Source organism: Grampus griseus, assembly GCF_964374135.1.
Source record: "Grampus griseus genome assembly, chromosome: 7".
NCBI classification, from domain to species: domain Eukaryota; kingdom Metazoa; phylum Chordata; class Mammalia; order Artiodactyla; family Delphinidae; genus Grampus; species Grampus griseus.
Window position 1 is genome coordinate 44,591,515 of NC_139001.1, and position 72,089 is coordinate 44,663,603.

Sequence of the window (72,089 nt, forward strand, 5' to 3'; positions counted from 1 at the left end):
ACACACACACACATACACATACACACACACACACACACATATATACAGTTACTCATTTTGTTTAGGGAAAAACTTATGAGTACGGGACAGGGCATAAGCAGAAACTTACAGTGAGTAAGAAGTGAAAGGGTAGAGGGACTGAAGCATAGCCGGGACTTGGGGAGGGCCGGAAGTCCCCGGTCCCAGAGGGCACATTGTGACAGATTGAAGGGGACACAGGAACCAGAGGTCAGAAGTCTTGGAGGTGAGGCTTCCTTGGTAACTTATCTGCTGAAGTTCTAGGAGTTATCCTAAGTGGGGGTGGGGTGTTCCAGAGGTTGAGAGGAAAGCGGGTGTGTGTCCCTTCAGGTCCAGGGAGGCTCCTCCCCCGACAGCAGCAGGTCCACTCAGAGAGAGACTGTTTTGTCAGGAAGAGCCAGGACAGAAAGCAGCCTTTTATGGTAGGTCCACATCTCCAGCTTTACCTCCAAGGTGGGGATGTGACCAGGAGCTCCATTTCCAGGCCTTGGAGGAGGGATGATGATCCAGAAGCTTCAAAGCATCATTTCTGACTCCATCATCCAAAGGTGAGAACACCAGCAACAGAGTCCAGGGTAGGAGTCCGAGTCATTTTCTTGGTTCAATCATTCAATGGATTAAAAAAAAAAAAAAACAGAAAAAACAAAACCCACCAAAAAGCAAGAAAATAAATATAAAACCAACCCCAAAGCTGGCAGGCATCACTTCGATGACTCCAGTTTAAGAGGGGAAGTCTCCATTGTTAAAAGAGCCTTCACTCTCCCATTCTCCTCAGAGATAATTCTTAGTGGGGATACTCAGAGGCTCCCAAAGAGGTACCAGGTGAGGCAGAGGCAGAGCAAAGTACCATGTAAGGGCTGGAGCCCTGGATCCCTCAGAGCTGCACTTAGAGCACATCAGCCTCCCTTTATTCAGCCAGAGGCTGAGGCAGCCCATCCTAGGTGCTTGTCAGTGTTGGGGATGATGCTGCGGGCTGTCCAGCAGATGCAGATTAGAGTCAGGACTGGGAAGAAAAAGATAATCCCAGAGCTGAGTGCCAGGAGGACCGTGGGCTCCTTGTCTTCTACAGAGGTGTTATACCCGGCCCCAGTAATGTAGACAAGCAGGTTCAGCAGAGCTACAAGGAAGATGGTGATGCAGAGGGAGGTGGGCAGCCTTGTACTGTCTCTGACTCCTGCTCTGGACCACACAGGACATCCACAGCCCCTCTCACACCAGTCGGGTTGGCAATGATCCTGTTGCGGAGGCAGGTGGCCACTTTCTACAGGGGCAGGGTCCAGGCATTCACCCAGCTGAGCAACATTAGGACGATTGATGCCAGGGTTTGCCAATCAGCTGAGGCTATGGTGAGGAGATCGAAGAGCCTCCAGTGGATGGGGATGGGGGTAGAAGTGGGGATCACTAGACTGCCACACAGTCAGTGAGGAGGGGCAGAGACCTCAGCTCCAACCCAGACTCATGGGAGGGAAGACACTCCAGACTGGGGGTGCTAAATTTGCAGAAGGCCCTGGGGTTATGGTGAGGAAACTGCTCGCTGCCTTTGGGAACTGTAGTGGCTAAGGGAGCAGGTCCTAGAGCCAAGTGGGCTTGAATATCCACTCTGCCACTTAACTAGTGCTGTGACCTTGGGCAATTCACCTCACCTTCCTGGATTTTAGTGTCCTACTCTGACAATTAGAGATAATAAGACTGCATTTTAACATGTAACTACATCCTAAGGTGTGGATTAAATGGAGCATGGTGAGCCCTAAATAAGTGTTGGGCATTCCTGTTATTATTACATCTCTGGGGTCCCTAAGAGAGGTGGAATTATCTATGTGATAAGATGCTTTATGGTTGATTCTCCCTCTGCCATTCTGCATCCTGCCCCTCCCAACTCTGCCAACACACACATACACACACATCTGGACTAGAGCCCTGGGAGGGCAGGACCAGGGTCGATGTCTCTCTGGCTTGTATGGAGGTGTATTTGTTGACTCATGACTCCTTTTAATTGTATAGAGAATTCTGCACACTATTAGTCCATTGGTATATTCAGCAATGAATTATTGCTATCAAAGCATTACCATCTTAATTGCAAAAGATATTGTGTAGCACTCTTGCAATCAGGGAGTCTCAGGGCTAGAAGGTACCTCAGAGATGACAGCCTCCTCCTGCCTCACTGATGAGGAAACATGTTCATGGAAGTTTAAGTGATTTTTTACCTGTCACTGCAAATTGTTTATTAAACACAAAGCCATGGACAGTAAAAAACATCCTTATTTTTTAAGTTTTTGGTGGGAATAGGATGGAGGCATTGAAGGTATAGGGACAGACGGAGACAGCAGAGCCACTGTGACTGAACTGAGGGTTGAGCTACACTTTCTTTGCCCTCAAAGAGCTACTTGGGGGAAGATTCTATAACATCTTGAATGGGAAATACAGGTCTATAGTGATGGGCATACAGCTTACTCCTGATAAGAGACCTTTCAAAAGATGCAGGGATATTCAGGGTGGCTGAATTTCCCATTAAAAGTTGGAAGTGTTAGAGGACAAAGGCAAAATGTCAAATAGCAATTTATTGTCCTTGGTTCAAGATATTCCCAATTATTGGACATACCAATAAAGATGTGCTCCCTGGGTAGTTTAGTTTCAACAGCCAATCATATCCCCATGCTCCTTTATTTAAGTGATGTGAACATATCAATATATTTTGTAGTGTTCAATATTTCCTTTAGGTTGGCTTATATAGTCAATAGGATATTTTCTATCAAGGTTATGAATTGAGGGGACGAGAGGAGTGTTACACAGTTTGGATACATCAGAGGGATAGAGTGGAATGGACTTAGGCATATTCAGTTAGCAGCAGGAGTTCCAAAGAAGTTATGGGACTGAAGATAGGGCAGAAATGCAGGACAGATTAAGTCTCATAAGGAGAACAATTTGAGCAGGAGTGCTTAGTGCCCTTAATGCAGGAAAAATGGAAATGGTAAAGATCTCAAAACTCAACTTGGAGGATGACAACTGGTCCTAAGGCAATAGAAGAGGACAGCAAGATAAATGCAAAGGAGGCCAAAGGAGCAGAGAGTAAGGTGAATAAGCAAAGAGTGGTGTTATCACAGCCGATGCTAGATAAATTGCTTAAGAGGAAATGGTGGGAAAGTTGAGGGTAGTAAAACTCCAGGAGGAAAGAATGAACTCATAAGGAGACTTAGCAAATGAAGAATCTGAGCAGTTCTGGAGACAAGCTAAAGATAGCCGGACAGGGTTGCAAAGATTTGGTCCTGCAACATAGAAATAGCAGAAGTAGAATTTTTATATAATTTTTTGATTTTTTTGTATTTTCATTTTGAAATCTTTCAACCTATGGAAACTTGGCAAGAAGAGTACATCGAGTATACATATATTCTTTACCTAGATTTGCCTCTATCTACCTATCACATACACACTTTTTTTTTCCTCCTGAACTGCTTAATATTATGTGAATTTTAAATGTTTTACATCACACTTCACGCCTAAATATTTCATCATCTATTTCCCAAGAACAAGGGCATGGCTACATGACTACAATTCACTTACCACTTTCAGGAAATGTAACACTGATATAATCCTATATCTAAAATTTGTGTATATTCAAATTTCCCCGGGTGTCCCAAAAATGTCCTTTATAGTCTTTTTTCCAATTCAGGATTCAACCAAGGAGCACACATTGCATTTATTTATGTCTCTTTTAGTCTCCTTTAATCTGTAGTAGTTCCCTAGCTTATTTTCTTTAAAAGGCTGCTATTTTTGAGTCCTGGGTTCAGTTGTTCTGCAGAATCTCTCTCAATGTGGACTTGCCTGTTTTCTCATGATTGGATTTAGGTTAAACGATTTCTTGTAGGAGTACCACATAAGTGGCACTGTAGACAATAAGCTTTTCAGTAAGTCATAATGCACTGAAGTCCTATAAGCCTGCTGTGATTCTGCTTTGCATCTTGAATATGTTTTATAAAGAATGAATGGGATGGTTACTCAGTGAACTGGGGATGTGCTGACAGTTGAGCTATACCTCCATGACATAAATTGGATTCATCTCAAAATTCTACCTTACTCTGTACTACATGTAGTTCAGTAATCAGAGGGCTGGTTTCTGTTACTGATAATCATTTCTTTTCATTCTAGAGCTTATAGTTTGCACTTTTTCTTTCTTGAAGGAATAGATTTGAAAAACAGATACGTGTGGCAATATACATGTCAAATGTTAACCTCATGTTAGATTTATTCTTGCTGTAATTCATCCTCCAAGTGAAATTGAAATCCTTTTGCTGTTCAAGGGGATACATTTTAGGTAGGGTGGCTAAATTTACCAACTAGTTTGCTTAACTTTTATACAAAAATTTATATTTCTATGAAGGGCTTTATCATACATAATTGTATTTAATGTTCTTAATAACCTCATGAGGTTGTGAGATGACTGAAGCCTCAGAGAGACTAGGGTAGTCCGAGATCCAGGTTACACTCACTGTCCTTTGCTTGTTGAGACTGGTTTGCAGCCACACGTACACTACCTTCCCGTCTGCCTGAGAAAGGTGGTTGTTTCAGAATTGGTCACTAGAAAGATCAGGTTACCAGAGATCAGATTAATTGAGATCTTGGAACCCACAACGCTTTTTGTAGAACTAGGGACAGTCTTAAAACAAAAATCTCACTTTTATTTGTTGTTCTAATTGCATGTTACCTAAGACATTCATTTGCTCATTGAGTTCTCACTTTCATTTGGAACTGACTTTGCTAGATACAGGATGAAACGCTGGCTATGATACCTGTTAGATCATATGAATATGAATATTTGCATGCCCTTAGATTCAGGCCTGTTTCCAGAAGGATTTAAAGTAGCTTATAGAGATACATGTGATTTAACAACAAAAGGAGGTAAATGCAAAAATGCCAAGTGGGGTGAAAGAAAGATAATGCCAACATTGAGATTCATAATACAACGCAAAGCATAAGCTGTGTGATTTTAAGAGTTGACAATACCAAGTGTCAGCATGTTCCTACGTCAAGCAGAAAGGGGAAAGTGAAAATTAAAGATAGACGAGGTGGAGGGGATGATTGCTGGACCAGGTCCCAAGCAGACCAGAAAAAAATGGGATAAAAACCATGAGGGTGGGAATAAGAAACTCAAAGATGTACTCCTACACAAGGATGAAACAGCATCCTTGTGAAGTCAGTGTGGAACAGAAAGCCGACCTCGTCCTATCCTGGTGCTGAGGGACGTGGGAAGTGGAGAATGCCTCAAATATCCTGTGAAGCGCTATATCCTAAGACTGGGACATTCAATGTTCTTATGCTACTCTACCTCCTGACTAAAATCCATGGGCTGTGCTGCACATGTTGCAGAATATCTAACTCCTCAGTGGTTTCTGGGAGTACTTTGAGCCTGGGAAACAGATTTGATTAAATAGGGCATCTTTGGCTCTTTATTTCACCTTGACTTTGAATTTAAGTAAAAACCTGTAAGTGTAAACCTATTTCCTCTTACCTTCTTTATGGTTTCATTCAACAAATGTGAGTGCCTCTTGTGTGTCACACAGCCTGCTTGTTCTTTCATTCCATTTTTTTTTTTTTTGGCTTTTGTTTGTATTTTCTGGGGAAGGTGCTGATGAGGAGCTCTGTTTCTAATCTGTTCTCTTGGGTAAAGTCTGCAGATTTAGACCAAGGGCATCTCGAGAATAAGTAGGTGCAGATCTCTTATTCAGAGATGAAATCTTTTTTTTCTTTATAATGATTTATTTTTAGCAGCGTTGGGTCTTCACTGCTGGGCGCAGGCTTTCTCTAGTTGTGGCGAGTGGGGTCTACTCTTCGTTGCAGTGGGCGGGCTTCTCATTGTGGTGGCTTCTCTTGTTGCAGAGCATGGGCTCTAGGTGTGCGGGCTTCAGTAGTTGCGGTGCACGGGCTCAGTAGCTGTGGCTTGCGGGCTCTAGAGCACAGGCTCAGTAGTTGTGGCACACGGGCTTAGTTGCTCCGCAGCATGTGGGATCTTCCCGGACCAGGGCTCGAACCCGTGTCCCCTGCATTGGCAGGCGAATTCTTAACCACTGCACCACCAGGGAAGTCCCTGGAAATGAAATCTTGTTATTGTTTCCTCTTCTCTCCAGCACCAGTGGAAGTTGTGAAGTAGCAAAGCCCCACATATATTTTTTGAGTAGGGCTAATAGAATTCTGGGCATTTTGGAAAATCACAATTTGAGAGTCAAGAATGGGCTTTGGAGGACCATCTAAGGAAACATAGCCCTACTATTTTAGAGATAAAATAAATTAAGGCCTCAAATAAACTTAATACAAGCACAAACCTAGCAAGAGGCAGAGCTGGAATTAGTGGTCTTCTGGCTCCTAGACCAGTGGTCTTTCTGGTATGAAACACTGCTCACCAAATAAAGCTGGGCTAAGGGACTCAAATTTTACAACTGCAGACAAGCATTTCTGAGGGAACAAGAAGTTTAAATTTGCCTTTCTATGTGGTCTAGAATATAACATCAATATTTGCATTTAAAGTGCTTGTTTTCAGAGCACTTATATTCATCCTTCCGTTAAAATAGGCAACCATTGAACAACAAGGATTATCAGAACTCAACACAACAATGGGAGGAACTGGTGTGCGTGCTTTCATGTTTGGTTTTTTCTTTTGTGAACTAAGTGCTCTGATCTCCAAAGGAGTTTCCAAGCCAGAGCTATGTCATGCCTGAAGATGGGAAACTAAGATAGATGTATCTTTACATGTTTACATACAGGTACCACAAATTAGTACTTGCAAGACCAGATCCTTGGTGTTTTGGGGCATGAGGTGGGAGTGGGGGCTGTAATACACCAGTCTGGCATCTTGGTTTTGTGGTCAGAGTATCGCAGCTAGAAGAGATCATTCTGTCTAATTATGCAGCTTAGATGAACTGTAACTCAGATTGTGGTTTTGCTCATGCTTTTAGAAAAACAAAAGTAATTTGAACAATGTAATCATTGCATCTGCATCTCTCTGGTGGCTTGTATTCCATTCACATTCCCCCCTGCATGGTATACTATCAAGTCCCAGTTACTTCCATTTCTATTTCTCTTTAATCTCAATGATAAATAATCTTCCTGGGATCATATATCCTTCCTGGGGCCCTATCATTTCATTTAGGATTGTGTGGTGATACAGAACCTTCACTTTGATGTTGTAAGATAATTTTGCCATTTTCACGGCTATCAAGAAGCACACAAGAAGCTGACAGAGGAAAGCACAATTTCCAGTAGTTCAGATAAAGCAGCCTCACAGGAACATCAGTGCCATTTACAAGACTTAAACAACTTTAACCAAATGGTTATGTTTAACCTAATAGATTTCTTTTAAAGGCTCCATTATAGTCATAGTACACAGACCTGAAATTATTTAAGACACATTATACACATTACAACATAGTCTATAATTTCTATACTAAGTGCTAGTCTGTGATAAGGGAAAAAAACCAAAGAGGAGTTGCTTCAGCACATTAACAATGAGCCTATTCTAATTAATTAATATGCAGCCATTTAATTAGTCTAGATTTTTCATTAAAATTCTGCATATAATCAAGTGCACAATCTCATACAATATCCAAATTTCATGCACTTTTCCTATTTTGGAACATAACAGTACTAGTCAGACAGTCAAAACCATTAACATAGGGAGGGAGCACTTCATTTTACAGATGAGGGGGCTGAAGCTCAGGCAGATTATAGGACTTTAGCCAGGTCACAGAGCTAGCTAGCTCTTGTCTGCAGCTGAGACCAGCTCTAAACCTGGGCTGTTCATTTTTAAAAAATTTTTTCTTTTTAGGGCTTCCCTGGTGGTGCAGTGGTTGAGAGTCCGCCTGCCGATGCAGGGGACACGGGTTCGTGCCTCGGTCCGGGAAGATCCCACATGCCGCGGAGCGGCTGGGCCCGTGAGCCATGGCCGCTGAGCCTGCGCATCCGGAGCCCGTGCTCCGCAATGGGAGAGGCCACAACAGTGAGAAGCCCGCATAACGCAAACAAACAAACAAACAAAAAAAAACAAAAAAAAATTTTTTTCTTTTTAATCACAATTCCTCCCCAGTTATAGATGCCTTCGTAATGCTAACTAGTTGTTTTAAGTGTCTGGGAGACAATGTGCTATTCTATAAAGAGCATAGGACTTGGTATTTGATGGGAGAGGGAGGGGCTCCTGTCTTAGCCCCACTTCTTGAGAACCCAGTGACTTAGATACCAATTACTTGCTCTCTACGGATCCAGTTTTCCTCATTTGTCAAACTGGGGTAAATATCTGACATGGATACGCAGACATGGTAGGTGGTTAACATGTGGTCCACCTGCAGTAAGGCTGAGATTGTCTGCGTCCAGAAGTACAGGCTGCACTTGTGAGAGCAAGTAGTGAGTCTGTGCCTTGACAGGTAAATCAGATAAACAAGGGAGGCTAAAAGGTGAATAATCTTTATGGGTTTGCTTACTATGATGGGACCAGTTTTCTGTGGGAAAGAAACTGAGGGATAGCAGTACAGATCTGCTGGACATAAGTTCAGATTTGAAGGAAGAGAGTGACTATTACCCTTTTATCTGTATAGTTGTCTTTGGAAAAATTTTTATATTTTTAGTATTGGAGAAAAAATTAGAATAATAACAACGTTGTCATGTTTTAGTGTGAGAGATCAACTCCTTAGAAAAACCCACACTTATAAAGCAATGATTCAGATTATGGAATAATCATTTTAAAAAGCTCCAAATTTAAGTAATTTGATATGAAAGTATGAAACCTTTCATACATAACTGCAAAAAATAAACTTGCAGGTACCATGTCAGTGTCTGAAGGTGGCAAAATGATTAACTTATGTCAGCCCCACTCCCCAGGCTGAGAACACTGGTCACCTGGCTGTCCTTGCCCCAGCTGGTTAGGGCAGAGGTTCCACATCAGGAGATACAAAGAAAGACCAGAGGCTATTTTCTCCACTGTTTGTGAAGCAGAGGGGTGTCTCTGACACTCTGAGAGGGTCCACTGTGCCTTATCCCCCCTACCCCCCCTTTTTGGAGCAGTGGGTGAGATTTTGCCCAGGGGCGAGACAGTCCATAAGAATAGAGAGTTCTGACATTATTTGAAATAGAGTGAAGTTCAAGCCTAAGGTATTCTTGAAAACAGTGGAGACTTTGGTGGTAAGCAATTAAGGGGAAGCTAGTAGCTCCATGAGAGCAACAAGCTAATCCATATGCCAGCTAATTTACCAAAAAGAACCAGGAAAAGAGACAGCTAAAGAGTCCTCCCAGGAACCTCAAACACTGGCCTCAAAAACTAACCCTGCAAAGGGACCAAAATTTAATGGATCCGACTGTGGAACAATTTATATCCCACATAATGTAAATAATGTAAAATGGTGAAGCTGATTTGTAAAACAGTTCTGTGATTCTTCAAAAAGTTAACCATAGAGTTACCAAGTGACTCAGTAGTTCTGCTCCTAGGTATATAAACAGGTGAAATGAAAATAATAGAAAGAAATGAAGTACTGATACATGCTGCAGAATGAATGCTAAGTGAAAAGAAACCAGTCACAAAGCCCACATATTATATGATTCTATTTTTATGCAATATGCAGACTAGGCAAATTTATAGAGACAGACATATTAGTGGTTGCGTGTGGGGTGGGGCAGACTGGGAGTAATGGGGAGTGACTGGCAATGGGTTGAGTTGTGGGGTGATGAAAATGTTCTAAAATTGACTGTGGTGATGGTGTGCAACTCTGAATATACTAAAAACTGCTGACCTGTATACTTTAAATGGGTGAACTGCATAGTCTGTGAGTTATCTATATCTCAATCTAGCTATTTAAATGAAATGTATAGATCTTACTTGGATACTGACTCAGACATACTTAAAAAGCCACTTACAGCAATTTTGTGAACATTCCCTGAGATGTGCTTTTGTGATGTGTACACTTGTTTTTGCATTAACTTTTTAAATATAAATTTTATGGAAGTGTATCATGGAACTGGAAAACTCTAAATGCTAAGTGGTTAAAATGTAGAAATTTCACTACTTTAAGGTAATACAGGAGTCTTGCATTCTTTTCTACTAGCAATGGGACTGTGCTTAAAAAGTAGTTGTTATTTGACTCAGTATAAACAGGCATAACACTGACAGAGTAATACCAGCTCTTCTTATCTGCCAAGGCTGTCATGAAAATTGTATTTACAAGTATAGTAGACAAGACCTTACCCGAAAGATATGTGACCAGATGATGTGAATGTAGAGTTTTTCAGATTTCAGGCAGCTCATATTATATAAAATCCTCAGTGGGGTCTGTGAAATACCACCATAATCAAATCATTTCTCTAAATTTCTCTATGAGAAGAGAAATACTCTAAGAGGGATTAAACAAGACTACAGAGAACCTCATATCAGTTCAGGTCATATTTGGCCACCAAATGAATTTTGAACTTAACATCATCAACAAAACCTTTTGACTTTTTGTATCTATCTATCTCCGAATTGCAGACAGGGGGACTTATGCTGTAAAAATTCAAGTCCCAGCTCTGCTATAGCACCTGTGAAGAAAATATCTAGCTACTCTATAGGGCTGATAAGTGAAAAGAGATGATGTATATAGCAACTAAAACATGATGCAAATATAGCTTAATATTACCAGTCATTTAAAAAGTAGAGCCTGTTAATATTTAACATTTTATGAACAAATAACATTAAAATAGAATTCTGGAATAGCAACATACAACAAAAACAAACAAAAAAACCCCACAAAACAAAAAAACACAAAGTGTAAAACCCTCTCCCTATTCTCCAAGGCTTAAAGAGCAGTCATCCAGCTGTAGTCTACTTTCCTAAATTTTCTCAGTTCCTTTTCTTCAGATTTTGACAACTGATGTATAATGTCTTTTCCCAAATCTGTGTTATTTGTATCCTGGACCTCTTCAGTGAAGTTATTTTCTTCATCTGAATCAACACTTTCTTTTTCTTCTTCCATACTGACATCATCAGGAATTTCTTCAGCACTTTAACAATAACAGAATAAAATACAATTACTATTAAAAAATATTTCTAAACAATAACTTTCCAATTTAAGGTATCTATGAAAACACAATCATGAACAAAATAAATGAAAATTCTTGTTACTGAATACACTTTAAAAATTATGGATTATTATAAAACAACAGGTAAATTTATAAAACATGAAATTTTGAAACCCTTAAAACATTACCACGAAAGATCTCTGATATTTAGTTTCAATGAATTTTATTTATTTGACTTAGTAATCCTATATCCTTTAACTATAGGTCAAAGCTGAAATAAAGAGAAACACAGGGAAAGAATATTCTAATCAAGGATAACACAAACCATCCTGTTTCTCAAAACAGTATCTAAACATATCTTATGAACTGCCTTACCTCTTAGTCTCCTTAGACAGCAGCAATGAATTTACAAACATGGAGCACAGGAAAGAAGCAGATGGCAGTACATGGGCTGGAGTGTGAAGAAGCTACAGTAAAACAGAAAAACAGGGTTTCATTTAAAAAGATGAAATGCCAAGGCTTTCATCAACAGTAGGCTCTCCCCACAGAAAAACCAAACCGAAGAACTCCCTACTTTTGGGGCTCCCTGGTGGTGCAGTGGTTAAGAATCTGCCTGCCAATGCAGGGGGACATGGGTTTGAGCCCTGGTCTGGGAAGATCCCACATGCCACAGAGCAACTAAACCCAGGCACCACAACTACTGAGCCTGCGTGCCACAACTACTGAAGCCCGTGCACCTAGAGTCTGTGCTCTGAAACAAGAGAAGCCACCTCAATGAGAAGCCTGCACACTGCAACGAAGAGTGGCCCCCGCTCGCCGCAACTAGAGAAAGCACGCACGCAACAACAAAGACCCAAACGCAGCCGATAAATAAATAAAATTAATAATTAAAAAAATAGATTAAAAAAAGAACTCCCTACTTTTATGCAAATAAACCCATGTCAGGCTACAATAATCAGAAATTGTAAGTTTTAGGCCATTTAATTCGGGAATTAAAGTTGCACAGTATATAGACTGGTTCAACGTGCTGGAGTAGAAAGATGTGTGCTCACTCCCTCTTGTGAGAACACCGGAATCACAACTAACTGCTGAACAGTCATCGACAGGGAGACACTGGAACTCACCAAAAAAGATATCCCACATCCAAAGACAAAGGAGAAGCTGCAATGAGATGGTAGGAAGGGCGCAATCAAAATAAAATCAAATCCAGTAACTGCTGGGTGGATGACTACAAACTGGAGAACACTTATACCACAGAAGTCCACCCACTGGAAAAGGTTCTGAGCCCCATGTCAGGCTTCCCAACCTGGGGGTCCAGCAACAGGAGGAGGAATTCCTAGAGAATCAGACTTTGAAGGCTAGTGGGATTTGATTGCAGAATTTCAACAGAACTGGGGGAAACAGAGACTCCACTCTTGGAGGGCACACAAAGTCGCGTGCATCAGGACCCAGGGGAAGGACCAGTGGTTAGTCTCCTAACCCAATGGAGACTGAACCAGGCCTATCTGCTAGTGCTGGAGGGTCTCCTACAGAGGTGGGGGGTGGCTGTGGCTCACCATAGGGACAAGGACACTGGCAGCAGAAGTTCTGGGAAGTAATCCTTGGTGTGAGCCCTCCCAGAGCCTGCCATTAGCCCCACCAAAGAGCCCGGTATGCTCCAGTGCTGGGTCGCCTCAGGCCAAACAACCAACAAGCAAATTAAAGTTTTACCAAGCTCTGCCTACCACAGTAACACCCAGCTCCACCCACCATCATTCCCTCCCAGCAGGAAGCTTGCACAAGCCTCTTAGATAGCCTCATCCACCAGACAGCAGAAGCAAGAACTACAATTCTGCAGCCTGTGAAACAAAAACCACATTCATAGAAAGACAGACAAAATTAAAAGACACAGCACTTTGTACCAGATGAAGGAACAAAACTCCAGAAAAACTAAATGAAGTGGAGATAGGCAACCTTCCAGAAAAAGAATTCAGAATAATGACAGTGAATATAATTAATGATAGTGAATATGATCCAGGACCTCAGAAAAAGAATACAGGCAAAGATCGAGAAGATGCAAGAAATGTTTAGCAAAGACCTAGAAAAACTAAAGAGCAAACACCTAGAAGAATTAAAGAACAAACAAACAGAGATGAACAATACAATAACTGAAATGAAAACTACACTAGAAGGAATCAACAGCAGAATAACTGAGGCAGAAGAACGGATAAGTGACCTGGAAGACAGAATGGTGGAATTCACTACCAGGGAACAGAATAAAGAAGAAAGAATGAAAAGAAATGAAGACAGCCTAAGAGAGCTCTGGGACAACATTAAATGCAACAACATTCGCATTATAGGGGTCCCAGAAGGAGAAGAGAGAGAGAAAGGACCCGAGAAAATACTTGAAGAGATCAGAGTTGGAAACTTCCCTAACATGGGAAAGGAAATAGCCACCCAAGTCCAGGAAGTGCAGAGAGTCCCAGGCAGGATAAACCCAAGGAGAAACATACTAAGACACATAGTAATCAAATTGACAAAAATTAAAGACAAAGAAAAATTATTGAAAGCAGCAAGGGAAAAATGACAAATAACATACAAGGGAACTCCCATAAAGCTAACAGCTGATTCCTCAGCAGAAACTCTACAAGCCAGAAGGGAGTGGCATGATATATTTAAAGTGATGAAAGGGAAGAACCTACAACCAAGATTACTCTACCCAGCAAGGATCTCATTCAGATTCGATGGAGAAATCAAAAGTTTTACAGACAAGCAAAAGCTAAGAGAATTCAGCACCACCAAACCAGCTCTACAACAAATGCTAAAGGAACTTCTCTAAGTGGGAAACACAAGGGGAGAAAAGGACCTACAGAAACAAACCTGTAACAATTAAGAAAATGGTCACAGGAACATACATATTGGTATTACCTTAAATGTGAATGGATTAAATGCTCCGACCAAAAGACACAGGCTTGCTGAATGGATACAAAAACAAGACCCATATATATGCTGTCTACAAGAGACCCACTTCAGACCTAGGGACACATACAGACTGAAAGTGAAGGGGCTGGAAAATGATATTCCATGTAAATGGAAATCACAAGAAAGCTGGAGTAGCAATACTCATATCAGATAAAATAGACTTTAAAATAAAGAATGTTACAAGAGACAAAGAAGGACACAACATAATGATCAAGGGATCAATCCAAGAAGAAGATATAACAATTATATATGCACCCAACATAGGAGCACCTCAATACAGAAGGCAACTGCTAACGGCTATAAAAGAGGAAATCAACAGTAACACAATAATAGTGGGGGATTGTAACACCTCACTTACACCAGTGGACAGATCATCCAGACAGAAAATTAATAAGGAAACACAGATTTAAATGACACAACAGACCAGAGAGATTTGTTATTTATAGGACAAGGAATCCCAAAACAGCAGATTACACCTTCTGAAGTGCACATGGAACATTCTCCAGGATAGATTACATCTTGGGTCACAAATCAAGCCCCAGTAAATTTAAGAAAACTGAAATCATATCAAGCGTCTTTTCCGACCACAATGCTATGAGATTAGAAATCAATTACAGGCAAAAAGACGTAAAAAACGCAAACACATGGAGGCTAAACAATACGTTACCAAGAGAACACTGAAGAAATCAAAGAGGAAGTTAAAAAATACCTGGAGACAAATGACAACGAAAACATGACAATCCAAAACCTATGGGGTGCAGCAAAAGCAGTTCTAAGAGGGAAGTTTATAGCAATACAAGCCTACCTCAAGAAACATCTCAAATAAACAATCTAACCTTACAACTAAAGGAACTAGAGAAAGAAGAACAAACAAAACCCAAAGTTAGTAGAAGCTAATAAAGATCAGAGCAGAAATAAATGAAATAGAAACAAAGAAAACAATAGCAGAGATCAATAAAACTAAAAGCTGGTTCTTTGAGAAGATAAAATTGATAAACCTTTAGCCAGACTCATCAAGAAAAAGAGGTTTTTAAAAATACCAATTCATGGGTCCCACTCCAGGGATTCTGATTTGATTGGTTTAGAGTGCAGCCAAGGCTTTTTCATAAAAAAAAATTTTCCTTATTTTTAAAAACTCCTTGCGAGATTCCAACATAGAGTCAAGTATGGCAGCTCACGTTCTGAGGGATGCTTATACTCGCATACACACACACGGCATCACTGTTGTCACTGGCCACAGTGACTGTCCTCTGCAGAATCTCTTGAACCACAAGCAAAGCTGACCAAAAAAAAAAAAAAAAGGAAAAAAAGAAAAAGTAAAAGAGGGAGAGGACTCAAATCAATAAAATTTGAAATGAAAAAGGAGAAATTACAACAGACGCTGCAGGAATACAAAGCATCATAAGAGACTACTACAAGCAAGTCTATGCCAATAAAATGGACAACCTGGAAGAAATGGACAAATTCTTAGAAAGGTATAACCTTCCAAGACTGAATCAGGAAGAAACAGAAAATATGAACAGACCAATCGTAAGTAATGAAATTACTTCACAGGTGAATTCTATCACACATTTAGAGAGGAGCTAACACCCATCCTTCTCAAACTCTTCCAAAAAATTGCAGAGGAAGGAACACTCTCAAATTCATTCTATGAGGCTACCATCACCCTAATACCAAAACCAAAGATACTACAAAAAAAGAAAATTACAGACCAGTATCACTGATGAATATAGATGCAAAAATCCTTAACAAAATACTAGCAAACAGAATCCAACAACACATTAAAAGGATCATACAGCATGATCAAGTGGGATTTATCCCAGGGATGCAAGGATTCTTCAATATATGCAAATCAACCAATATGATATACCATATTAACAAACGGAAGAAGAGAAACCGTATGATCATCTCAATTGACGCAGAAAAAGCTTTTGACAAAATTCCACTCTCCAGAAAGTGGGCACAGAGGGAACCTACCTCAACATAATAAAGGCCATATATGACAAACCCATAGCAAACATCATTCTCAAGGGTGAAAAACTGAAAGCATTTCTTCTAAGATCAGGGACAAGACAAGGATGTCCACTCTTGCTACTATTATTCAACATAGTTTTGGAAGTCCTAGCCACAGCAATCAGAGAAGAAAAAGAAATAAAAGGAATCAAAACTGGAAAAGAAGTAAAACCGTCACTGTCTGTAGATGACATGATACTATACATAGAGAATTCTAAAGATAACACCAGAAAACTACTAGAGCTAATCAATGAATCTAGTAAAGTTGCAGGATACAAAATTAATGCACAGAAATCTCTTGCATTCCTATACACCAACAACGAAAGATCAGAAAGAGAAATTAAGGAAACAATCCCATTCACCATTGCAACGAAAAGAATAAAATACTTAGGAATAAAGCTACCTAAGGAGGTAAAAGACCTGTACTCAGAAAACTATAAGACACTGATGAAAGAAATCAAAGATGCCACAAACAGATGGAGAGATATACCATGTTCTTGGATTGGAAGAATCAGTATTGTGAAAATGACAATACTACCCAAAGCAATCTTCAGATTCAATGCAATCCCTATCAAATTACCAACGGCTTTTTTTTACAGAACTAGAACAAAATACATGAAAATTTGTATGGAGACACAAAAGACCCCGAATAGCCAAAGCAGTCTTAAGGGAAAATAATGGAGCTGGAGGAATCAGACTCCCTGACTTCAGACTACACTACAAAGCTACAGTAATCAAGAAAATATGGTACTGGCACAAAAAACAGAAATATAGATCAATGGAACAGGATAGAAAGCCCAGAGATAAACCCACGCACCCATGGTCAACTAATCTATGACACAGGAGGCAAGGATATACAATGGAGAAAAGACAGCCTCTTCAATAAGTGTTGCTGGGAAAACTGGACAGCTACACGTAAAAGAATGAAATTAGAACACTCCCTAACACCATACACAAAAATAAACTCAAAACAGATTAGAGACCTAAATATAAGACCAGACACTATAAAACTCTTAGAGGAAAACATAGGAAGAACACTCTTTGACATAATCACAGCAAGACCTTTTTTTGATCCACCTCCTAGAGTAATGGAAATGAGACCAAAAATAAACAAATGGGACCTAATGAAACTTACAAGCTTTTGCAAAGCAAAGGAAACTACAAACAACACAAAAAGACAACCCTCAGAATGGGAGAAAATATTTGCAAACGAATCAATGGACAAAGGATTAATCTCCAAAATATATAAACAGCTCATGCAGCTCAATATTAAAAAAACAAACAACCCAATGCAAAAATGGGCAGAAGACCTAAATAAACATTTCTCCAAAGAAGACATACAGATGGCCAAGAAACACATGAAAAGCTGCTCAACATCACTAATTATTAGAGAAATGCAAATCAAAAGTACAATGAGGTATCACCTCACACCAGTTAGAATGGGCATCATAAGAAAATCTACAGACAATAAATGCTGGAGAGGGTGTGGAGAAAACGGAACCCTCTTGCACTGTTGGTGGGAATGTAAATTGATACAGCCACTATGGAGAACAGCATGGAGGTTCCTTCAAAAACTAAACATTGAACTACCGTATAACCCAGCAATCCCACTACTGGGTATATACCCAGAGAAAACCATAATTCAAAAAGACACATGCACCCCAATGTGCACTGCAGCACTATTTACTAAAGCCAGGTCATGGAAGTAACCTAAATGCCCATCGACAGACGAATGGATAAAGATGTGGTACAAATATACAATGGAACATTACTCAGCCATAAAAAGGAACAAAATTGGATCATCTGTAGAGACGTGGATGGACCTAGAGACTGTCATACAGAGTGAAGTAAGTCAGAAAGAGAAAAACAAATATCGTATATTAACACATGTATGTGGAACCTAGAGGAATGCTACAGATGAACTGGTTTGCAGGGCAGAAATAGAGACACAGGTGTAGAGAACAAAGGTATGGAAACCAAGGGGGGAACGTGGCAGAGGGTGGTGGTGGTGGTGGTGGGATTAACTGGGAGATTGGGATTGACATGTATACACTAATATGTATAAAATAGATAACTAATAAGAACCTGCTGTATAAAAAAATAAATAAAATCCAAAAATTCAAAAAAAAATTGCACAGTGTATAAATGATTATTTAAAAATTAGTTGTTACAGATTGACTGTATAAATAAACTCTAACTTAAGGAACTTTATTGCATATAACCCATTTCATGTTGGTATAAGCAATTAATTTACACTATTAATATTATAATAAACTTATGTTTCACACTAATAAGTAATTAATAATTACTTACCTCACTAATTGCAGGTATGTTTTCTGTTAAGGGTAGTTGTACCAGTTCATTCTCCAAAGCTTCATTTAACTTGTCATCCTGCTGTTGCTGCCTGTGCTTTCCCAATATGAAATAAAATGGGGTTGTTGGAAGAGTTTCTTCTGCTAATAGCTGTAAGGATTTAAGACAAAGGGAAATAAATTACTTCACTAAAGAAGAGGAACTGCCTTTGAGGCAATAAGAAGTATCACAGGGCTTCCCTGGTGGCGCAGTGGTTGAGAGTCCGCCTGACGATGCAGGGGACATGGGTTCATTCCCCGGTCTGGGAAGATCCCACATGTCACGGAGTGGCTGCGCCCGTGAGCCATGGCCGCTGAGCCGGCACGTCCAGAGCCTGTGCTCCGCAACGGGAGAGGCCACAACAGTGAGAGGCCCGCGTACCACACACACACACAAAAGAAGTATCACAGTCATAACATGTCCGATGGAAGGAACTATAGAAATTATCTAGTATGATTGTTTCATTTCACAGGTAAAGCAACTGAGAGCAGTCAATTTACTATGTGAAAAGCTAACAGCAGACACTTCGATGACAGAACAAAATGTGCATCCACCACTACTTAGGCCCCCAGTCCTACAAAAATGGCAGCAAACAGGTTTTCAAAAGAGCATAAATCCACAGTACTAAAGACACTGTGTGATGTGGAAAGTGAAAAGTAGTTTGAATGGTGGTAGCTAACTTAGTAGACCTGAGAAAGCAGGATTCTAAGCTGGTGGTGAAGAAAGCTAAAAGCATCCCCATTTATACTGCAGAATCCCACAAATACTCAAGAATTGGTACTAATAGTAACAGTACCTCCTCTGTAAAAGGCTAAAAAAAAAAAAGAAAGAAACCAGTTAGCCTGGTTGAAGGTCTATTTAGAGAGCATTCAGGTTTCCAGATCTCCTCCTCAGCCCCAGCAGAGGGCTGGCAGTATGTTCCTTGAAGAGCGAAATAAAGTGTGTCTTTAGAAAGGATGGCTTGGTGTGTGGCGGGGCGGAGGTGCCCTCACAGCTGAAGGCAGCTGTGCTCCATAGAGGGTGCTTCTCAGAACACTGGCAGCCAGGTTGACATCTTTTAGGCAAGAATTTGGAAGAATTTTATCTGGACAATTTGACCAATCTAAGAGAAAAAGTCCTAAAAATAATGACTTTTGGAGATTTTCTCATAATAGCTCAGGCAGATAGTGGAGGCCAGAGGTCAAGTTCCACCTAGGTAGAAAACCTCCAAATGGTGATTTTGCTCACTTTTAAATAAGAGCAGATAGCCAAGAGTCATGAGACTTTGATGAAAATCTCCAAAACAGATTGGAAATAAAAACCTAATGGAAATGAACCATGTTAAGAGAGAGAAAAAATAATAGAGGATCAGATGAAAAGAGGAGGAAACCTCTCAGACAACAGGAAGAAAACAAGAGAAAAAATAAGAATATTAGAGAGCACCATTCTAGAAGGTCCAGCAGTAAAAACTAGCAGTTCTAGAGAAAATGAAGGCAAAGAATTAATTCTTCTCCTTAGACAATTTTTTGATTAAAACCCTCGAAGGGGGCTCTACATTTAACTCAGAGGAAAAGTCAAAGTCTTTTCATTAAAGCCTGTTTTGACTGCTTTATTTAAAAAGGCAAACTGCACTCCACATTCCCTTTCCCACCATTCCTCCTCCCATAATTCTTATTGCCTTCTAAAATACTATATATTTTACTTACTTGATGTTATTATCTTCCTGTTAGACTATAAACACCACTAGTTTAGAGACCTGACTCTTTTGCTCACTGATATATCCCAAATGTCTAGAACATACAGTAATGATCAACAAAAAAATGTTAAATGAATTCAATGAATTTTCAGAGAAAAATAAACAAGTCAGGATACAGATAAAGTATAAGACAGTATCTTCAAAGTTCTAAGACAAAATGATTTTCAACCTAGAACTCTACGCAACCAACCAATCCAATGGGAGAGAATAAAAGCATGTCCAAACATGCAATGTCTTAAATTTACTTCCCATGCACCAATAGGATGTGCTTTACCAAAGCAAGGGAGTGACCAAAGAAGGAGAAAAACTACAGGATCTATTACAGTAGATGTGAATAAACCCCCAGAATGGTAGCAAATGTAGATCCTAAGATGATTACTGTGCAGCAGGTTTACAGGGCAATCAGTTCAGAAAGAAGGTCAGAGGCTCTTGAAAATATTTCTTCAAGACTCGAAAGAATACCTAATATGTCTGAAAATAATGAGAGAGGACTTACAGGGTAGAGATTAGGGGTGAATTAGGTGAGAAGTAAATAGGAAACTGAGCAAATGAAAAAAGAAGGCAATCATTAACTCCAGAGAAAGGAAGTTGGTCACAAAAGGAAAAACAACCTGTTTATTACTATGTGGCTCAGCTATGAATTGTGTTTACATGTTTAAGGATGAACAGTGACCTGACCAATTTATCTATACTGGAAAAATTAGGCGACAGAAAACATATGGGGGTATGTTATGTATATGGCGGGAGTGGTGTGAAAGAAACTTCAATAGATCAGAGTTAACAAATAATACCTAGATCTAAAAAATCCGGAATTAGCAATATAAACATGTTTCTTAGAGATATGGAGGTAAATAAAAACTTCAACTCAAAGAGTTGAGAGTATCTTTGTGGGTAACGGCAGTGGTGGTGATGTTCAAGTTTTCCCCAAGAAGTCTTGTAGAACTATTTGATTCTTTAAATCACAAGCATATATTACTGCTGTTACAAATTGAGACTACATTTTCAAAGAGCACTATCACATCAAGCAAAGCAAGTAGTTTCTAAGTATGTAATTTTAATTCCACTTTAGGGCAGGTAAAACATTTTTCTCATAGCTGAGTTCTAAAAGATTATCTTTGCAGGGAGGCAATGTGCATGATCTGCACCACGAGTGACTAGAACATATACCTGTTTGCTTGTTGGTGTGAGTTTCTCTTCTGGAGACTGTGTACTGAATGTCAATAAACTCTGAAAAGAGAGGTCAATGAATGATGCAAAATATAAATTGTAGAGTGCAAATCTAAATGGTAAAGTTAGAAAACGATGTTGACTTTTCTTCTTGATATAAATATATCTGCTCACAGAAAAGTAATACAAGATTGAAAACGTATTTAATAACTGCTGTGACAGTTGTAAGATTGTCCTCAAAGATCATTTTTAAGAATTGGTAATGAAATAAAATTCAACTGATGGGTCAAACTTAAGCCACTGATTTCTTTATGGTAAATCAAATACTAAAATTAAACAAGAGCCATTCTAATAAATACAATTTAAAGTATTCTAGTTATCTTCTAGGTCATCTCTTTTTTGGTGTCACGGAGTGAATGAATGCAAGCAATACTTAGCCCCAAAGGTGTAGGCTAATATACTCCCACCAGTAATATGACTGTACAGAGCACATAAGACGATTTGGCAGGGGAGTGGGAGGGGAGAGAAGGAGTAATCCTTTAATAAAACTATTCCACTTGCCCTGGGCTATTACTCTCAAATAGTAAAGCAACTGAAAATCACCCATAAGAGATGACCGCCTTTTCTGAGGTGGATGGTTACCTGTGATTTTGTTAGGAAGTAAAACTGCGATCTGTTCAGCCACTGGTAGGCTTCTGAGGTGAATGATTCAGGGACATCTCGTGGAACAAACACTCCCCACTGGACTTCCTCTTTGGAGATATTTTTTTGAATATACAATGGCCTTGGCTCGCTAGGTCTAAACACAAACACTAGAGAAAAAAAAAAACCAAACAGACAACAACATTTTGCCTGCAAAGGTTAGTTTCAGCCTCAGATTGGCAGATCACACTCATCCTGGGACTTACCCCATTGAATAAATTGATAAGGTCATGATTATTTTAGGCTTTGAGTCAACAAATATCTACTTGATGCTTACTATGTGCCAAGCCGATTAGGAATGAGGGCTTTGAAGATGAAAAACAGAAACAAAAATTTCTGTTTCTGAGAGCAGGGTCAACTGCAGAAAACAGACACCAAAATACTATGGCAGTATTTTGTCTTAAGCACTAGAACAGAGATCTGTATAAAGAGCTTCAAGATCATAGAGGAATGATAAAAGCTCCTTGGGGGATTTAGGAATGCTTCAAAGAGGCAAAATGTCTCTTGGATTTTGAAGGCTGAGTAGCAAATGACATGTTGAAAAATGAGGGATGTGCTGGAGCTGGAACTCGAAAGGAAGGGCAATGGTCAGGCAAATGGCTTCAAATGGACATCTGATTTGAAGGTAAGTTTAAATCAAATTATATTAAAGGTGTTAAAAAGAAAATCTAGGTAATAGACTTCTTCGGTCAAAGAATGGTCTGTACTTACAGTCTGAACCCATGGAAGACTGAGAGACTGCAGCAATATTCTCTGAATTGGGATCAGGTTCCATAACTCTCACATTTAATTTTGCACTCCACTCCACTGGGGAAAAAAAGTGATTCACTTCTAAGAAGAGATTTACCAAAAGCTTTCTTAAGCTTGTTATTTAAACTAGGTACTCAATATTTATTGGGACAATCAATTCTATTATTTTTAGGAAGAGGGATTTTACCATTCCAGATAATACATGGAGAACACACTGACATAATCTGTGGAAGTCTGCACTAAAACGAGGGGCAAGAAGCAGAAAAACAGTTAAAGCAGTGCAACTTCTGTCTGGTGCTTTCCCACTACTGCTAAATGTGGGCAAAATGTTAACCAGAATCACTGTAGAGAATATTTAAAAAAATGTTATCACACACATTATTACAAAGTAACCACAATGTCTTCCAAACATATACTCGAATGAGTAAAATGCCACAAAGTTCACATTTGTTAGGAGGATTGTGATAGGCTACATTCAAATTTAATGCTGTCAGGAATACTGCAGGTTAATATGCATTATGAACTATCAGAAACTTTCCTCAAATTGTTATGAGGATGGATAATATGGAGGGCAACAAAGTCATACACTGAAGACAGTGGAAAAAGGTGAGGATAATGGAAGATGATTTGATGACAATTAGGCAGCTTATAAATACAGTTGACCCTTGAATAACATGGATTTGAACTGTGAGGGTCCACATACATGTGGATTTTAAAATAGCAAGTACTACCAGTAACTGCTCAATCCAAGGTTGGCTGACTCCACAGAGGGCTGACTCTCTAAGTTATAAGTGAATTTTTGACTGCGCAGAGGGTCGGCAACCCTAACGCCCGCATTGCTCAAGGGTCAACTGTAATCAAAGTCTATTGTTACAGGCATAGCACTCCAAAGTTTGGTGGTACAATGTACCACGTAAAAAATTATATATTCTCTGGGTAAAGATATGAAGATATCATCCAGAAGTCCTAAAATGCCAAAGATTAGTTAATGTCCACTTCCTGTGTGCTTTGTCATCACCTTATAGCAAAGAATATCTTACATGCACAACTGAGCAGATTCCAACAGCACAGAATGCCATTTTCAGTGGCACCAAGAAGGTACTTGGAACAAGTCAATCTCCCAAAGCAAAGGTGCCTAGATTAAAACAAGGAAGTTAACAAGTCAGTTCTAGCACACGTAGTTACAAAGGACTGCAGACTTCCTGCACAGTACTAGCTTCGGGCAATGCAAAGTTTTAGATAGACATGTATGTTTTTGTTCATAATTATTCTGCAGGGAAGAGGGTAAGGAGCACAACAGTAAAGGTTTATTTAGCTATTTTGTTTCTTTAGGAAAACAGATTTGATGACCAATTCTTTTCTCTAATATGCTGTACGGTACAATAATTGACACATATAGAGAAAATGTATGTGAAACGTACCAAGTTATTTAACAAAAACTCTTTTTTATGCTTCTCTGTCTCAAGAGGAAAATCTGCAATATGAATTCTGAAGAAAGTTTTACAAAGTAAACTCAGAATTAGACATGTTGGGAATTAGAAACAGCCATTTCCCATTCTGTCCTCAAATGCCCAAGTTACCGGAAATAAAATGGAAGATACTACTGTTACATTCTCTTGCCATTATTACAAACAATGAAGTTCGAGCCTAACATCGCTTTTATGAAAATACTGAGAAAATAAACATTGTTTGGATCTACTGAGGCTTATATATATCTTTTATTATCGTGTAGTACAACCATGAAAACTAATGCACATGGTTCATAAACCCAGTATTTTTTAGCTTCCCAGCATTTTGGTTAGCTGCTGGCACCACTGACCCACAGGATACCTCTGGAGAAAGCATAAATTAATTACTAAAGTCTATGTAGAAAGACGTGTTTGAATTTAAAAAAAAAGAAACCCAGTACTTCATACTCCCCCAATTATTTACCTACCTTATTTTCCCAGCTCGTTGACAAAATGTACATTTAAGTTCCCATGTCTCCGAATCCCATATTGTAACTATTTCCTCAAAACTAACTGCTAGTAAAGAGCCATCTTCGGAGAAACAGCAGTTAGTTGCTTGGTATTTGTGATAACTACCCACAAAATCACAGGTCCAGCCAACAGCTTTTTCTGTGAAAATACAGACCATAGAAATACTACAAATGCTAGATAATATTTTACGGAATTTATAAGAAATATGGATTAAGAAACAAACACAACAAAAAACCTCCTCTCCAAAATTTTAGTTACAAATCATTGACTGATTTGAAATTTGCGTCCCTTCCAAGAGACCTTGACCTTCCTCTAGTGGAACAGTAAAGGGACTACTGCAAAAGCCCTTTTTACTGTACCCTCACACACTGGAATAACTAGTACATGATTAATCAAGAATGTCATAAAATAAGTAAAGAGTTGGGAGAAAAGGCATGTAAAAATGTAATCTCTAAAATCTTTTGAAATTGGGCAATATCGTATAGAATTAAACAAAGTAGAAAATGTCCTCCCAGAATGGATACAATTCATAAGATAAATATATCAATTCTTAAAACTGTGCACTACATACAGACATATTATATTTAAGTAACTTACTGTATATATCAGAATCATCTGTTAATATCCACACTTTGAAGTGACCATCTTTACTTGTTGTAACCAAGGTGGGGTTTTCAGATTTTTCTGCATTACAGAAACAGAGAGCTGTGATGTGGTCTTCATGTGGCATGTTAACCTTTGTATTGAGAACAAACCTAGTAGGAAGGAAACCAATTTATTTTTGTACCAGGGCAATATGATACACTATCATGAGTATTAAGAATTCCTTACATATTGCACATTTTACAATAGCATCTTTAAGAATGAGCAACTGATATATTATCACCTAGCATGACAAACAATTGAGTGTTCTGTCACTAATGGCCACAGGATGCAAAGAGTTCTAACACATTACCTCTGGCCTCGTGTAACGTACATAACAGAGATGATTATAAATAGTGTCAGCTTACTGGTACAGAATGAGTATAAAACAGGGGTCATCAAAAAATGATACTTGAAAGGCTACTATACTAAACTGCAGGGAAATTGTGTAGAACACAGATACCTCACTCTTTTGAAAATAAGCAAAAAAGAAAATGGCTATGAAAGCCCTTATTTGTGGCAAGACGGTACAGAAAGAACATTACCTATTTCACTGCCCTGGTCAATACTTAATATTTAAAGTCATCCAAACTACCTCTCAAAGCTTGTTTCTGGCTTGACAGAACACTGCCGTGAATGAAAGATTATCTTGTGAAGATTCACAAGACAATGGGCACAAAAGCACTAAGCCCAGTTCTTGACAAGCAAGGACTTGATAAATTGCTATTACAGCCATGGTATGAGAAACTAGTGGGCTCCTTATCTAATCAAGACTACACCACACCACACCTCTACCACCTACCACTGCCATTTTCCCAAAGAAGATAATATAACACAAAAGAGCTAAGGAACTAAGACCTTTGCATTCTAATCCTGGATTTGCCTGGAAGTAGGTATGTGTTCTTGGGGGTATTACTTCTCCATGTTTCCTTATTTATGCAATGAGGTGACTCATAATTTGGAGGACACCAATGCTTTCTCAGAGCAGAAAGCATAAAGGCTGTATTAGAGGAATAACACCTCCTTCATTTCTCTTAATATAAATTTAACAAAATGAAACATCGTAAAGACCAACAATTGAAACTAGAAAGTCAAATAATTTTCTGCTCTGAAATTAATGTCTATATAGGTAGTATTACCCTTGTGTTTTCTTATTATATGTCCACAGTTTCATTTGCAATTCAAGCTCAGTTTCCTTTTCTTGACGTTGTTCCACCGTTGCAAGCCAATTACCATAGCAGCCAAATGCAGCCTTTGTTAGCTCAATTTGGATCAGACCATAATCATTGATATATTCTTGCTGTATAATATCTAACTGATGGGTTAAAAAAAATCCAAAATTCTTATTAATGTAAATACATACATGTTAAAGCATTCAAGGAATGGTAATTAACCACATCATAGATACCTTCTGGAATCTACAGTAACAGATTCTTAGGTAAAGAGAAAAATGAACTAATCATTACTTACAGACATCAAAATTGCCATTGAAAACATGGAGCATATTATACAATACCAATTTGGTGGTGATGATTCTTCAATGACCTTAAATTTTAGTAACGACTATGCTCCATTTATATGATACAGCAGAACTTTAGGTTACAGTAATGCTTTTCTTTTGTTTCTAAGAACAAATAGCTTTACATAAAATCTCAAGGTTAGATTCCACATCACTAGAAACAAGGAGAGCAAAAATGAAACCTACAATTTTTAAGAAGTGAAAAAAGCACAACATTTTAAATAGGCCAGCATTTTCTTTATAATTGTTTCTTTTATTGTTTCCTCATCTATTTACTAAAAATGTACTAAGTGCTACTATTTCCAGGCACTGCACTAGAAATGTACAAAGATCAATAAGTTTTCTTTCTTTGAGAGGTTTAAAGGTGTTGGAGAGAAAGAGATAAAGTGTTACAGTGGCTGTGATAGAAATCTGTAAAGGGTACTGTGGGGCACTAAAGAAAAAGTGGAAATTCTGGATTGCATTTACCAGGATTATGGGAAGTGTTCCTCTTTAATCTACACTGAAGATTTTATCTTCAGCATGTACATATGATACTGTTTCACCACAAAGCAGAGACAGGTCTGTATTGTTAATCCATATTCTCATTGCCTATCCTTATGACTCAAAGGAACAGATGTGTGCGACAGTTAATTTAGAGTGTAGTCTTAAACAGAATAAAACAGAGCGCACACAACAGTGCCAACTGGCTTACGTGCAGACTTCATCTGCAACTGTGGCCTCATTAGAATCATGCTATAAACAACTGATAATACTATGTTCAAATAACATAGGCACAGGATCTTGTTTTAGAAGCTATACAATAAGTTACTTGATGCCAGTGGTGCTATAAAGATATTTCATTAGTTTTAAGGCTAGTTAACAGATCAAAAATCTTACATTATATAACTGTTTATCACTTTGGAGAGAATAAAACTGCAAGTGGCCAGGTTTCCCATTCAAAACCAAAGCTTTAGTTCTTGGGTCAATCATCAAACCGGTAAAGATATTTCTGTCTGCAAAAGAAGTGATGAACAATAGCTGAAATCAGACAAATATTCACTTTTGAAAATGTACACAATTCCACATCCACTGAGGTCTGCGATACCTTTCACTAGGCCTTGAATTACTGCGGACGCCTCAAGGTTTCGGTGAATGATTATCATCTCTGTGGGTAAAATAAATAAATAAACAAACATCTAAACATAAATAGGTCAAACCTTCAAGGTTTAAAAAAAAAAAAGTGAATTTATATCATTCTGAAATATACCAGAATACAAAACAATTGAGTACGTTCAATTTCTTGGAGTGTTACTGGAAAATTAGGAATATATTTTGTGATTTAACAGAAAAACTAGGGCTGGGGATGAGGGCTTTTTCTGTTGGAGTCTCTAAGTTTTCTACTGTGACTATGAATACATTAGAAGTGTTAATTCAGAAACTTATATGCCCCAAAAGAGACGGTTGTTTACTTTGAAATGAGTCACTGCACTAATGGATTGCTCAGTTATGCTCTCTTTTGAAGGGAAAGGAGGCAATGGGCAAGGGATTTACATCCAAGCTGAGGTGTAACAGGATGACCAAATGCTGGGGAGGAATCAGAAGACTGCTCCATTTCTGTCAGAATCCACAGGACTCCCACGCTGAGACGATGGCTGTACCTAAGGAAAACCTCAGAGCATTCTTTCGAGAATGCCATTACATTATGAAAACCTCCTTTATTCCCCCAATCATTCCACATGAAAAGATTTTTAAATATAAGTGGCAAAACAATAACCAAATACATTTAGCCCTACACTTTCATAAAAACAACTCTGGAAATGTTGTATTCAGGTGGCATCTTGGGGCAAGAGGGGTGGAGGAAAGAGGAGAAATGGAAGAGAAAAAAATGCTCGTTAAATCCTATGCTACTCTTAGTTTGAGGTCTCTTATTTTCCATCTCCTACAGATGCTACCTAATTTATGACATTACACAAACTGTATTTCCTCATGACAACAAACTGAGACTTACTGTTATCGGAGTGCGAAGTACAGAAGAGATCCCCTGCTGGAGACACTGAGATATGTTCAATAGTAGCTCCTAAACGGGGGAGGAACTCCTTATTCTTCTCTGCTGCCTCTCGCCACTCTACGAGGACAGACTCACGGCCACCACTCAGCAGACTGCTGCCTTCTCATCCACCCAAAGAAATGAAAAGGACAGTGTTTGGGGGAAAAAACAGGAAGATATAATCGATGTTTTGATTTTTCCTATGTTAGAGAAATAAACTATTTAAAAAAACACGCAAACAAGTGTCTTTATATCTTTTAATACACTTGCAAGACAAAAGATTTAAAGATCACTGGTTCAGGGATTTTTCCTTTCCAGTAACATGTGACTACTTTGTTGCTGACAAATTCTTCTGCCAATAACTAGAAAAACTGGATGAAACAAACATCCTCCAGGCCCAGCTGGCTTCACTAGTAAACTTTTCCAAACATTTAAGAAATAAACCAGTTTTACACTCTTCCAGGTAACAAAAAAGAAAGAACACTTCCCAATTTGTTTTGAAGACCAGCATAATTCTGCACCAAAACTAGCACATCATTAAGAAAACTACAAGCCAATTTCATAACAGATGAAAACTACCAAAGGAAGTATCAGCAAGCTGAATCCAATGATATATTAAAAAGATAAGACATCACTGCAGGGTAAAATTTATTCTAAGCATGTGAGGTTATTTTAACATTTGAAAAATAAACCAATGTAATGAACTCTACTTACAGAAAAAAGGGAAATAGATCATCAGTATCTTAACAGATGCAGAAAAAGTAAAAGATAGAATTCTAGACCCATGATAAAAACTCTCAGTAACCTAGGAATTGATGAGACCTTTAAAATTTCATCAAGAATACTTACAGATAATCTATAGCAAATATTTTAGTGGTAAAACACTGAAAACTTTACCCCTGTGTTGGGAACACCAATACCACTTTTATCCAACATTAACTTGAGGTCCTAGAGCACTGAAATAAGAAAGGCTTAAGAATCAGAAAGAAGTAAACAATAAATTAGATGCTCACAGACAGCATGACTGCGCTCAAAGCAGAGCCAAAACAGTTTATACTGTTAACATTTGCCTTAACTTATAAACAGTTCTCAAAAACCCTATAATTTATAGTTCATTTACACAGACAACTAATTTTCTTCTATTAACTCTCTCATACCTATACATTCACTGACAACCATGTACTATATTACTTCTCTCAAATACTCACATGATTTAAAAAATAACATCAAGAATTCAACTCTCTAATAGCCAAGATGATCTGCAGTACTTCCTATATGAAAGCCATGGCTCACAATAGAGGCACTTGGTATTCTTTTTTGAGTGCCAACTAATCTAATTATTCCTTCTTCCCCAAACCCCACCTGAGAAGGCCAATCCTGAATGTCCCAGGGCTTAAGGGTAATAAGTAAGGCCATCACAGAAAGCTGTGACTAATAACTAGTGTGAGAGGAGGTAGACAAGATAGGTAAGGGCAACAAAATAGAGAAAAGTCCCAGTGACAATATACATCAACGGGTCTTGGCCTTTGGGCAGGGGCCACAGCAGAGAAAAAGAAACTGATCAGGAAGGGCAGAAGAAACCACCTTAGGTCAGGAGAGAATAACAACACTGCCTGAAACATTACAGACATATGTACACACAATGCCACAAACATACTCATTTGTATTTTTGGTGGGGAGGAGGGTGAAGATAAGAGTAGCCGATGTCTTTTATCCATAGGGTTAACACCCTCTTCATTCTTCTGTTCTTCGTTCCCATATGTCACAGCTGTACTTCTGTTGTACTACGCTAAGTATGTCAGGTTGGGTCCCACCCCCATATACCAATCACTGATCCCCAAAATCAAAAGCACAAGTAGGCTGAAGATGCCTCCTGCTTCCTGAGGCTCCACTGAGTTAAACCCAAGTAAGCCTGTAGGAATCTAGAGCAAATGGTACTAAGACTTGTCCTGCCAGTCTCTGGGAAGACCTACAGGAAGAAGAACCACTACTTTCTCTGGGCACGTAAACTTCTGGAGCATCTAGCACCTCCCCTCCCCCACCCCCTTAAGGACCAGTCAAAATGTACTGACATAATTTTCACCACATACGTGTGGGGATGCTAACGGTAACCAAAGACAAAATGTACTTCTCCAAATTTCTGTTGAAGGTCATCCTATTTCCAGGGAGGTATTTTTACGCATTATAGCCACTCTCATGCAGCTTAAATGGAACAAAGATCTGAATTAACTTAAAATAGTGAATGTGGCCATCTTACAGTTAAAAACAAACTTTCGAATTAGACCTAGGTCCAAATCCCACTTACGAGACACGTGACCTTAGGCAAGTTAGTTCTCAACTACAAATTTCACTTCCATCATCTGTAAAATGAGAATAATGATGCCTGTTTTCAGAGTCAAGGATTAAATGAGATAATGGATATAAAGCATCAGCAGAGTCATTTGCTCCTGATAAACTGTAGCTATACTTATGGACAACAAGCACTTAGCTACGTGCACATACATTAAAAAAAGAAAAGGAATATAATTTAAATAGGTTTATATTAACAAGAGACTTTTTGATAGGTGTACACTTTGATACTCTGAAGAGCTTTGAAAACTTAAGCATATGGCATTGTGCTGAGCAAAGCCCAAAACACAGGGGTGATATACAAGTGCTTAAAAAAATTCATCTGGCCCATGCAATTCTAAATCTTTCAAACTTTAAGTACAGTGAATTAAAACACTTGGTTCACATACTTTAAAAGTTCATTTTAAGTCTTAAACTTGTACTTACCTGTCACTGAAAAAGCCAAATCCATAACCAAATCATGGTGCCAATGTAAACATGTGTATGTGTATTTCTTTTCATCATCAAAATTCCTCCTATTGGAGAAAACCAAAATTCTTAATTTGGCCAAAGGCATATGTTTATCAAGTTTACTGGTCTTAATGTGCAAAAAGTACTTTCTATTTCTAAACCAGTCACTTCTGCAAACAATAGGCCATCATAGTATTCTACTAGTTCAATATTCACTGTTACTCTCTCTTTTTTACTTAAAGGCTGACAAAAAGTTCTCTTCAATTAAATGATTAAGGACAAAATGGATTTACTCCTAGGGACAAGGGTTGAAGTCCTAAAATAGTAAGTCTATGCAATGAAGAGTACAGTAGTAAAAGAAAGGACGGACGCCAGCAAAGCATCATCTCTATTATCAGCTGTGGCTTTTCAGTTCTATCCTTTTCCCTGCACCCAGGTATACCTTTTCTGCAGGACTACTCTAAAATAAATAAATGATTGCCAAGCTCTTCAAGAGTTAACTGACCAAAGACGAATTTTGCCATCCCTGTGACCAGTTGCTATGCAGTCTTCCTTCGGGTGACATGCTACACATGTAAAATTGTTCTTAGCATGTTTCTTATTTCTTGATGATGATAAAGTAAACCTAGAAGAAAAATATTTTCCCTTGATTATTAAAGGCTTGGTAAGTGATGTAGTTAGGCAAAATGGAGGTCCCACCCATATCAACCCAAACTGGTGAGCTCTCAGAATTCACTGAACATAAATGCATGATTTTTAAGAAAAATCATGACCAAGAATCAAGAATTTTGTTTTGTAAACATTTATTAACACACAATATAAACTTCATGTGAATAACATTCTACCATAACTTGTCTATGGAGGCCACTGAGAGTGAAATAGAGAACAGACAGTTCTTTTTATAGTTTTCTGCCTGGGCAAAGTTTGTTTCAATTTCTCGTTAAAGCTAAGCTTTTAGCATGAAGTATGGACAAGCCTGAGAAATTATATCTGAGACAACTGGTTAATGTGTCCAAAGATGTCAGGATCCTTATACTGCAAAGGAAAACAAATGTTTATCTTGGCAGGGTAAAAGGCGAGAGGGGACAGTGTAATTTGAAGAGTGACTACTCATGCTTAGCACTAGTTTCTTTAAATACGTTATCTCATTCTCATCCTTACAACTCTATTAGGTAGAAATTATTGCCATTTAAAATACATGTTAATTTGAAGTGTAGTGAGGTTCAATGGACTAATCTGACTCATTTTAAACCCAGATTATACCAAAGCCTATATTCATTCCTACAGCCATAAAATGACAATGTGGATCACCTAGGGAAAACTTTTCAAACCACATCCAATTTTGACATCAAGTATACACAGCAGAATCTAAGTGTGAAAGTGGTTTTGGGGGGAAAAGCTCCCTAGGATTTTGTGACTAATGATTTTAACCCACTGTGGGTTAAAAACTCTACCTCATCTTGTGGTTTCACAATTACTTGTAACATGAAACAGCTTTGGGTCACAGGTATAAGGATGAATAAAATTTTAATGAACTCTTGAGTAAATAAAATAAAGCCATCAAAAAGGAATTCTTACCTTGATGTTGTTTTCTTTTTGAAAAAATAAACCGACAAGTAAAAGTCCCGTACTGCAGCAACATACTCTGCCTGGTATTTCAAAGAGAAGATAACATTCACAAAAATAGTCAACACCCTTTAAGAAGAAATATTACCATAAAAGTTAACATGGGAACAATAAACTTTTGGAGACTGAGAGTACGTTAGTATGAAATGATATACTGGGTTGGCCAAAGAGTTCACTCGGGTTTTTCCGTAAGATGTTACAGAAAAACCCAAATGAACTCTTTGGCCAACCCATATTACAGTTTAACTATGGAAAGGATACTCTTACATTTACAATAATCATAGAAAATTAAAAGATTAAAGTAGGTCCTAAATCCTAAAACCAGACTCTCTAAGTATAATGATTAAACTTTTTCCTATTAAGGCATAATTTATACACCACAGAATGCAATGTTTGACATGTGTATAACCATGTAACTACCATCACAATCAAGATTTAGGACATTTTCTTCGCCTCAGGAATGCTCCGTTGTTCCTCTTTCCAGTCATTCCCCAATGCTCCCACCCCTGTCAGCAACTATTGATTTCTATCACTGTAGATTACTTCTCTGCCTTTTCTATAACAGAATACAACCAGAATGGTAAATACGTTTCATGTCTGGACTGTAGCTCAACATCACCTTTTTGAGATTCACCCACGCTCTTATGTGTATCATTAGTTCCTTTTTATTGTGAAGCAGCATCCCAATGAATGCATATGTATCATAAATTGTTTACTCTCTTATTGATGAACACTTGGGATATTTCCATTTTGGAGCTATTATGAGTATTAATTATTCTTGTGCATGTCATTTTGTGGTCGTGTTTTCATTTCTCTACCTAGGAGTGGAACTGCTGGGTCACAGTAAAGGCATATGTTTAACTTTGCCCCATATCTTTCCACCACTCAGTACTGTCATTCTTTAATTTTATCTGTTCTAGTGGACGTGAAGTGGTATCTCACTGTGGTTTTAATTTGTATTTAACTGACGACTATGATGCTAAAGAATAATGATGTTTATAATGTTCAAGTGTTTTCTCTACTCTAAGAAATTAAACCTTTTCAGAACAAAGCCAAAATAATGCTACAAAACTTAAGACTAAAGAAACAGCCTACCACAATGATATACAGGGGCTTTTGATGGTACTTGATTTTAATAACTTACGTGATTATTAACAAGGGATGGCTAAATAAGTCATGGTATGAACATCATACAGTCATTATTTCTGATGAACATTTAAGTACACACTCATGCTGCAGTGTTAAGTGAAGAAAAAAGATAAAACCCTCATAACTATTCAATTTGAGAAAAGTTATTTTATACATTTAGGAAAAAGTCTAGAAAAAATTCCTCAAATATTACCACTGGTGAGATTTAATTTCTTCATTATATTTTGCTGTAATTTCAAAATTTTCTATAAGGGCGTGTTATTTATAGACATGGAGGTTATATTTTCAAAAGACACATATCTATAATCAAAGCATTTAACTGGCTTCTACATGGTACAGGCTAAGAAGTATAGTACAAATGCCAAAACATTGATTTCTTTTGGGACAATCATATAGTTTACAAGAGCAAAAAGACACAATCTACAAAATTAGGTAGTCCTAAAAAAATCTATACTACAAACACATGCTAAAGTAGTAAGACAGATTCCTTAGTTACTAACAAAAATATTGTAACTCAAGGCAATATTAAATCACTATAACATAAAATTCTCAGAGGAAAGACTGCAGGAAAGAGATTTTATGTACAAAAAAGAAAACCAACAAAGCAAATTTTACCTCATTTCCAAAGGCAATGCACTTGGGTGACTGGTTTATATAATCCAAAACAAAGGAGAGCTCCTTAGCTTCTATTTCCTGACTTGATGATTTTGGTAGTTTCACTGAAACCAGCTGAAATACATCTAGCCAAAGGCAGCTATATTAATATAAAGCTTCTCTAGAGAAAGTGAAGATGTGCATTTGTTCATATAAAACTGTTAATTAGTACTCCAAAGTTAATTTGATGCTAAGATCATAATTCTAGGCTATCTGAACAAGTTGTGCTCTTCATTTGAATATACAAGTTTTAACTGGAGGGCTAATTCCACAACTCATACACACACACACACACACACACACACACACACACACACACACACGCTTCATATATGTAGAAATAGAAAACAACTGGTTTTACTGGTGCATACTGCTTTCCAAAGTACTGAAACGAAAAAAACGAAACAAAAAAACCCCAAAGTACTGAGATGAGCTTTAAGATGGAGATGGAATATGATACATTGGTGAACTGAGCAGCCAAAAGCAACAAACCATCTGAGAGCTTTCAGAAATGCTATGGGCTCGCCACACATTCATAGAATAAAGCTCCTTTTCTGTAGAACTGGCATGCTCTTCTCTTTGCATTCCATTTAAAAAATTTCTCCTTAAGGGAAAACAGCTATATTTCACTATGCTATTTCCTTATCCTCCTAGACTTTATAATACACTGTAATACACTGATCTACCATTTTTTGTTTTCCAGCCTGCTTATTATATACTCTGAACTCAATTCTTCTAGCCTTTTCAGTCATCTCAAACTTTACATGCCTAAATTCTGAACTCTTATTTTCCTTTCTGAACTTAGTCTTCCCCCACTGCCCACTGGAGGAAATGGCACCACAATTTACCTAGTTGCTCAGACTTAATCCTTGAGTCACCTTTGACTTCTCTCTCATGCCCCACATCAAACCAGCAGCAAACTCTGCTGGCTCTATCTTCAAAAGACATCCAAGATTCAATAAATTCTCACCACCTCTGCCGCTACCACCTAGCCTAAAGCCATGATCCTGCTTCATATCCTAAGTGTTAGGAATAGTGATCTCTTAACAGCTCTTCCTACGCCCACCCTTGGACCTCTTCAGTCTCTTCTCAACACAGAAGTCAGTGTTCTATTACTACTAAGTCAGATCATGTCCCTCATTTGCTCAAAAACCTTCAATGGTTTTTTGTCTATTCAGAGTAAAAGTCAGAGTCCTTCTAATCGCGTACAATGCTCTACATTATCCATTCTACTTAGGCTCACTCCAATCCATCCTCCCTGCTATTCCTCAAACACGTCAGGAATGCTCTAGAATATGCTTCTCCAACACAGCTGCACAGCGTATTCTTCTTTCTCCCAGGACCTCCCCGATCACTTATTTAATATGTATTCTTCCAGTGTTGCCTATTCCCGTCCCCTGCCTTATTTTTCTCTAGAACACCTGTCATCTTATTGTATTATATGACTGATCTAGTAAGCTTAATGTCTGTTTAGTTCTCTGCAACCAGAACAGTATTTGGTACATGGTAAATGTTTAATTAGCTGGTGAATACATTAATTACAGTCAAGAAATGACACCATATAACGTGTAAATAAAAGGTTCATTTGTTTTTAAACCAGAGAAGCATATTTCAATATGATTTATACAAATTTCTAACAGAGACTCTGGTTTTGGACTGTGGAGCAAAGATGAAACAAATAAAGGATATGTTAATATACATTTTGAGATGCCAGTCACAGGGAATCTTTTTTAGCCTTATTCACATTTTTATATAGTAACTAGATTTTCACAGGCTGAGTGCCCACGATGTGCCGAGTACTGAAGAGTAACACTAGATTCCACCATGAAGAGAATTCCGATTACATTACAGCATTTGAAGTTTCCAGTTAACTCCAAAAGGCTAATGACTTTAGATCTGAGTGAGACTTACTTTAGATCTACAGTTTTCTATACTGGCTTGCACATTAGACTCAACTGCGGGAATACTTAAATAAACAGACAGGCCCCACCACAGAGAATCTGACATTTTAAGTTCCTTGGAGTGACTGTAATGTGTAGTCAGTGTTAAGAATCACTTGTCCTACTGATATGGATAAAAACTTTCATTACTGTTATTGGCAACTACCCCTCCAACTGATGAATCATGCAGTGTGTATGGGGAGTGGCTACCAAACTAGAGTGATGAGCAGAACCACCTGAGGAGACACAAAAAATGCAGATTCCTAGACCAAATCTCAGACCTAGTGAATCAATTGTCAGTCAGGGAGTTTAGAAACATGAATTTTTAGTAAGCATTTAGACAGACATTAAGAATGCACAGGGCTTCCCTGGTGGTGCAGTGGTTAAGAATCCACCTGCTAATGCAGGGGATATGGGTTTGAGCCCTGGTCCAGGAAGATCCCACATGCTGCAGAGCAACTAAGCCCATGCGCCACAACTACTGAGCTGGCGCTCTAGAGCCCGTGAGCCACAACTACTGAGCCTGCGTGCCACAACTACTGAAGTCCGTGCACCTAGAGCCCATGCACCAAAAAGTAGCCCCTGCTCGCCGCAACCAGAGAAAGCCTGTGCACAGCAACAAAGACCCAACACAGCCAAACATTAAAAAAAAAAAAAGGACCCAATGCAGCCAAAAAGAAATAAATTTACAAAAAATAAAAAACTCCCTAAAAAAAAAAAAAAGAATTCACATTTTTATATACAGAACAGAACCTAAATATTGAAAAGTGCTACTTTAAAATAGTCATCTGGTAAGGCAACTTAATTATTTTAAGAAATACACTGCCATTTCCAAAACATTTTTTGGAATGTCCCTTAGAGATGGTTTATGGGCCACATCAGAAATCTAAACTTACAGCTTTTATTCTTTCATGTCACTTTTTTTTTTTTTTTTGCCGTACGCGGGCCTCTCATTGCTGTGGCCTCTCCCGTTGCGGAGCACAGGCTCCGGACGCGCAGGCCCAGCGGCCACGGCTCACGGGCCCAGCCGCTCTGGGGCATGTGGGATCCTTCCGGACCGGGGCATGAACCCGCGTCCCCTGCACTGGCAGGCGGACTCTCAACCACTGCGCCACCAGGGAAGCCCTCATGTCACATTTTTGATAGATAAAAATATTACTCATTAACAGAGTTGGCACCAAACGACTTTTAGCTAAAAAAGATTTGGCTTCACAGTTTTAACTATTCTCAACTTACTTAAAAGTCCATGATATAACAATCTGTAAATCTGTTTTAGCAAAACAAACAACAAAACTCCCCGAATTCCAAAAAAAAAACCACTACCAGAACCCCCAACAAAAACCAAGCCAACGCCCCCCCGGCTCCCCCCTCAAAGGATTCACTTAGCTAATGAGCTGTGAGCCAATCTAGCTGACTGCCCAGTAACCAGTTTAAAGCTGGCCTGTACTTTGAATTCTGAATACAACTCTATTTTAAGGAGGACAACACAGCGGGGACTGGCATTCTTGAAGTCTGAGATTAGAAAAATTCTTTGGATATATCCTTCATGTCAATGTTAAATGTATTAAATTTACTGCTAAAGAACAATTATTTGTAACCACTGAAGATATTCTAGAAATCCTTAAATGCTCTGAAACATGGCAGTTTCAATGGAATAATGTTCCAATGATGATGAAAATATAATAATAATTTAGCCACACTATTAGTTCCTAATCACCTGTTTTCTATACCATTTCCTCCAGATTCAAGATCAACGAATGGGTGTTCAGTGATGGGTAAAGTAATAGTGATGCTTCAGAATGACAGATTTAAGGTCAGTAGGAAGACACATATAGCTCAAAACAGCTTTAAAATTGGAGTTAGCTGTCCACTATCACAGCCATTTATTAAGTAATCATTCCCTCATCAATATTTCAGAAATAATACAAAGCCTCCCCAAAATGAATGCAATAGTGATGAAACCAATTTAAAAGCCAACTCCAAAAACTTAACTTCACACTAAAACCAAAATGTTAAATTTGAGACACTGTAAAACGTAAAGAGCCGCTCAATGCTATCTATAAATGTATAAAAAAATTAATTATACTATACCTGGTTTTTCTTTATTTATTATAACAAAGACAGAATCCTCAGCACAATCAAGAGTAAAAAGGGCATGAAGTTTACATCCAACTATGAAAGTCTGAAAGATAAAAAGCACCATATTGTTCATTCTGTGTACCCCCCTAAGTTCCATAACAGGCAGGATTTTTTTTTTATCCATTTTGCTCACTGCTATATTGCGAACATCAGAAGAAAACCCGGCCTACGGAGACACTCAATACATATCTGTTGAATAACCTTTTAAGTTAATACATATATAAAATCTACCTGTTTCTTATCAATGGTTTCACAGTATTCTATTGAATGACTATCAAATTTTAACTGACCTCAAGATTATATTCAATTTTTTTTTTCTACCATGAACAATGTTTTAAGAACTACATATACCTGCCATTATTTCAACAAGAGATTCCTAAAGGTGAAATTGCTGGAGCAAAAGGTATTTGTTCAGTTTCATTCTCATTGACTGTGTACAAAAATGTCTATTTCTCTACACTTTATTGCTATATTTTTTTCAATCTGCAATTTGGATAAAGTGACAGGGAAAAATCCTGTGTTATCTATTAATTTACATTTAATTATTAACAAGGTTAAGCATCTTTTCATGTTTATTGGCTATTTGTTATTTCTCTTCTGTGTATTACATATTCTTACTTTATACCAATTTTTTTCCCATTGGGTCATTAGTTTTTCCTTATTGGTTTTTGGTAATTTTTTGTATATTAGGGATAATAGCTCTTGTAAATATTTTCTTTCAGTTTCATTGCTCATTTTTTGGTTAAAAAGGTTTAAAATGTTATATAGTCAAATTTATCGTTTCTTTTATGGTGAGTGAATTTTATGATTTGTTTAGGAAGGCTATCTAAAAGGTTGGGCCTTAAGGAAGTATTCAATAAATAATATGTCTGTCATTAAATTATGTTGCCATTCCTCTTCACATAATGAAAATGAAGCTCAATCCACGTACCTTTATCAAAATGCCATCTGTATAGTCCCACAGTTTAATCGTGCTGTCAAAGGAACACGAATATAGCTAGAAGGGTAAAAATAGTACAAAACTGATTAAAAAAAGAACTACATGAAGATATCAAGTAACTTAACTGCTGATACAGAAGGCATTGCCTGTTCATTAATTCATTATCAGCTTTAAAGAGGTGAAATCTGAATTAAAAAAAAAAAAGAGGTGAAATCATTTATTTATATTGTTTTTGCAAAATAAAAAATCTTATCACAGCTCTTTGTAGAAAGCAGACCTATCAATTTCAAGTTTTAATTAAAATAAAGAAAAAAGTCAACCCTCTGTCTTCAAGAGGGAGATGGTGAGGTATTGAGTTATGAAAAGCACTTGAGAGCTTGTTGCTATTTTCCCAGAGCCCAGTCCTTTATCAGCAGAACAGCTTTTATATTACATTGGTATCAAAGGAGTGTCTCTCAAATGATCTGAGAATGTCCTTTTTAAAAAGAAAAGTTTCCAACTCATCATGGACCAATATTTTTGTAAAATACAACTTAAGTTATTATGTACTTGGATGCTGTGGCAATGTCAAAGTGCCCTAAAGTTTTAGACACTCAATTTCTATACTTATCTCATTGCACACCTGTAACCAACAGTTTGTGGCACTGGTCTGTGGGCCACACGTTGGTACCAACAGAATGCCTTTGTAGCATGTTTTTATTTTTGTCCCACAAGACTGAATTTTACTAAAGTCACACTGGAGTTTTTCGTTGCTGTTACTGTGAAAACACTTTACTTAAAATTCTGAGTTTTTTGAAAGAAAGATGGTAGAGTAGGAGGACGTGGAATTCACCTCCCACCACGAACACATCAAAAATACATCTACATGTGGAACAATTCTCACTGAAAACTAACTGGAAACTGTCAGAAAGAGTCCTACACAACCAAGGCTGTAAGAAAGATCCACATGGAATGAGGTAGGCAGGGAAAAGAAGCAATCAGGTTGGGACCTGTTCCACTGGGAAGGAACACAGAGGACAAAGGAGATTACATGGGCAGAGATCTGCCCTGCGGACTGAGTGAGCAGTTTGAGTCACATACTGGGTGCTCCAGTCCTAGGGTCTGACACAGGGAAGAGAAGTTCCCTTGGCTGAAGTGCTGCTGGGACTAACAGTAGGGCAGTGGGAAGCCTGTATTCCACTCAAGAGGAGAGCACACATGTGGGCTTGCTCCTGAGGAAGAGGGTAGATTGAAGACTGCCTTAGTGGCTGCCTGGTTTCCTGTGTCCGCTCCAGTATACGCTCCAGCCCTGCTTACTTCATGACACAACTCCACATTGGAGAGAGGCCTGCCGTGACTGGGGAGAGAGCTTGGCTGCGGAACACAGAAGCAACCTAGCACCTCCACCTCTAGCCCCACCTCTAACCAAGGTGACAGCTGCCAGCACACCCCAAGGAAAGATGTGACTTGTAGTTCATGTCAAAGCCAGCTCTCTTACCAAAGGCACTGAGCACATGCAGACTGCACAGGGATGCTCCCACATAAGGATACCCCTTCAAGACTGGGATAATTAACCAGTTCACCTAAATTCATAGATACAGAGAAAGTTAAGCAAAATGAGAAGACAGAGGAACTGGTCTCAAAAGAAAGAGCGAAAGAAAACCCCTGAAAAAATTAATGAAACAGAAATAATCTACCAGATAAAGAATTCAAGTCATTAGTAATAAGAATGCTAACTGAATTAGGGAAAAGAATAGATGAACACAGTGAGAATTTAAACAAGGAACTAGAGGGAAAAACACACAAAAACACCCACTCAGAACTGAAGAATACAATAACTGGAATGAAAAACACACTAGAAGGAATTAACAGCAGACTAAGTGATTCAGAATGCACAAGTAATCTGGAAGAGAGAATAATGGAAATCACCCAAACAGAAGAACAAAAAGAGTAAAGAAAGAAGGAAAGAAAGAAAAAGAAAGCAAGAACAGCTCAGAGATCTCTGGGATAACATCAAGAGTACCAACATTCACAACACAGGGCACATTATAGGGGTCCCAGAAGGAGAAGAGAGAGAGAATGGGGTCTAAAATGTATTTGATGAAATTATGGCTGAAAATGTCCCAATCCTGAAGAAGGAAACAGATATTCAGGTATAGAAGCACAGAGGGTCCCAAACAAGATGAACCCAAACAGAAAACCCTAAAGTCTCCACTGAAAAACTATTAGAACTAATAAGTGAATTCAGTAACGTTGCAGGATACAAGATTAATATACAGAAATCTGTTGCTTTTCTATACACTAATAATGAACTACCAGAAACAGAAGAAAAAACAATCCCATTTAAAATCACATCAAAAAGAATAAAATATCTACAAATAAACTTAACCAAGGAAGTGTAAGATCTATACTCTGAAAACTATAAAATACTGAGAAGAAAACCGAAGATGATACAATGAAATGGAAAGATACCCCATGTTCCTGGATTGGAAGAATTAATATTGTTAAAATGTCCAAACTACTCAAAGCAATCTACAGATTTAATGCAATCCCTATCAAAATACCCATGACATTTTCAACAGAACTGGGACAAATAATCTCAAAATTTGTATGGAACCACAAAAGACCCCAAATTATGAAAGCAATCTTGAGAAAAAAGAACAACGCTGGAGATATCATGCTCCCTTACTTCAGACTATACTACAAAGCTATAGTAATCAAAACAGGATTATACTGGCACAAAAACACAACACAGATCAATGGAACAGAATAGAGAGCCCAGAAATAAATCCACATACTTATGGACAATTAATATACAACAAAGGAGGCAAGACAGTCACAGGAGAAAAGACAGTCCCTTCCATAAGTGGTGCTGGAAAAACTGGACAGCTACATATATAAGATTGAGATTAGAACATTTCCTCACACCATATACAAAAATAAACTCAAAATGGATTAAAGATATAAATGTCAGACTGAAAACCATAAAACTCCTAGAGTAGATGACAGGCAGAACACCCTTTGATGTCAATCGTAGCAATACATATTTTTTGATCTGTCTCTTAAGGCAAAAGAAATAAAAGCAAAAATAAACATATGGGACCTAATTAAACTTAAAAGCTGTGTACAGCTAGGAAACCACAGACAAAACAGAAAGACAACATATTGAATGGAAGAAAATATTTGCAAATGCTATGACTGATAAGGGATTAATTTCTAAAATACATAAACAATCCATACAACTCGACATCAGAAAGATAAACAACCTAAAGAAAAAAAAAGATAAACAACCTGATTAAAAAATAGGCAGGAGAACTGAACATTTTTCCAAAGAAGATATACAGACGGCTAACAGGCACATGAAAAGATGCTCAACATCGCTATTAGAGAAATGCAAATCAAAATCACAATTAGATATCACCTCACACCTGTCAGAAGGGTTATCATCAAAAAGTCTACAAATAACAAATGTTGGTGAAGATGTGGTGAAAAGGGAACCCTTGTACACTGCTGGTGCACCCACTACTGCAAAACAGTATGGAGGTTCCTCAAAAAACTAAAAACAGAACTACAATGTGATCCAGCAATTCAACTCCTGTGTATATACCTGAAAAAATAAAAATAGTAATTTGAAAAGATACATGTACCTTAATGTTCACAGTAGCATTATTTACAATAGCCAAGACATGTAAGCAACCTAAGTGTCCACCAACAGATGAAGGGATAAAGAAGATGTGATATGATATATACACTCAGCCATAAAAAAGAATAAAATTCTGTCATTTGCAACAATATGGATGGACCTAGGAGTATTATGCTTAGTGAAATAAGACAAAGGGAAAGACAAACAAATACTGCATCTTATCACTTATATGTGGAATCTAAAAAATAAAACATGAATATACATAACAAAACAGAAACAGACTCACAGATACTGAAAACAAACTAGTGGATACCAGTGGGAAGAGGAAAGGGGGAGAGGTAAGATAGGGGTACAGGATTAAGAGATACAAACTACTACGTATAAAACAGATAAGCAACACGGATATATTGTATAGTGCATGTAAATATAGCCATTATTTTGTAATAACTTTAAATGGAGTTTAATCTCCACTACTGAAGAATCACCATACTGTACACCTGAAACTAATATAATATTGTGAATCAACTCTACTTCAATTTTAAAAAAGTGGCAATTTTAAGATTTCTTCCAGGGAGGACATGGAATCACAGAATTGAAATAAAAAATGATGGAGTAAGAAAATATCTATTCAAGCAAAAGAATTATATTAGGTAAAAAATATACACCAGCATTATTACATATAACATGAATCATGAACACAGATCAGTAAAATATAACAAGGCAAACAGAATCACTATAAGACAATGGTTATACACAAATACTGTGAGTTCAGAGTCCACAGAATCTCTGGCACCCACCCCTTCAACTCAACCAAGCCTGTTGTTAAACCTGGTAATACAGACTTCACAAATTCCAATTTTAATTTTCTTTTCTGCTACAAAAAGCATTCAAATGGTACACATAACCATAACCTCTTTTCTCAAGTCCTCAGAGGACAGCAAGGACAAAATGTGTGCTTGAACCCTGCAGAAGAGCTACTTAACTATGATTTTCAAGAGTAGCTCATTTAATTTTAGAAAGAAAAGATCAGTGTTAGTGTTACTTTATGCCCTACTTCTTTTATGACAACACAGTGAATGGCAATGCAAATCCATTCTTAAATTAAGCAGTAACTGTCAAGTTGGCTGAGACTAATCCAGAAAAGGGGAACTTGATCAAAAACTAGAGCAAGTTTTTTTTTTTTTTTTTTTGCGGTACGCGGGCCTCTCACTGTTGTGGCCTCTCCCGTTGCGGAGCACAGGCTCCGGACGCGCAGGCCCAGCGGCCATGGCTCGTGGGCCCAGCCGCTCCGTGGCATGTGGGATCTTCCCGGACCGGGGCACAAACCCGTGTCCCCTGCATTGGCAGGCGGACTGTCAACCACTGCACCACCAGGGAAGCCCTAGAGCAAGTATTTTTGAGATAACTCTCTAGCAGCTTTGCTGACACTTAAGAACAAATTAAAACGACCATTTTATTGTTGATTTCTGAAAAGCAAGGGCTGTTTTGTGGGGAGAGTGGGAAGGTCCAGGCTCCACTAGATCCCCAAGTTTGTTCCGAAATTAACTGGTTGATCCACTGACTGAAGAATCCCTTCTTCTTGTCTAGATACTGGCCCTAAGATTCGGTGACATCTGCATTAACACTAAAGAGCCTCGTCTGTAAAGAAATATATCTACAAAATCAGTACCTCAAAGATGCATTCCAGAAACCAAAGAGTTCAGAGGTCAAATAAATTTGAGAAACACCCAAGACAATATACCCCTTCCGGATATTCACTATGCATATAAAGGACTTGAGAAGACCTATAATCAAGAAATTCATTTAACTGTGCCAAATCCTGAATTTCAGAAACTATACAAACAAGAACTCCTTCTTTCAAGTAACACCTATTAGCATCCTGTGAACAAATGATTCACAGAATACACCATGAACAATGTAGTTCTAGGCTGTGACCCTATTTTAATAATTAAAAATAAGTGAAAACTACACTAAATCAGAAAATCAAAATAGGTATTTCCCTGATCATCACCTAGAAAGCTTCTCAGCCAAATTCAATTCAAAATTTTCTTGCAACAATAAAGCCGATATTAAAATATTTGACTGTAAATTAACACCTGTAGATGGTTCTTGGGGTTGAGCTGGATTCCAGTCACCAGATTTCTGTGCCCTTGCAATATATGTACACATTCTTCTGTAGCTGTGCTATAAACTTTAATAAAGTCTCCAGAGACACAGAAGACATACCTGGAAATAAGAGAGAAAAATAAGATTCACATACTGTATAGACAGCATAATCTTTTTATTGTCCATGAAAAACAAAACAAAAACCAAAGCTATAACATGCAACAGAGATTTCTTTCAAAATAATAGTTTAAGAACTGTATATTCAAATTGTGCTGCTTAAGCCTATGGGGACATCTGAGGTCGTTTAGTTCACGAATTCTGAAAGTAGATCAGTGACGCCAAAGTCATACCTCTGACCTGTTCCAGGGGCAGAGGCTGTATGGAATCATCCTGCAAAAACAGCCAACCTAACCAAGCTGCCTGTTCACTAATGGATGCAGACACTGTGCTACGCCTTCACTATCAGCTATTATTCTGCGGTGGTTCTACTAACAGCAGCGTCTTCCCCTGTCCTCCAACTCTCCATCATTCATTGCACAGACACCAGCCTACAAATACGAAGTCAAATATTCTCTCTAGTCAGTGAGGTCTCTTAGATAGCAAAGTATAAAAACTTTATGACAGTTCTTTTTCTTACTCCCAAAAAGCTGACTTTGCTTTTCTGGATTTGTGGCTTTCTTCCATATATCAGAAGCTACTAAATTATTAACTGTGGTTAAACTGGGGTAATATTTGTTTAACTTTTTTCATAATAGATATAACCATAAGACAAAGCTCAGAACTGCAAATCTTCTAGCATCAAATAAAAAATGTTTGCACTGTGCCTATTACATCTGACAGCGTACGTGTCTAACATGGTGCTTTCTCATATACCATAGAATGTACAAACCACAGAATCCTTAGGCTGGACCTCTTCTCTGTGCTCCCAAAGTACCCAAGGCATGATTTGATCTGGGTACTTTCAAACTATGTTGAAATGTCTCATTTATGTAAATATCCATCTCCCTTATCTGGCCATATGCTTCTATAGGGCAGAGGCCCTATTTATCTTTGATTTTCAATGTCCAATCCAGTTTGTCAAACAGAATATGCCTGATCTTCAAAGGTTTTTTTTTTTTGCGGTACACGGGCCTCTCACTGTTGTGGCCTCTCCCGTTGCGGAGCACAGGCTCCGGACGCGCAGGCTCAGCAGCCATGGCTCACAGGCCCAGCCGTTCCACGGCATGTGGGATCCTCCCCGACCGGGGCACGAACCCGTGTCCCCCGCATCGGCAGGTGGACCCTCAACCACTGCGCCAGCAGGGAAGCCCTCTTCAAAGGTTTTATAAACTATTTAGATAAAATGAACCAGTAAAAAAATTATTACAAAATAATCATAAGGGTAAATCTTCTAATGCTGACTGGGGTTGCTACTACGCTATTTTATCATTTTCAAGACACTTGATTTTCACATGTTCACCTATCTAAAATCGGGATGCATCTTTTAAGTGCTGTAACCAGGGGCCATCGTTCTGTTCAACTGTTTATAAGATCAACAAAGTACAAGCAACAAAGCAACCGAGGTACATGGATTCCCCTTTGGTTGGACCCTCCTCTCCATTCCCATGAGTACCCTAGTTCTTGCCATCTCCTGTCTGGACCACTCTTAAGGGCTTCCTACAGTCTCCAGGTGTGCCCCTTGATTCAACCTTTCATACTCATACCAGACTAATTTTACAAACTTGAGCATATTACTTCCTTAAATAAAGATAAAATTAAATGAAACTCCTTCAGTGTTTTCTCACTGCCTTCAGGATATGATCCAAATTCCTATGTTTGACTCCAGTCTGACTGGAAATACTTTTTCACTTGAACAGTAGGTTAAGTGGTTCAAAACTCCAACGACCCCCTCGCTCTCCCCTGCTCCCCATTAGCATCAAGTCCTTTAGGCAGTGTTTCCTGGAGATGTTGGTGGGTGAGGGGGCACTGCTGTTTGCCAAGAAAACTCCCCCTAATTGATTCTGATATTCTTCCCCAGTGGAAAGCAATTCCCTCTCTCCTTGCTCCTCAGCAGGGAATAATGACTTTAACTGTTTGAATGCAAACCTCTAGAGAAAACACTCTCCACACTTGCACATTCTGCTATCTACTGAGAACGCTTTCTTTCTGACTACTTCTTTAAGATTCAGCTCAGGGGTCTTTCCACCGGAAGCCTTCCCTCATCTTATTCCAGATCAGCACCAGTCCTAACATGCTCCTGCAAGGTGCGGGGCTTAACTCTATCCCAGCACTTTCTGCACGGTGTTATGAGAGAACTTCCCCTCCTTGAGGGGAGGAACTGTGTGTTTACTTACTTCAAATAATAACAGAAACAGGGTGTTGTAGAAAAGGAGGCATTTTTAAAAAGTCAAACACAGATGGGTTCGAATGCCAGCTTTACTATGTACAAGGCTGAATGATGTTGAAGAATTTACCTAACCTTTCTAAACCTCGCTGTTCTCCACTTGCAGGGTTATTATTATAAGGATTAAATGAAACAATGCATGCAAGTGCAAGCTTGGCATATACAGCAAACACTCAATAAACGGTTCTGTAAAATGAGGATAACAATACCTACACCATGCAGACAGGGATGCATGTAAAGCACCACCACAATGCCTGTCACACAGGACTCAAATCATCTTTGTTGATCAAGTGGTGAAGTAAGCAATTAGGGATGTTTTCAAGCAGGAATCAGGATTTAAATGAGCTTCTGAAGGATGCATGATTTAAGGGCTGGTAAAGAAAAAGAAGAGCAACAAAAAACAGTAGGGAAATAACAACATGGTACCTATGAGAGACAGGGAATGTACCTATGTAAGTAGCAAAGTGTGCACAATGGGCACTAGCAGGAAACACAGCCCCATAAGCAGAGTTGAGCTAGATCAGGGAAGGCCCTGAAAGTCAGACATAAGAGCTATAGTTAAGGAAGGCAACAGAACCCTGTTACAGGGTTCTGAGCAAGACTAGGAATAAGTTACAGTATCGTAACAGCAGCAGTATCCAGAACGATCTGCAGGGGAAAATACCTAGAGTCAGGGACATCGATTCTGTGATAATTTAGAAATGTAAAAGGCAAGAATGACTCATTGTTTTAGTTTTCTATACCCTAGTAACCTACTGCTATGATACACAGCACCATATAACTGTGAGAGGCAATAGGGTGTGATGCAAACAGTGCCGGACTGGGAGTAATACTTGATAGGGGGATGCCAGGTCCTTTCATGTACACCTCACCTCCCTGCTTGCCTCTCATAATAACGCACTCAAGTAGGCAGAGTAGAGTTTTGTCCTAGTTAGAAGAGGACCTAGTGACCAAGAGAAAGCTGTTAAAATTCCACGATTCTGTTGTTTCATTTACTATTTCAGCTTTTTTGATAAGCTCCTTGAGGTAGAATACAAAATTATTTTATTCCCCTTTGTATAAGTTAGCCAACCCTTGTGGCAGCTTTTAGATAATATTCAAGTCCTTGGTGAATTCATTATAACCCTGTTAATTTGCCAGAAAACTGGTTTAATTATTAGCTTCTATATATATGAAAAAAATGTATCTCTAAATCTCGACCAAGTTCCCGTCCTGAATTTCTGCCTAAACACCTGCTACACCCACCTGGTCGTTTTAAAGGTACTTTAAACTCAACAGGCACATGTGAACCCTACATCTTCTCCTCGTTAATCCTAATTGCTAAATCACTCCAAAACTCTGTCTTTTCTCTTCATCTTCATTATTATCTTAATTCTGGCCAAAATCATTTCTTGCTTGGATGCTTGCATTAGTCTTCTAATACCTGGTCTATAATGTTCTAGACTCTTCTCCCACCACTTACCTTCAGCCTATGCTGCAAGTATACTGACCTTCTTATGCACATGACACCCATCCCCCGCCCCAATTTCTAGTTGCTCACTTTGCCTGGTTGCCCTCCCCCCAGTATCACCGAAGGGGCAAACTCCTGTTAGTTTTGCAAGATCCTACTGCTGAAGGGAAACTTTCACTGTGTAACTCCTCCTTCGGTGCCATCACTGCACCTCGAATATGCTAGCCTAGCCACCTCTCGTCTCTCCACCACATACTGTATAGTTTTATAGAGTTCTCAGATTAATATTATTGAGGAAACACAATCATGTGTCCCGCCCTCCCCTCCCCACCAACACCTTATCTGCAGAATTAAAAAATACACTCTCTTTGGACCAAACAACCAAGAACTGACTTTATGTTCCCTTTAGAACCTCGTTTCCCACTAGCTCTCTTCATATACCATTCCTACAAGCTAACTGTACCACAGTCCTCATGCTTATACTGTGCCCCCTATCTGGAATGCCTTCCATCCATATCTCCTAGTCAAAATACCATCCATCTATCTACGTCTAGCCTAAACATCACTTCCTCATCAACCTTCTCCATCCTTCCAGTTTGAAGTACTCTTGTTTCTTATGGGATCCCAAACTGCCACTGTATGAAACATCTGTTACTGATTATCTTCTTTTCCTCACTACACTGAAAGCTCTTGAAGGTAGGATCAATCCTGGAATTATCTTAGTTTTTGTCATCGCAGCTTGCTATAAATACATAGCTAATAAATACTTAAAAATGAATTGTAGGACGAATCAATTTTCACTAATCAAGTGAAATACAATGGATCCCAGTATAATGAATGAGATATACAAACAGTACACTGGATATAAGTCCAAAGTGGCAGAACTTTAGCAATCTTTTGAAGCCTCAGTTTCTTCCTCTGATTCACAAGGTTAAGTATCAAAGAAGCCCTCTTTATTGTAAAGACGAAGGATTTTTTTTTTGCCTCTAAGGCAGTTGATGAACGCTCCTTCAAGTCATGCATGCATTCAATAACTATCTGCCATACACCCACAGCAAGACATTGCGGGGCATACAAACTTTCATAAGATACTACCTCTACTTTTCTAAGATAGAAAGGGTTTTTACTAAGTGTCTCTCTATCCCTGAGTGACTTGAAAACGTTTTTTTACATTGTGTCACTTCTAGATGATGTTGACAATAGAGCAATGATGGAGACAGCTGACGTATATTGAGCCATTAAGTGCTAGGCATTGTTTGACTTGCTCTATTTGTATTGTATTAAGGCATTTAATCCTCTCAACACTACGAGATAGATTACTAAATATTATTCCCCTTTCATAGATGAGACAACTGAGGCAGAGATTAAGAACCTTGCGAAGGGCACACAATGGATGAACTGGGTTTAGTTAAGCTTTCCAGCTACCCTGAGCTCCTGAGGAAGGGGACCAGGGCTTACACGTGTTTTTATCCCACACAGAATCTAATGGCAGTTTTTACGCAGAGCTCCAAAAAAGGTTGCCAAAATGCCTTTTTAGGGGATAGAGAAGTGTGGAGAAATCAGAATCTTTAATCATACAGTAATTCCAAGTCACGATTCGGTCCGAAAAGGGGATACTCCTCGTGGTCTTGCAAGAGCAGTGGCGTACAAATCCGTGCCCGGACCATTTTCCCAGCCGCCCCAACGCCGAGCCGATTCTAGATACGTGGGTCCGCCCGGGGGCCCCTCAATCTACCTGCAGGTCCGGGGACGGGGAAAGCGCGCCCCAGCCTGCGGTGCTACGGAACTAAGGGGTTCTGAGTCCTCTTACAGCACACGGGGACCAGCTCCCTCCCGCTGGCCCTGCAGTCTCCCGCACGCGCGACCCTTCCCCGAGCCCAGAACCGCCTGCTGGTTTGTCCAGACGCGCCCGACAGTTCTTTCTCTCCATCCCCCGGGGACTCACGCCCCTCAGCTGGGCCTGCAACGCGTGGTGGCCTCTTACTTAGAATCTGCAGAGAACACCGCTCTCCTGAAGTTCAACTCGCTGCCGCCACAACGAACCACGCGGAGACTCTCCTCCTCCACCATCTTCGCGCAAGCGCAAGGACTCGCTGGCGCCGGCCCCGCCCCGAGCTGCCCCGACGGAAGCCGGTTGATAGGGCGTTTTCCCCAGCCCACAGACCCCCATCCTCGCAGGGCTCCTCTAGGCCTCCGTCTCTATGGTAGTTCTCAATGGTAAGACCCAGCGCCTGAGCGGCCATCTTTGGTTTGGGCAACGTCAAATTAGGATTTGTGAAAAAAGGAAAGAGCGAAACATAGAATGCATTTATATTAGATCCCTCTAAACTTTTATTTAGAAAAGATAAATTTCTCTCCGGACTTGTTAATCTGACTCTAAAGTTTCTTACGCCGGAAGGGAAAGGTGGCCCGAAGTGTGTCAGATGACCGCCAGTCCTTTCCCATATCCCGCCAGGCTTCACCTTTCTCTTAACTTTGATTCAGGAGCTGCGAGATGACGCCAGCGTTTTGCGCCAACAGCATTCCTGGTCGCGCAATTGAGTTCTTGGTTGGGAAGGTAGCGTTCTGTTTTTACACAGCTGTTAGCTCCTCTCGTTGGCTGTCACTTTGTTCTGTTCCTCTGAGCAGAGCATACGTTCCTACAGAATCTTCACAGCTCCAAGAGGTTTGCTTTTTCCTTTGGACACCTGGCTCTTACTCCGGGATTCTGGTTTCTATTTCTCTCCCTGGTTCATTGGACCTTCTTGGCCGATCTGACATTGCACTCTACCCTGGCCAAGTTCCAGGGCCGCTGCTCCCTGGTTTGCTACTGTTTTGTGCGTGTTGCCGTGGTTTTAGCTTCCGTAATTAGTCGACCGAAGTCCTGAACTCTGAGAAAGTTTATGTCTCCATCTCCATTCCTTTTTATAAACTTATGTGTGTCATTTTCGTGGCCCCTGTATATTAGCGGGTGCTTATCTTCCTCCCTCCCTTCCTCCCTTCCTTCCTTCCTTCCACCAATCCCCTCTGTGCTGGCTCTGTAACACTCCTAAGGGTAAAGAGCCAGTGACAGGTTAACTTTAACAAGAACAGGAGATCTGCCTTGATTGTGTAGAAAATTACCACATCCCTTCAGTGTTTCTGGAGGCAAATAATTATTGAGAGCCTTCTATATGTGAGACACAATGCAAGACAGACGTGACTGCTGCCCTGTTACCTTCTATGGGAGAGAGACGTTTAACAAACGAGATGATCAGAGATTGTGTGCCGAAGAAAATAAAACAGTAATATAAGAGAGAATAGTTTTCTCTGAGGAGGTTTAGGCTTAACCTGATGAATATATATTTGTTAAGGTCGTGTAGGTTAAAAGATGATATTTTAACAATTCAATGTTAATACAAATTTGATATAAAATAATTCAATGCAGAAATAGAATGGTCTCGGTAGATCCTATACCCTATGAGTATCTCTCCACCATTAAAAGTTTGGTGTATATGCTTCCTGATATTTTTCTAGGCATACATACACCTTAACATTCTGCAGTGCAATGCAAGGCACCATGTATTCTTTTTTCCCCTCTCTATATGCTTTCACTGCAGTGTATACATACTTTTAATCTCCTTTTTGATAACTGCATAGTATTTCATAGAGTAAATGTGCCATAATTGATTAAGTCATACTCTCAAAGGTGGACATTTAGTCATTTCCATTTTTTAAAAAGTGGCACATAGTGCTACAGGACACATAAATTTGTGACAGTGTTGCTGTAGGAGAGATTCCTAGAATAGGTATTGTGGGGTTAAAGGATATTTGCATTTTTTATTGTTTTATTTTTTGTGGTACACGGGCCTGTCACTGTTGTGGCCTCTCCCGTTGCGGAGCACAGGCTCCGGACGCGCAGGCTCAGCGGCCATGGCTCACAGGCCCAGCCGCTCCGCGGCATGTGGGGTCTTCCCGGACCGGGACATGAACCCGTGTCCCCCGCATCGGCAGGTGGACTCTCAACCACTGCACCACCAGGGAAGCCCTGCATTTTTTATTTTGAGAGTATGTTTTGTGGAATAGAGATATGTGTTACTGGGAAAACCAAGAGGAATGACTAATGGCAGCCAAAAAAAGGGAACTATTTAAAATTTTGGGAAAATCCATAAGAGGAGGGAGTATTATAAGAGAGTATGATTTCTTAAGAAGAAATCAGGAGGGAAAAGGACTGATGAAATGGTGTAAGGCAAATGAAGTTGCCTATACATACTGCATCAATGAACAACGATTGAAAGGTAGCAAGGGTGGGGAGTTCACTGTTTAAAATTAAGAGTGTAATGTGGAGTCACTTTTTCAAGAATTGTTAAGTATAATGAATTCTGCTTCTTAAGTCTAATATTTCTTTTCATATACTGGCATTCATATATCATACAACAGTCTTTGTTGATTGGCCTGCAAACACTAAAATAAAAGCAAAATTTTCTAAAGTGTTTGGAGGACTGGAAAGAAGTAATAGAATACTGAGGGTGATAGAGGTGGCTAGATACTCTCTGTACATGGTTTCAGATACTTCCCTAAGCGTTTTGTAGAAGAGAGCAAGGGAAGTTTGGTTCATTTATTGAGTTGAGCATCTTTGACAGGTCTTCAGTTTTCTTCAGCTCTCCTCTTTTCTTTCTGCGTCCTCACCAGAATCATCTTTAAAAGTCCCTTCATGAAAGTACTGACTTTTCGTAGCACACACTTTAAAACTTTTCCAGCCTCTACCTTTATCCAGTTCCAAGGCTGCTTCCATATTTTTAGGTATTTGTTAGTTACAGCAGCACCCCTTTCTTGGGACCAAAGTCTGTTAGTCACGGTTCTCCAGAAAAACATAACCAATAGAATTTATTTATTTGTTTGTTTATTAAAAGGAATTGGTGCACTCAATTATGGAGGCTGAAAAGTCCTACAATGTGCAGTCTACAAGTTGGACACCCTGGAAAGCCTGTGGTGTAATTCAGTCTGAGTCTGACGGCCTGAGAACCAGGGGAGCTGATGGTGTAAATCCAGTCTAAGTACAGGAGAAGAATGACGTATCAGCTGAGCAGTCAGGTAGAGAAGCAACGAATTCTCTATTCCTCTTCCTTTTGTTCTACTTAGGCTATTAAGGGGCCCTGAATGATGCCCACCCACACTGGGGAGAGCAATTTGCTTTACTGGGTCCTCATTGAGTCCACAGATTCCAATGCTAATCTCATCTGAAAATACCTTTACAGACAAACCTAGAAATAATGGTTAGCCAAATATCTGGGCACCCTGTGACCCGTTAAGTTGACACATAAAATTAACTATCACACTGGGCAACTACTAATCTGTTCTCTGTCCCTGTAGTTTGCCTTTTCCAGAAAGTTGTATAAATGGTATTATATAGTATGTAACCTTTTGAATCTAGCTTCTTTCACTTAGCGTAATGTATTTGAAATTCATGTTGTATAGATCATTGGTTTTCTCGTTTTTATTGCTGGGTGGTATTCTATTATATGAATATTCCGCAATTTGTTTATTTGTTGAAGGATGTTTAGTTTTTTCCCCCAGTTTTGGAACTTATGAATAATACTGTTTAAACAGTAATTTGTAGGGTTTTGTGGGAACATAAGTTTTCATTTCTCTAGGATAAATACCAATAAGTGGGATTGCTGGGTCAAATAATATGTTTAAATTTTTAAGAGACTGCCAGACTGTTTTTCCAGTTTTGTACCATTTTGCATTCTAATCAGTAAATTTTGAAAGTTTTAGTTGTGTCACATCCTTGTCAGCACTTGGTGTTGTCAGTATTTTTAATTTTACCCACTGTAATAAGTTTATAGTGGGATTTCATTGTTTTAATTTTTATTTCACTAATGATTAACAGTGTTGGGCATCTTTTCATGTGTTCATTTCCTATCTGTATATCTTCTTTGGTGCAATGTCTTCAAATATTTTATCCATTGTTTTCTTGGTTGGTTGTTTTATTGTTGAGTTGGAGATTTCTTTATATATTTTGGACACAATTCCTTTGTCAGATATGTGAATTATAAATATTTTCTCCTAGATTGTGGCTTGTCTTTTCATTCTTCTAATAGTGTTTTTCACAGAACTGAAGTCTTAAATTTTGATGAAGTACAGTTATCACTTTTTTTCTTTTATGGATCATGCTTTTGTTATTGTATCTGAAAACACTTAATGTATTCCAAGTTTATGAAAATATTCTCCTATGTTTTATATGAAGAGTTTTATACAGTTGACTCTTGAACAACACAGGTTTGAACTGTGGGTCCACTTATATGCAGATGTTTTTCAATAAACATGTTGGAAAATTTTTTTGGAGGTTTGTGACAATTTGAAAAAACTCACAGATGCACTGAATTGCCTAAAAATATCGAAAAAATTAAGAGAAAGTTAGGTATGTCAGGAATGCATAAAACGTATGTAGATATACATTTAATAAAAATATATGTTAACTGATTATTTTGTTATTGGTAAGGCTTCTGGTCAATGGTAAGCTAGGAAGGGAGAAGGAGGGTGTTCGTGAAGACTGGAAACATGGATAGTATTATTTTGTTTTGTACAGATTGAGGGTGTAATATAATTGGGAAGTAACACTGCAAAAGAGAACTTACGGTTTTCTTTGGTGGTCATTTTTTTCTCAGATTATTAAAATGATATCTCAAAAATTAAAAATTGTTATTGAACTTTCAGATTTCAATCTGAGAGGCTAGGCAATAAGGCATAGCTTCATAAAGCTAAAAAAAGTTCCACAATTTAATGACAACTGTGCAAAATAAGCCATTAAGTAGACTCGCAAGTCCTACCAACATAAAAATCAACTCATACAAAACACTATACTTTTAAGTACCTGGCCTTAATAAATATTTTATGCTAGTTATATCCCCAAGGATATTCTAGCTATTCATACCAACCTTTTACTAAATTCTCCTTAATATATATAAAGCTGTAGTTAACTTTAGCTACACATAGGAACCACCTGGTGTGCTTTAGAAAATAATGAAACCTGGTCCGGTCCTATCTTCAGAAATTCTGACGTAATTGGTCTGCAATGTAACCTGGACATCAGTTTTTGTTTTTTTTTTTTAAATTGCGGTGAAAAACATATAACAAATTTTTTTATTAGTACCATTTAGTACGTTCACAATGTTGTGCAACCACCACGCTATCTAGTTCCAGGACATTTTCATCACCCCAAAGGAAATCGTTTACCATTAAGTATTTACTTCTCCCTCCATCCCCACAATTATTAGTGTATAGATATAAAACTGATCTTTGTGTGTTGATCTTGTATCCTGCAACTTTGCTGAATTCATTTACTAGCTCTAATAGTTTTCTGTTTTGTATTCTTTAGGGTTTTTTATATGTCAGATCATGTCAACTGTGAATAGATACTACTTCTTCTTTTCCAATTTGGATGCCTTTTATTTATTTCTTTTCTTTTTTTTGCCTAATTGATCTGGGTAGAACTTCCAGTACAATGGTGAATAGCAGTGGTAAAAGCAGGCATACTCGTCTTATTCCTGATCTTGGGAGGAGAGTGTTCAATCTTTCACTATTAAGTATGATGTTAGCTGTGAATTTTTCATATGTCCCCTTTATCATGTTGAGGAAATTCCCTTCTCTTCCTAGTTTTCTGAGTGTTTTAATCGTGAAAGGATGTTGTATTTTGTCAAGTGACTTTTCTGTGTCAGTTGAGATGGTTGTATGGGATTTTTCATGTTGGCTGGACTGCAGTCATCTGAAGGCTTGACTTGACTGGACATCCAAAATGGCGCACTTATGGTCAGAAGTCGATGCTGACTGTTTGCTGCAAGCGTACTTGGGGTTATCAACCAGGGCACCGAAACCTGGCGTCTCTGACATAGCAGCCTTAGGGTAGTTGGAATTTTTTTTTTTTTTTTTTTTTTTTTTTTTTTTTTTTGCGGCACGCGGGCCTCTCACTGTTGTGGCCTCTCCCGTTGCGGAGCACAGGCTCCGGACGCGCAGGCTCAGCGGCCGTGGCTCACGGGCCCAGCCGCTCCGCGGCGTGTGGGATCTTCCCGGACCGGGGTACGAACCCGTGTTCCCTGCATCGGCAGGCGGACTCTCAACCACTGCGCCACCAGGGAAGCCCAGGGTAGTTGGAATTTTTACGTGGTGGCTGACATTCCTCAGAGAGTGTCTTGTGGTCTAGTGTCAAAAGTCATATAGGGTCCCTTCTGGTTTATCACAGTAGTCACAATTCTGGTCTAGCTTGTATGGAACTTGGAAATCATTACTCTCACACTCACAACAAGAAAAAAGAAAGAAAAAAACAACTGAAAATTAACAATTCTTAGGTCCATCAAATAATTGAGGTCACAAGGAAAAGCACTGCCCCTGCTCCCCAAACTGGAGACAGGCAGATAGAATCACAGCATATCAGAGCAGATGCCCAAGTGCAGAGTGCCATTGCTGGAGCAGTACTTGGGAAAGAAAACTTAAGCTATAATTGACAAATTATTGGAGGCTCAGTGTGGACAACTTTGATAGTTAAAAATTCCAAGGGGGCCTAGCTGCATGAGTGTCCCCACACTTTCATATGTTTTATCTCCAGGAACCCTGCCAGGTTCTCACAGTGTAGATGGGAAGATATTTACCAAGGATGAACCTACATTGCCACATCATAATCACGCAAGGTCCTAGCTTACCTAAGGGTTCACTCTTAGTGTTGTACATTCTATGGGCTTGAACAAACATATAATGACATATATCCAGCATTATAATATCATACAGAATATTTTCACTGCCCTAAAAATCCTCTGTGCTCTGCCTATTCATCTTTCCTCTTCAACTCCCACTCCTGGAAACCACTGATTTTCTTATTGTCTCCATCCCTAGTTTTGTCTTTTCTAGGATGTTATATAGTTGCAATCATACAATTTGTAGCCTTTTCAGATTGGCTTCTTTCACTTAGTGATATTTGTGTAAGTTTCCTTCATGTCTTTTCATAGCATGATAGCTCATTTCTTTTTAGTGCTGAATAACAATATTCCATTATCTGGATATACCACAGTTTATTTATTTATTCACTTAGTGATATTCGTGTAAGTTTCCTTCATGTCTTTTCATAGCCTGATAGCTCATTTCTTTTTAGTGCTGAATAATAATATTCCATTATCTGGATATACCACAGTTTATGTATTCATTCACTTGATGAGGATGTGACATCTTGTTTGCATTGAAGTTTTGGCAGTTATGAATAAAGCTGCTATTACATCCATGTATAGGTTTCTGTGTAGATGTTAAGTTTTCAACTGCTTTGGGTAAATACCAGGGAGTGCTATTACTGGATTGTATGGTAAGAGTATGTTTAATTTTGTAAGAAACCTCCAAATTGTTTCGAAAAGGGCTGTACTAATTTGCAACCCTACCAGCAATGTATGAGAATTCCTGTTGCTCCACATCCTTGCCAGAATTTTTTGTTGTCAGTGTTCTGGATTTTGGCCATTCTGATAGGTGTGTAATTTTATCTTTTTAATAACACATTTTGCTTCCTAATTCAACAAGCATTGAATAGTTACTATAAGACAATGTCCTGGTTCCTGGGGATATAAAGATGAGTTAAGACGTGGTACATGGTACATCAGAGAGGATCTTATATTGAGGAATATGGACACAAAAGTGATCATTATGTTATGGTGAAAGCAAGTGCAAATTGATTAGGTATATACATGGTGATGTGGGTTTACAGAAGGCCCCCTAACCTGGCCTGCATTTTTGAAGGAGGTGATGATTCACCTAATTCTTAAAGGATGAATAGAAGTAAGCCATGTAAAGAGATTCTGAAAAGGACATTCCAGGCAGAATGGACAGCATAAACAAAGACCCCAAGTTTTCCCCGTGATTTCTCACATGTGAAGATTCAGGAGATTTGAATCTCCCTGCCTGGAGATCTTTTACTCTTCATGGTGCTCTGTAATTACGTTTTAAAGAACAAATCAGTGTAGCATCCAATAATATATAATATAAAAACTTTTCTATTTTTTCTTTTGATTTTTACATCAACAATTTGAATCAAAGTGACCCACTGCTGGAGTTTTTATTTTTACCTGGACATCTAAGTGTCACCTAGCAATTGTCCTAGTCCTTCATTCCTTTGCCTGCCTCTGGTCCTCCCCAATACACACTACATTACACTTCGCTTTGAAAGGGGCCTATGAGCCTAAATTTCTTCTCCTTTCTTCTTTGTTAAAATTCTTTTCCTCCCCTGCAATGCACACCCATCCTCTCAGAACAGATCTCAGTAAAATATTAGGAAGAAGGTTTCACATCTCCTTGGGCCCAGTCATCCTCCTTTTTAATATTTATTTATTAATTTTTTCCCTCTGGGGTGATTTCCTGGTTGACTTTGATTTCAGGGCTCTGTAACCACAAATTATTACCTACTCAGAGTGAGGGATTAAAGGATCTGAGCTGTTAGATTATTCCCAATTTGGGAAATAAATTATTTTTGTATAAGCTCATAGACATTCACGTGGCAGAGGGATTATATCTACAGTGGGAAATAAAAGCATGATATTTTGAATCAATGATTCCCTATGACCTATAGGCTAAAATCTAGGCTTCTGGATCTGGCAATGAAGGACTGACACAAATTGTCCTAACTTTTTCTTATCTAGCTTATTTTTCTCACCTCTGTGAACCTTACTGTGGGTGTGGTCCGCCTAGCATTCCATGATGATTCTAGATCTTTACCTTTATTTAATGTTGCTTCTACCTGAAATGCCCTCTTATTTTCATTCTGAATATCTAAATCCTTTCCAAGAGCTTCAAACCTTCTCAATTCTCTTCCATGAACATTCTCATTTACCTTCCTAGTTTCCAGTCAGAGCACTTAAACTTTTCTTTACCACTTATTGCGATTTAATTGTATAATAGCTTGAGTTGTTTCCTGTTAATATTGATTTGTCTGTGTTTTTGTGTTTACAGATGTATGCTCTTCGAGAGCAAGATGGTATATTGGTCTTCAAGGTATCATAATGCAATGTTTCGTGCATTGTGGGTTCCTAATTACCATTTACTGGTTGATGATTTATTAGTATGTAAATTATCTGGGAACAGACCCTATATTCCTAAAGTATTTAATAGTATTTGCATGCCAGACATCTGAGCTGATGATGACGACTTCAGAACTAGGTATGAAAACCATTATTTAAAAAAAACTATGACTGGGCTTCCCTGGTGGCGCAGTGGTTGGGAGTCCGCCTGCCGATGCAGGGGACGCGGGTTTGTGCCCCGGTCCGGGGGAGGGGGGGTCGCGGGGCGGGGGTACCGCGTGCCGCGGAGCGGCTGGGCCCGTGAGCCATGGCCGCTGAGCCATGGCCGCTGAGCCTGCGCGTCCGGAGCCTGTGCTCCGCGACGGGAGAGGCCCCAACAGTGAGAGGCGCGTGTACCGCAAAAAAAAAAAAAAAACAACTATGACTGCAAAAATACAGATATACCACATGGTGGCACCAAAGGTGCATCATTATTTTTGTAGCTTTTGTGTTATATTGTACTTCAGTCTACCAGAAATTATAATTATCGTATTAGCACATTGAAAAATATTTTTAAATATCTAACTAATAATTAAACTTAGTAGAGTGTTATAGAATGAGAATTTCTTAGTATAGAAACATTCAAAAAGATCTTTGCATCTTTACTTGTCTGTTTTTACAAAAGATGTCTTTAAGTTCTAGAACTCCTGTATATTGTTTTGGAATCAGATTCCTCTTCCTTCACTGTCTTATCCCTCTATACTCTAAAAATTTCATGAGCATTAGAAGCTGTTCTTTGACATTTGGGTTTTGAGATGGGGGTCATTGGTGGCTCACAGATTATTATGTTGTGTAGAATGTGAACCTAATCAAATTCCAGCTGTTAATGGTATGTGTAGTTCTTTTGCAGACAGGCTTCTTAAGCATGTTGCCTAAGTTTAATTTCCATGTGTAAAGTCATACTTAAAGTATGTAAACTGAAACAGATGTTAGTACTCTGAGAATGCATTTGGTGCATGAAGGAACAGTTCCCTAGCCTCTTATTCCATCCCCATTTTATTTTGAAAGCCCTTTGACTAGAAAAGGGCCTCTGGAGAGCCATCTAGTATCTTTGACCCCATTAGTGAGTAGCAGTTTATTACTGGGAAACAGTTGCCCAAATAAATGTTGGATTTTGCTTTAAAATCCTTCCTTGATAACCATATGATTTTCTTTCCTTCTCTATAAGCTTTATTCTTTAATTAGCAAGCTGTTCACTCTAATGATACAAGTTTTCTTAAAACCAAACTAAATCTCACTGATATTATCATTTAATAATAACTGAACTTTTATTTTCCTGAAGATTAGCAGTAATAAAGGCAGATTTTTATGTAACGCCTATGTACCTTCTCAGGTATCAGATATTTAAATACTATATTTGGAAGTATTCTAATATCTGATTTATGTTGATGATAGTTTATAGAGTTCTAACCACACAGAATTTGTGCTTCCAATAGTTTTCCCAAAAAAGGTAGAGTTATTATTAGTTATTAACTACTTTCTTTTTCTTTATATCTTCTTCTTTCCCCCTCCCCCCTTTTTCTCTTTTCAAAGATATTTGTTAAGGGCCTACCTCAGGTTCTGTGCTATGCTCAGAAAGGATTAAGAAAGATCCTCATCTTAAGGAACATTCAATGTAACTTAGGAAAGAAGCACAAATTAAAAATTTCTGACAGTGCAGGACAGCCAACCCATAATCTAGGGGAACTAAAGAAAACTTTATAGAAGAGAAGTTATCGGAGGTAAGTGTTGAATGATAGAGTGGAAGTTCTCTAGGCAGTGAAGGGAACAACAAGTTTTTGAGCCAGCAGAATGGATTAGCACTAGTGTGATGGGTTTGTGGAACATAAGGACTCTAGTTTCGTTTTCTTACAGATACATGGAAGGAGTAACTAGGTAGCGAGAAAGAATTGATAGAAAGGGAAATTCCCTGGCAGTCCAGTGGTTAAGACTCCACGCTTCCACTGCTGGGGGCCTGGGTTCAATCCTTGGCTGGGGAACTAAGACCCCACAAGCTGCATGGCGCTGTCAAACAAAAAAACAAAAAAGAAAACGCCCAGCAAAAGTGCCCGCACTACCTTGTGCTCCGGCCCACCCCCCGCAAAAAAAAGAATTGAAAGAAAGGGTGAGACCAGATTTAGTTTTGTCTAAAGGCTTGGAAATATAAATGCAAAATCTTTTTTTAATTAAAAATTAGAGATTATAGTTTTAAAGTTTTGATATATGTTTTGATTTATGAAAAAGTTTTGATTCATGTTATTTCAAGGTGATAATACATGACCTTTTTTCCTTCATAGTAAAAACTTAATAGGTATCATAACAGCTGATGTTCTTAAGTTAGTGAGTTACCTTCTACATGTATCAGTAAAATATATCAGTGACTAAAAATTTATGCAGTTCCATGTATATTCACATATTTTTGTCGTTAAATAAACATAAAAGTGTCCTTGAATTTGTCATTATATTTAACTGTTCAAGGCCATAGGTATTTAGCTTCTAGATTAAGAAGCAAAGCTTTAGTGAAAAATGTGTATTATGCATTTGTATAATTATAATACATATGTATAATTATAATGCTGTGTTGGTAATTAATTGATAATTTGGCCTTTATTAATGGTCAACTTAGATGGCTAAATGATAGCTCTAGTATATATTAAATGTAACAGAAATAACTTAATTATCTGTAGTATTTTCCTCACAAAACCAAATTCAAAATGTATGTGGAGAAACTTGCATTCAAAAAATATATTCTATGTTATTTTGTCTAGCTAGCTTTTAGAATCATTGGTGGAAGTGTTTCAGGAGCTCTGTTTTTTCGATACATAATGGTATTTTTCTATCTTATAAAAATAAATTTTCCTACTTCTGGTTTTAGTATTTGTTTTATTCTCATATATACACCTTTTGGTCCTGCCACTATAGTCTTAGTTACATGGAAAGAAATGATGTTATTTGTTGGAATATATGTTATTTGTTGGGATGTATGTGGATATTGGAAGTTTGCCCTGAAAGTATTTTATATATACTATTTTTCTATTGGATCAGAATAAAACATACTTCTAATTTAAGAGAGAAGCATTCATATTGCTCACTTACATTTAATGACTGATATTGAGCCCACTCTTTTTCTTATCCTGAATTATAATTCTAAAATAAATAGATTCTAAGTGCTCTATTTTCCATCTTAAAGTTTCCATCAAACTATGGTTAGAGATTGAATAGAAAACTATTATGACATTCTTTAAGTTTTCTAGTCTGTTTGAGAGGTCATGAATAATAGTAAAGCTTCAGTAATTTCACTTATGGAAGTCACTTGAAAAAATAATTGTCTAATAATTTAGTCATAAATAAATTATCTTATAAAGGGGTGTTATAAACATTGTATTTTTATTTTAACATTAAAACAATTCTATTTTTAGGGTGAAGTGAATAGTTTTTTTTGTTTTTGTTTTTGCGGTACGCGAGCCTCTCACTGTTGTGGCCTCTCCCGTTGCGGAGCACAGGCTCCGAATGCACAGGCTCAGCGGCCATGGCTCACAGGCCCAGCCACTCCGCGGCATGTGGGATCTTCCCGGACTGGGGCACGAACCTGTGTCCTCTGCATCGGCAGGCGGACGCTCAACCACTGCGCCACCAGGGAAGCCCTGAAGTGAATAGTTTTTAAAGGAATTAAGTGGTAGTTTTAATCTGAATTTTTCCATTGACTTAAGGTTTCCCACTCTGCCTCCAAATTAGAAGTAGAATCTAACTCTCATTTCCAGATCTTCTCAAAGTATTAAGGAGAAACTAAAGATAATTTCCTTGTTTCACTAACCCCTTACACAATATTATAAGATGAACAGTGCCAATTGAGCAATTAGACTTGCATTTCTGATTGACTAGGGCATATGTCTTGGCATTGAGTGGATATATAAAAAATCAATAAAATGTAAGGGTATTTCTATAATTCTGTGAGCAGAATGTATCCTGTGTCATTTTGTGAGTGTAATTTTATGATGAAAAAGGAAATACTCGTGACTTTCAGAAAGAAGTTTCACTAAATGAGAATAAATGCCATGAAGTGAAAATTTTATAAGCACAACTTCAAATAAGAGAATGGATTCATGCTGATTTTCAAGTGAAGGACTGTAGTCATAAAAATTAAACTTGTAAATACTCAGACCATGGACACCCTCAGTTATTTCACTTTCCTTTGACTGTTTCCAAGCTGGGCTTCTACAACCAAAGTCAAGAGGACCAGTTGAATAAACAATCCAGTTCATTACATCAAAACATCTGATACGGCTTCCCTGGTGGTGCAGTGGTTGAGAGTCCGCCTGCCAATGCAGGGGACCCAGGTTCGTGCCCCGGTCTGGGAAGATCCCAAATGCCGCAGAGTGGCTGGGCCCGTGAGCTATGGCAGCTGAGCCTGCGCGTCCGGAGCTTGTGCTCTGCAACAGGAGAGGCCACAACAGTGAGAAGCCTGCGTACTACAAAAAAAAAAAAAAAAAAAAAAAGATAGATTTACAAATATTCCTGGATAACTCAGGATAATGCGGTTAAATGATTGTGTCTGGATTTATATGGAGTGCCTTTCATCACTATATTCCACTGTGGGTCTACCTGAGGTCAAGGGAATAGTAGAGGTGGTGATTGTGTCTTGTATGGCTTCTATCCAGTGTTTAGAAAGATGATTTAAAGTAAGGCTAACGGTAAAAAGATAAATTAGTATATCTGAACCATAGTATTTTAATTTTTATTATATTCCAATATCTTTATTGATATAAAAATTCCTATTTATTTTTGAGATATAATTGACATATAACATTGTGTAAGTTTGAGATATACAGTGTGATTGGATACATTTATATTATATTCCAATTTAAAGAATGACTATTAAAAGTCACAATGGTCACTGAATTTTATACTCTGGGTTGCTTTCCTTTTTATGATTTATATCCTGTGTTCTTCAGACCAGTATTAAGAATTAATAACCACAGAATTTTTTTTTAAAAACAGCTTCTTTGAGGTATAATTGACAAATAAAGTGTATATATTTAAGGTATACAACTTGATGTTTTGATAGTCACACATGTTTTTTAAGAGTCAGATTTGAATGAAGTATGTCAAATCTATTTACATAGCAATGCTATGTACTTTCTTTTGACATCACACCATCTGAGAGGCAAAAAGCAAAACTGTGTACATGTCCAGGCACTTTAGTTTATACAATGGGCAGCATGTGAATGTCTGTGAGATTGAATTAATTTTCCTTTAGCTTCAGCTTCAGCTATAGCCTCTTATTTCAGATAAGTATTACTATTATTTTTACTCAGATTTGTATTCACTTACCTTTGTCCTTCACTCAGAAGGAATATTGGCATTCTCACTTGAAATGAGTCCCTTGTGCTAAATAATTGGCTAAATAATATAGCACATCTTTTTACAATCCCAGACATTAGAGTGGATTGCATCTTGATCTGTAAATTAAGCACATGAATCTGGGTCAAGGGTGGCCAGGTAAACAGAACCAGTCAACCCAATCTTGGTTTGAACAGCCTTAAGTAACACACTCTACTTTCACCATCCAAAATACTGTGTCCATCCTCAGTGAAAGATCTTTAAGCTGCCATAACAAGATTTGGAGTTTAAGTTGCTATTATTGGAAAGGCAACTATAATATTTTTCTTTTCCCAGAAAATGAAAAACAGAGAAACTCTCATTTCCTCACTATATGTCTTAAAGCAAAAGAAAATGGAGCTTGCCTTTGTTCAGTACAGTAGTGTCAGTAAAGAAGTGTAGTGTTGCTGTAGTATTCCTGCAAGTTAATTTATTTGTTGCTTTAGAAAGAGATTCTGTTTCCATTAAAATTAAGTCTCTGGGTAGGTGATTCATAAGCAGAGGACCTGGACATGGAATCAGTCTCTTGAGCCTGTTTACATTGTTAATCATGCACAGCTGCTGAGTTGATGGAGGATTTGGGACTTTTCAAAGGTAGAAAAAATCTTATATTTTTCAGTTAAAATGTTAGATAATGGTCACATTTAACCAATATCAAGTAACATAATAGCTTAGAATACTGGAGAAGGTGGATATCCCTTTCCATGTGTGGTGAACCTCTTTTTAGGTATTTTGAACTTGGCTTTTAGCACATTTCAAAAACCTTTCCTTTGATACAAAACAGCTGTAGCTATGTTTTGAGTGATATAAACATTCCCTTCCACCTCATCCTTATTCTTACACTTTCCAGGCTCAAGGCAAAGGATTTAAAAACTTTTCAGTTTCTTCTTATCATGCATTTCCTAAAATTATTTGTGTTTTTAACTAAATAAAACTTTATAAGAACCTTTTACAGAGATACAGTTTGAATGCTTACTTGAAGCAAATAACCTAAAAATGATTGAAACACTGTAGCATTTTCTTGAAAATTTAGTGTAACCTTAAAACATCCTCCTATGGTATAGCCATTAACAAGCTTTCAAATGTGTTTTTTTGCTGGGGAAGAACTTGGCCAGCACAGACAAGACAAATTAATACATGTTCAATAGATATTTGGCTTGAAACAGGCAAACCAATTATAATTCTTTTCTCTTTGAGTTTACAGGAAGTGATCCAGTTTCTTCAACCCCTATAAATTATAGCTCCATCTTTCTCACTTTTGTGATGATTTGTCTATGGGCTCTTTGAATAATGTTAAGATCTTGCATCATCATTCATGAATTTCCCACACTTTAGAAGCTGTATTCACAAATTAATAGCTTTTTTTGGCATCTTGTATTGGAATAACATCATGTACAAGTGGCTTTTAATATATAAGTGATCCAGGCTAAACCAACTTTCAAGCAGTTTTCCTAGTTACATGGCTAGAGGTCAGAGCTGGGTCAATCATGTTTAATTACAGAACTATTTTTGTACTGAAATTTTCTTCTAAGACCTCAAGAAGTGCATTTTCTTGTGGAGCTTAAGCAGGGGGACGAACTTGATGTTAGACTAAGGAGAAGTGCAAGGATAAGATTATAATTTGTGGCAGGAAATATGCACTAAAACTAATTTTTTAGATTTTAGCAATATATGCTTTTTTTTAATATATGCTTTTTTGATGGTCTTGGATATTTCTGAACATAGTCAGCTATTAGTAGTGTCTGAGATGGAATTATCTCAGTGATGGAGTCTACCACCTCTTCATTTTATTTGTGAAATACATAGTTACCAAAAAATACAGTACTTTAGAAGAAATATATCTTAAAAAGCATTAAATCCATGTTTTTAGAAGCATAGCTTAAAAATTAAGATGAGATTGAAATTAAAATTGGCAATTTCCAACACATTTTGATAATGGATTTTATTTATTACTTTGAACTTATTTCTTTAGTCATTCATTTATTAAAAGATATAATGTTAGCACTTGAAAATATGAAAATTGATTACTGTTTGTGAATAACTTTGGTCTTAGCTGAAATAAGTTATCTGCATATTTCCTTTAATCATTGTATGATGTGGTTGCAAATACTCTAGAAAGAGCTAAGCTATTCATATTCATTGCTTTGAAAATAAATTAAGAATTTCAAATGATGCAACAGATTAATTCATTAGTCCAAAAAATAGTTCCTAAAGTACCATAAATGTTGACTAAGTTTTGACAGTGGTTTTAAAAGTTATCAGAAAAACCTTGGGACAACAGAGATTTTTGACTGAAATGCACTGTAATTCTATATTAGATTCATGCTTATGGATACCCAGATGGTTTTACATGCATTTTCCACTGTGAGCATGAAATAAATTGTGTGCAAGAGTTTGTCTTTTTTAATTTAGCACAGTATTACGTTATATACCTCTGCTTCATATTTTAACAAAGTTCTTTTGGGTCTCTATTTCCTGCATGCCTCCCCAGTGGCCAATAAGTACAATGTTCTATACAATGCAGTAAACTTAAATTCTGTGACACTAAGCTTTGTTAAAGGGTAATTTATTTGCAAATGGATATCCTATGTCATTGTTTTTGTGTGTGTGTGCTTTTTTTTAATTTTCACTCAATTAATTTGAATATTTTCCAGTTAGTAATAAATATATTGATAAAAATGGCTAATATTTATAGAGAACCTCCTATATGCCAGCAAAGTACTTTTACTGGATTATCTGATTTATTTCTCACAGCTAACCTATAATGTTAATAACCTATACAGTTACTATCATTGTGTAGACAAGAAAACTGAGATGCACTGATATTAAATAATTCATCCAAAATTATATACTTAGCAAATGGCAGAACCAGTATTTGTATCTAGTCTGTCTCTAGAGCCCTTGCTTAGCCTCTCTTAATAGGAAAAAATTAGAAGGATGTAAATATGTGATAATGAAATTAGTGTGAACCACCTGTCTTCTTATGCACAAAACATAAACAAGAAAAGCAAGTGTATTTGGCTTAAAATAAAATATTTTGTAAAAAGCAGAACACCCAAGTTCCACATTTTTTTAAGAATTTCTTTTGAATAAAAAAGGCAGTATGTGCATATAAATGAAAAACCAGACATTTAACCAAAGAAAAATATGAAGAATACCTATAGACAATCTGACACTATTGACATAAATACTATATCTCTTTAGATACCTTACATGTATACATTTTGTATATTATTGATTTTTTACAAATATAGAACCTTGCCATGTATGTTTTATAATTTGCAGTGTTTTCTCCAACAATTCATTACGTCAGAACACCTCAGACTCTTATGTATACTTGGATAACTTAGGATAATGTGGTTAATTGATTGTGTTAAGTGGCTACATGCCACTGTGGAATTATCTTTTCTACATGAGATCAAGGGAATAGTACAGATGGTGATTGTATTTTATATGGCAGATAATTAGATGGATTTTTACCTCTAATATACCTCTATTGACTAATTAGGCTGTTTCAACTTTATTATAGCAAAAAGTGTGATTAATTACTAAAATGATATATATCTGAAAACATCTGAAAAAAGTTCAAAATATTATAATATACCTAAAGTGTTATAAAAAGTTATAATAAATGCATACACTATTTGGGGATATTTATTTTAGTCCAAAGAGTTATTTTACCCAAATCATTGTGTCTACTAGCTTGCTTTCAGTCTTGCTTTTGAAACTGTATGCTAATTATAGAGCTTGTATCCATTAGACATAGCTGTGGAGGAGAAAATAATGAATTATATTATCCATGAAGCCAATGATTCTCAACCTTGACTGCATACTGGTTTTACATGGAGAGCTTTGAAAATGCTAATGACAGAGACTCTGATTTAATTATTCTGGGCTGTAGCCTGGACACCATGTTTTTAAAAGCTCTGCAGGTACTGATAATATTAAATATTGGTGAGATTGAGGAGCAACTGGAAATCTCATACAATGCAGGTGGGCAGTTATAATGGTACAACTGCTTTGGAAAACAGTTTATTTCTTATAAAGTTAAACATATACCTGCCACATGACCCAGCAGTTCCACTTGTAGGTGTTTATTTAGAGAAATGAAAATGTATGATTACACTAAGATTTGTACAGCCAAGGCTGAGGACCACTGATATAAGTGGATTAGAGTAAGAGCAAATTGTGTTGTGCAAAGTTTGGGCCTGGACACATGTGGAGAATTAGGAAACAGTGTCCTAATACCACCTTGAATTAAATTTATCAAGTTTCACCTTTATCTTCATCTCCAAGTGTACTGATGTGGAGATTGAGATCCATGGGAGCCAAGTGTCTGTGTTCAAACAATCATAATGATAGAACTAGGGCTAAAACGCTGAGAAAAGATAAGGCTTTTCTCTTGGTTTGCCTTGGATACTACCCTGGTGGCACTCTCTCTATTCTCCCTTTTTTTTTTTTTTTGTGGTACGCGGGCCTCTCACTGTTGTGGTCTCTCCTGTTGCGGAGCACAGGCTCCGGACACGCAAGCTCAGCGGCCAAGACTCACGGGCCCAGCCGCTCCACGGCATGTGGAATCTTCCCAGACTGGGGCATGAACCCATGTCCCCTGCATCGGCAGGCGGACTCTCAACCACTGCGCCACCAGGGAAGCCCTATTCTCCCTTTTTGGTGGCTTTGTAAAAACTTGGCTTGTCAGAAGGAGCATGCCTGTTCAATGTAAGAAGAACAAGGTCTCTTACTGGCACCTGCTATTTTGCTAACAACTAATACCTTATCTGAGCTCCAGAGGCTCCCCTCTTCTTCAAACATTTCTTCAACCATGAAGCCCCCATTGTTACATAGTCCACTTGAAGTTTATCTTGACCCTATACCACTTGACAATGAATACAAGGGCAGGGTTCCTTTCTTGGGTACGTTACACGATGAATCTAGCTGTGCTCACCCCAGGTACTCTACTCGGTGGGATTATATGCACTTTGGGTATCATGTGCAATCTGCTGTTTTCTCCACTTGTAAGTTTTGTTTTTCATAAACCTCACTTTATACTTATACAATATGTTCCTAGGGCTATTTTTCGTTTCCCTTGAACAATAGTTGTTGTCCATGAAGGGAAACACATTACTGTGATTTCTTTGCTTAAGATGTGTTAGTTCAACTGGAAATATCTACTTTTTGGGTTGTTAAGTCACTAGCAGAGCTAGTAATTGGTAACTCTGGCCTCTGCCAGCCACCACTAAAAGACCAGTAACTCAGAATTCCCACAATAATGGATTTGCTAAGAAAGAAAAAACTAGAGGAGATAATTTGGGGAGCTATCAACATTTCTGAATGTCCTAGATACTAGAGCATTTTTGCTGGATCATGGTTTTATTTTTCCCTTCTTTTTCTTTTATGTTGCATTCTTGATATGGACTTTCTGAGCTATCTGAGCCTAGTATGGGTGCACCAATATTCTGGCTAGAAATGTTTTTTTGTTTGTTTGTTTTTTGTGGTACGCGGGCCTCTCACTGTTGTGGCCGCTCCTGTTGCGGAGCACAGGCTCCGGACGCGCAGACTCAGAAGCCATGGCTCACGGGCCCAGCCGCTCCACGGCATGTGGGATCCCCCCAGACCGGACCGGGGCACGAACCCGTGTCCCCTGCATCGGCAGGCGGACTCTCAACCACTGCGCCACCCGGGAAGCCCTAGAAATGTTTTTTAAGATTTAAAACTTAAGTGACATAGTGTAGAAGGAAGAGAGTAGCCACAAGGTAAAGGATTAAAAAATGAAATTAGAAAGAGAATTTCCATTAATGACTAGGTTATTTAAAACCAATTTTTCTGTTAAGAATGATTATAAAATTTGGTTAAAATATGAAGAAGAAAAGAGCATCTATATGAAGTCATCAGATGGGTACTAATTATTTTTAAGCCAAGAGCTGAAAGAAGAGGGAAACTAGCAAAAATGAGCCCAGCATTTGGGCATACTTTCTCCCTCAAGGAA

The 72,089-nt window shown here is 38.2% G+C and overlaps 1 protein-coding gene across 1 annotated transcript; it reads right to left on the reverse strand.

Moving 5' to 3' along the window:
- Nucleotides 1-10,468: 10,468 nt before the first annotated feature.
- WDR75 (WD repeat domain 75) lies at nt 10,469-51,776 on the reverse strand. Its single transcript, XM_082658453.1, has 21 exons — nt 51,685-51,776; nt 45,858-45,987; nt 40,131-40,196; nt 39,152-39,242; nt 35,082-35,206; nt 33,270-33,340; nt 32,197-32,316; nt 31,668-31,756; nt 28,854-29,012; nt 27,951-28,010; nt 27,743-27,858; nt 26,484-26,659; nt 25,300-25,457; nt 24,660-24,840; nt 23,764-23,858; nt 22,685-22,780; nt 21,914-22,083; nt 21,272-21,331; nt 18,331-18,480; nt 11,419-11,510; nt 10,469-11,025 (listed from the first exon to the last, which is right to left on the reverse strand). Exons 1-21 carry the CDS (start codon nt 51,768-51,770, stop codon nt 10,821-10,823), a joined length of 2,496 nt encoding a protein of 831 aa, XP_082514579.1. The 5' UTR covers nt 51,771-51,776; the 3' UTR covers nt 10,469-10,820.
- Nucleotides 51,777-72,089: the final 20,313 nt, after the last annotated feature.

Coding starts and splice junctions, on each gene's coding strand:
- WDR75 (XM_082658453.1), bottom strand. CDS start 51,770: ATGGTGGAGGAGGAGAGTCTCCGCGTGGTTCGTTGTGGCGGCAGCGAG. Junction 39,243..40,130: donor CAGATGGCATTTTGATAAAG/GTACGTGGATTG, acceptor TTTATCTTTCAG/ACTTTCATAGTTGGATGTAA. Junction 18,481..21,271: donor TCACACCAACAAGCAAACAG/GTATATGTTCTA, acceptor AAATCCTTACAG/CTATTAGCAGAAGAAACTCT.